The following is a 72,089-nucleotide window of genomic DNA, read 5'->3' as shown; positions in this document are numbered from 1 at the left end:
ATGATTAATTTATGGAACTAAATTCAATTTGTCATATGCATTGCATCGCAGGTGATGTTATTACTTTTCTTAATTGGGCCGGTATTTACTTATACTTAGTAATTGCTAATAAAATTTTGACCAACTTTAAAAGCAATGCTCAGCTCTAACCATCCTCTTTGGTAAGCCTTACACTTCACGTGAGCTCACACCTTTGGCGAGTTCATGCACATTATTCCCCACAACTTGTTGAGCGATGAACGTATGTGAGCTCACTCTTGCTGTCTCACACCCCCCCACAGGTCAAGAGCAGGTACCACAGGATGAGGCGCATGGAGGATGCTGTGATGAGTTCGTGAGTGGTCTAGGCCGTCGTCTCCCAGTCAACTTTGGGTTGCTGGATCGTTTCCTCATATGATGTAATTATTTAATTATTTTGTATAGAACTCCTGTTATATAGCAAAAATGTGACATTCGATCATGTGCCACTATGCATCATATGTGTGAGACTTGGTCCCAGCACACCTGGTGTTTATGTTCGCGCCCGGGTCTTGGTGCCCCAAAACCCGGGTGTGACAGAAGTGGTATCAGAGGAATGTTGACTGTAGGACGAAACCTAGATAGAACTGGACAACCAATACTTACTTACCTTGCTACTCTGATTCTTTTCTAAACTTTTCTTAATCTTTTCTCATCTATTTCCGCTTTACTCTGATTATTCTTACCTTTTCATTCTAAAGACAAATGTGGATTTCACACTTTGAAATCCTGTGCCTAAAGTGACTTTAGGAATAGGAGACCTACTCTTAGGAACAAAAACAAAATTATTTTTTTTAGGTATCTATGTGCTTGAATGTTTGTTCTTATGATACTTGTCTGATTTGGATCTTTGATTGAGTGGGATGAGTTGTGGAGTAATGTCCACAATTACATCTACATATACATATATGCATAAATGTAAATAAATAAAATTCATAAGATAACTAAACAACCTAGATTATCCTGATTAAAATATATCTAGCCTAATAGCTCCATCTTATCCTGAAAAGATTTTATCTCATCCTAAAAGATCTAACTAACCTCAAAAGATTCTACCTGATCCTTATGGATTTATCTTGCCCTAATTATCATATTTGTTGGGGACTTGTTCTCAAACGCTATGAATTAAGAACAAGGCAACATAAAATGTTAAATGATACTGTCCTTCGTCCGTGAAGCATTACTCCTTTTGAGGATAATGGGTCTAGGACGAAGGTTGATAAAAAGCCTTATTACGAAGTTGAACCTTCGTAATAAACTCTCAATAAACATTGTAAGATAATACAAAATAAAAGGTATAAAATGGATAAATGTTTCACAGATACATTATATCATATTCACTTAATACATTGAACCATTAAATACAATAATACCTATGCCTTGACAAAGGTTGTATTCCGAGAGATGCGACTCCAAAAATCAGAATGCGTGAACAGTAACGGAATACTGTTCACTATTTATAGGCACAGGACGCAGCCTGTGAGGAATTACAAGTATGCCCCTTATAAAAACTTACAACATTGACTTAGACATTTATGGACTAAAAGGTCATTCTATCTTTAAGTCGGTTTGCAATGCCGAAGCTTTACGAAAAGGAACCTTCGGCTATCTTACACAGACAGCTTCATCCGAGGATCGCTTCTCTCTATAAGACCTTCGGCGACGAAGCATGGACCCAACAATATTGATCCCACTCTAGAATAACAACCATGATCTAATCCAAATTTGAGTTACTTAAATAAGTTAGATAATGTTGGCGACAAAAATTAGGCCCTATCTAATCTATTATGATTTAACCTTGTGGGTGATTCTTAATGCTGGTACAAAGGATAAAACCGTACTCCTAATTCACTTAAGCCTAAGTTAGTGCCATAGATCAACTCAGCCATACACTCCCAATAAGTTACATAATCCATCTATGTAAACCTAAAAAAAAGTCCTATCCACAGACCCTAGCCATCTTAACTACAACTCCCTAGCTCAGATGGAGATACCAAGATTGGAGACCGAAGATGATCAACCTCATCAAGAAAGGATAAGCATCAACTCAAGACTTCAAAGATCAAGCTAGATCACCAGATGAATCAAGATCCATTGTCCACGATGGAGTCTTTCATTACCATAATCCTGGTTATGCCAACCTATCCATTCATTACCCTACATAATATGTGGCTAGATATCTATACTCTCCTTATCACCCATTAAAGATTATAATAAAAAAATGGATTCTTAATTTCGAACTAATGGAAAATTAAAAGCTAAATTACATACCAATCTCTCTATATCCTCTTTCTTACTAATCTCGAGGACGAGATTGTTTTTAAGGGGGGTAGGATTTGTAACACCCTAAATCTCATTTTGAGAATATAGTAATTAAAAAAAGATCTTGAATTAGAATATTTTTTCTCTCCTTAGAATTACCATAACATTTGGAGTCATATCTCCTTAAATAAAAGTTTTGTAACAAAAATTCAATAAAAAGATTCTTATATAAAATTAGCCTTTATTGAAGTTTATAAGTATCAATGTGAGAACATTTTTTTAGAGATCATACGATATAAACTATTATTCTTAAAATAATTACATGGGTGCTACATATTCAAAAGCAATTTCTTATGTAGAATAATAAATGAATGAATAAATAAATATATAAATAAAATTAATATTGCACCATGCTGAATTCTTATTGTGTATTTTGTTTGAGATAGAAAATTCAAAACTCGGATTCAAAAGTGAATTCAATTGGAAATAGAAAAGGAAAAAGAAAAAAAAGAGAAACAAAAAGAAAGAAAACTCGCGCGTGGGCCCATTTCCGCTTCCGGCCCACTTCGCCTCCTACCGCGCGGCCCACTTGCTCCCCGCGCTGGCCGGCCCGGATGCTTTCACCCCGCGCCAGCCCGTTTAAACCCCCACGTCCACTCCTCCTCGCTCTCACGCTGGCAGGTGGGGCTCATTCGTCAGATTCACCTTCTCCAGACCGTGAAGCCAGTTGCTGCCTTGCTGGAGCGTTTCAAGCGGGGCCTCTCAGGGCGCAGCAGGCAGCACGCACTCCTGTCCACCACCGCTTGGGCCCACAGGGCAGGACAACCGCCCATCGCCAGGCCCCCTTACCCTCCTTCTCCCCCTGCTTTCTCGGCAACAAATTAGGTGCCCAGTATCCGTCATCTTAACCAAATGAGCACAAGATCTCCGTAGAAATCCCCAGCTGGCGTAACCACCCCAACGGCTCGGCCGGGATGGAGCGATTCGCTCGCCTGCCCTTGGGGAATCCGCGGCACCATGAATCCTGAGCACCGTGAGCCGCAACAAACTCGACCGCAACAATCGTGAGCTTCGAAACAAACTCCGACCCCCACTCCGTGATCCCCTCTGGCCGGATTCCGCCGCGACGCTATAAAGCACGAGGATTATGACTCCCCAACCAGCAAAGCCGGGGGACCAGGCATGGGTCGAGTTATTGCTCATCGTCGTTCATCGCGGCTGCAATGTCGCCCATCGTCGTGGGCAACCTTCTGGGTGCCATAGCTAACGCTGGTAAGTCCTCGTTTGTTTTCTCCGCATACTCAGGGTCGCGTAGCATCACCAGTTTAGCTAGGTTTGGGCCGGAATCGCCAGTTGGCCGTACACCGGCGTAGACCGCAGGTGACCCTGCGCCGCCGCTCTAATCCACCGTGGGCCGATCCTGGAAGAAGAAGACGAAGCTGTGGCCGTGGGATCTCAAACGAACGACTCCGATTAGATCTCTGGATACCGATTCGGGGCATTAAATCGTGACCGTAGCGATCAGATCGGTGGGCTCGGGTGCGAGTTTGACGTGGAAGAATCTAAGCTGTGGATCTTGGATCCACCGGCTGTTAGCGCGTACCGATTCGGTTTATTAAAGGATTTGATCCTGGTCGTCCATCTGCAATCGTGCGGTTCAGAATCAATCTTACCGCTTCGGTCAGGCAATTTTCTAAAAGAGACCCTGGGGTTTTACAAAACTAACCCGTAGTCCACACTGTGGGAAGCCTGAGTCTGGGAAATATTTCGAGTTAGCCCCTGCGTTTCTCTGTTTTTGACGCCCAGCCCAGGGATCAATGAAATTAGAAAAATTAATTATAGAAAATGATTTTAAATACAAAAATAATTCCAGAAAGTTGTATAATTCATAGAAAATTTATTTTATCTCCAAATTGAGTAATTCCAGTTGCAATAATTTTGTATTAATATTGTCTACCAACTAGTAACACTGTTTAGCCATGAAACTTGAATTAAAATTGTTCACTTGAATTAGTCTATGTCAGGCATTAAATAACTTCAGAAATTCATATCTAAACAATCGTAGCTCCGAATTTAGTAATTCTTGTTCCCACGATCTCGTAGCAACGCGTAGATTACTATATTGTAGTTTGTTCTTATGTTTGGTGTGATGTTAATTTTGCCTATATCATAATTGTTTGTATTGCTACGACTAGCAGTGAGGTTACGAGTCATCTGAAGAGCAAGTTGGTACCTGGATTCTCAAGTCGCAGGCAAGTTGTGCCCTTGATCACTTCTTTTTACCCAGCCATGTTCTGATTAATCATAATGATCTGCATAGGTTAATTTTGATGGAACCCAATAGGTTACCCTAGTTTGATTATCTTTATACCTTGTTTACCACTGAACTTTTTGGGTAGTACTTGCTAGTGCTTTATGTGGTTTTGGGTATGAAGATACATTATTCATGATCACACTTTTATTATCTGTTTATTGTTACTGTTCATGATAAGATCATTATGTTAATTGGAACATGGAGCGACCACCCGGGAAAACAGTGCTACCACAAGGGTTTAATGGGACGCCCTTGGCTGATTAATTAGGAAAGCTAGTGGAGGACTACCTTACCCGAAAGGGGCAAGGGCAGTAGGGGAGTGGTCAGTGTAGGGAGGCCCTCGGGAGGATTTTGCTGCGATGGCGGTCCTGCAAGGGATTCCTGCATTGGAGCTTCCTATAAACTGTAGCGGGTTTTCTGAAGCTAGTGGAACTTTGTAAAGGCCTCGTAGTGTTACCCTGCCTCGCCTCCTCGGTAGAGGTGTATGGGAAGTCGCGATCCCTTGGCAGATGGGTAACATGACTTGTGGGTAAAGATGCGCAACCTCTGCAGAGTGTAAAACTGGTATACTAGCCGTGCTCACGGTCATGAGCAGCTCGGACCCTCACATGATTAATTTATGGAACTAAATTCAATTTGTCATATGCATTGCATCGCAGGTGATGTTATTACTTTTCTTAATTGGGCTGGTATTTACTTATACTTAGTAATTGCTAATAAAATTTTGACCAACTTTAAAAGCAATGCTCAGCTCTAACCATCCTCTTTGGTAAGCCTTACACTTCACGTGAGCTCACACCTTTGGCGAGTTCATGCACATTATTCCCCACAACTTGTTGAGCGATGAACGTATGTGAGCTCACTCTTGCTGTCTCACACCCCCCCACAGGTCAAGAGCAGGTACCACAGGATGAGGCGCATGGAGGATGTTGTGATGAGTTCGTGAGTGGTCTAGGCCGTCGTCTCCCAGTCAACTTTGGGTTGCTGGATCGTTTCCTCATATGATGTAATTATTTAATTATTTTGTATAGAACTCCTGTTATATAGCAAAAATGTGACATTCGATCATGTGCCACTATGCATCATATGTGTGAGACTTGGTCCCAGCACACCTGGTGTTTATGTTCGCGCCCGGGTCTTGGTGCCCCAAAACCCGGGTGTGACAGAAGTGGTATCAGAGGAATGTTGACTGTAGGACGAAACCTAGATAGAACTGGACAACCAATACTTACTTACCTTGCTACTCTGATTCTTTTCTAAACTTTTCTTAATCTTTTCTCATCTATTTCCGCTTTACTCTGATTATTCTTACCTTTTCATTCTAAAGACAAATGTGGATTTCACACTTTGAAATCCTGTGCCTAAAGTGACTTTAGGAATAGGAGACCTACTCTTAGGAACAAAAACAAAATTATTTTTTTTAGGTATCTATGTGCTTGAATGTTTGTTCTTATGATACTTGTCTGATTTGGATCTTTGATTGAGTGGGATGAGTTGTGGAGTAATGTCCACAATTACATCTACATATACATATATGCATAAATGTAAATAAATAAAATTCATAAGATAACTAAACAACCTAGATTATCCTGATTAAAATATATCTAGCCTAATAGCTCCATCTTATCTTGAAAAAATTTTATCTCATCCTAAAAGATCTAACTAACCTCAAAAGATTCTACCTGATCCTTATGGATTTATCTTGCCCTAATTATCATATTGATCCCACTCTAGAATAACAACCATGATCTAATCCAAATTTGAGTTACTTAAATAAGTTAGATAATGTTGGCGACAAAAATTAGGCCCTATCTAATCTATTATGATTTAACCTTGTGGGTGATTCTTAATGCTGGTACAAAGGATAAAACCGTACTCCTAATTCACTTAAGCCTAAGTTAGTGCCATAGATCAACTCAGCCATACACTCCCAATAAGTTACATAATCCATCTATGTAAACCTAAAAAAAGTCCTATCCACAGACCCTAGCCATCTTAACTACAACTCCCTAGCTCAGATGGAGATACCAAGATTGGAGACCGAAGATGATCAACCTCTTCAAGAAAGGATAAGCATCAACTCAAGACTTCAAAGATCAAGCTAGATCACCAGATGAATCAAGATCCATTGTCCACGATGGAGTCTTTCATTACCATAATCCTGGTTATGCCAACCTATCCATTCATTACCCTACATAATATGTGGCTAGATATCTATACTCTCCTTATCACCCATTAAAGATTATAATAAAAAAATGGATTCTTAATTTCGAACTAATGGAAAATTAAAAGCTAAATTACATACCAATCTCTCTATATCCTCTTTCTTGCTAAATTATTAAAAGCTAAAATTTTGACCAACTTTAAAAGCAATGCTCAGCTCTAACCATCCTCTTTGGTAAGCCTTACACTTCACGTGAGCTCACACCTTTGGCGAGTTCATGCACATTATTCCCCACAACTTGTTGAGCGATGAACGTATGTGAGCTCACTCTTGCTGTCTCACACCCCCCCACAGGTCAAGAGCAGGTACCACAGGATGAGGCGCATGGAGGATGCTGTGATGAGTTCGTGAGTGGTCTAGGACGTCGTCTCCCAGTCAACTTTGGGTTGCTGGATCGTTTCCTCATATGATGTAATTATTTAATTATTTTGTATAGAACTCCTGTTATATAGCAAAAATGTGACATTCGATCCTGTGCCACTATGCATCATATGTGTGAGACTTGGTCCCAGCACACCTGGTGTTTATGTTCGCGCCCGGGTCTTGGTGCCCCAAAACCCGGGTGTGACACTCAGGCGAACTGACTGCTCTCGGGAAGAATTTAACGGCGTACGGCTATAATTCACCGGACTGTCCGGTGTGCAACGGACTGTCCGGTGAGCCAACGGTCGGCTGCACGATCTGCGCGAGACACGTGGCCGAGCCAACGGTCGGGAGGGGGCACCGGACTGTCCGGTGTGCACCGAACAGTGTCCGGTGCGCCAACGGCTCCCAGGCTCCAACGGTCGGCTATGCCATAGAAGGAAAGAAATCCGCACCGGACAGTGTCCGGTGATGCACCGGACTGTCTGGTGCGCCAGGCGACAGAAGGCAAGAATTGCCTTCCCGGATTGCTCTCAACGGCTCCTAGCTGCCTTGGGGCTATAAAAGGGACCCCTAGGCGCATGAAGGAGAGCACCAAGCATTCCTTGAGCACTCTTGATCACTCACACTCCATTCTTGTGCACTTGTTCGACATTCTAGTGATTTGAGCTCCGTTCTAGTGTGCTAGTCTTTTGAGCTTAAGTCTGGGTCTTGTGTGTGCGTATTTGCTGTGATCTCTGTGTCTTGTGTGAGTTGCTAATCCCTCCCTTACTCCATGCTTCTTTGTGAACTTCAAGTGTAAGGGCGAGAGGCTCCAAGTTGTGGAGATTCCTCGCGAACGGGATTAAGAAAAGCAAAGCAAAACACCGTGGTATTCAAGTGGGTCTTTGGACCGCTTGAGAGGGGTTGATTGCAACCCTCGTCCGTTGGGACGCCACAACGTGGAGTAGGCAAGCGTTGGTCTTGACCGAACCACGGGATAACCACTGTGCCATCTCTGTGATTGATATCTTTGTGGTTATTGTGTTTTGTTGAGACTCCTCTTTAGCCACTTGGCATTATTGTACTAACGCTTAACCAAGTTTTTGTGGCTTAAGTTTCAAGTTTTACAGGATCACCTATTCACCCCCCTCTAGGTGCTCTCACTATCACATTCGGGATGGAAATCAAGGTTTGGTCAAAGGATTGGGTAAAATTGCTATATCTCCTGACCACTCTATTTCCAATGTTTTTCTTGTAGATCCATTAGATTACAATTTGCTTTCCGTTTCTCAATTATGCAAAATGGGCTACAATTGTCTTTTCACTGATGTAGGTGTCACTGTCTTTAGAAGAAGTGATGATTCAATAGCATTTAAGGGAGTGTTAGAGGGTCAGCTATACTTAGTAAATTTTGATAGAGCTGAACTCAACACTTGCTTAATTGCTAAGACTAACATGGGTTGGCTCTGGCATCGCCGGCTAGCACATGTTGGGATGAAGAATCTTCATAAGCTTCTAAAGGGAGAGCACATTTTAGGATTAACAAATGTTCATTTTGAGAAAGACAGGATTTGTAGAGCATGCCAAGCAGGGAAGCAAGTTGGTGCACATCATCCACACAAGAACATCATGACGACTGACAGGCCACTGGAGCTCCTACACATGGATCTATTCGACCCGATAGCTTACATAAGCATCGGCGGGAGTAAGTACTGTCTAGTTATTGTGGATGATTATTCTCGCTTCACTTGGGTATTCTTTTTGCAGGAAAAATCTCATACCCAAGAGACCTTAAAGGGATTCTTGAGACGGGCTCAAAATGAGTTCGGCTTAAGGATCAAGAAAATTAGAAGCGACAACGGGACGGAGTTCAAGAACTCTCAAATTGAAGGCTTCCTTGAGGAGGAGGGCATCAAGCATGAGTTCTCTTCTCCCTACACGCCACAACAAAATGGTGTAGTAGAGAGGAAGAATCGAACTCTATTGGACATGGCAAGGACCATGCTTGATGAGTACAAGACTTCGGATCGGTTTTGGGCCGAGGCGGTCAACACCGCCTACTACGCCATCAACCGGTTATATCTACACTGAATCCTCAAGAAGACATCATATGAACTCCTAACCGGCAAAAAGCCCAATATTTCATATTTTAGAGTCTTTGGTAGCAAATGCTTTATTCTTGTTAAAAGAGGTAGAAAATCTAAATTTGCTCCTAAGACTGTAGAAGACTTTTTACTAGGATATGATTCAAACACAAGGGCATATAGAGTCTTTAACAAGTCCTCAGGACTAGTTGAAGTTTCTTGTGACGTTGTGTTTGATGAGACTAACGGCTCTCAAGTAGAGCAAGTTGATCTTGATGAGATAGGTGATGAAGAGGCTCCGTGCATTGCGCTAAGGAACATGTCCATTGGGGATGTGTGTCCTAAGGAATCCGAAGAGCCTCCAAATGCACAAGATCAACCATCCTCCTCCACGCAAGCATCTCCACCAACTCAAAATGAGGATGAGGCTCAAGTTGATAAAGGAGAAGATCAAGAACATGAGCCACCTCAAGATGACGACAATGATCAAGGGGGAGAAGCAAATGATCAAGACAAGGAGGATGAAGAACCAAGGCCGCCACACCCAAGAGTCCACCAAGCAATCCAACGAGATCACCCCGTCGACACCATCCTCGGCGACATTCATAAGGGGGTAACCACTAGATCTCGTGTTGCTCATTTTTGTCAACATTACTCTTTTGTTTCCTCTATTAAGCCACACAGGATAGAGGAAGCACTTCAAGATTCGGATTGGGTGGTGGCGATGCAAGAGGAGCTCAACAACTTCACTAGGAACGAGGTATGGCATTTGGTTCCACGTCCTAACCAAAATGTTGTAGGAACCAAATGGGTGTTCCGCAACAAGCAAAACGAGCATGGTGTGGTGACAAGGAACAAAGCTCAACTTGTGGCCAAGGGATACTCCCAAGTCGAAGGTTTGGATTTCGGTGAAACTTATGCACCCGTAGCTAGGCTTGAGTCAATTCGTATATTATTGGCCTATGCTACTTACCATGGCTTCAAGCTCTATCAAATGGATGTGAAGAGTGCCTTCCTCAATGGACTAATCAAAGAAGAGGTCTATGTTGAGCAACCTCCCGGCTTTGAAGATAGTGAGTACCCTAACCATGTCTATAAACTCTCTAAGGCGCTTTATGGGCTCAAGCAAGCCCCAAGAGCATGGTATGAATGCCTTAGAGATTTCCTTATCACTAATGGATTCAAAGTCGGAAAGGCCGATCATACACTCTTTACCAAAACACTTGAAAATGATTTGTTTGTATGCCAAATTTACGTTGATGATATTATATTTGGGTCTACTAACGAATCTACATGTGAAGAGTTTAGTAGGATCATGACACAAAAATTCGAGATGTCAATGATGGGGGAGTTGAAGTACTTCTTAGGATTTCAAGTGAAGCAACTCCAAGAGGGCACCTTCATTAGCCAAACGAAGTATACTCAAGATATTCTAAGCAAGTTTGGGATGAAGGATGCCAAGCCCATCAAGACATCCATGGGAACCAATGGGCATCTCGACCTCGACACGGAAGGTAAATTGAAAGGGAAATGTGCCCTTGGGCCATTTCTAAGTATTTTGGTGATTGAGTGTCAACACAAGTGCTTAAATGTGAATCAATACCCATGGATGAACAAAGTGCAAATCTAGAGCAAAGGTATGTTTCTAAGTCTTAGTACATTGGTTTTGTGTACTAATATACTTGTCTAAGTATTAGAAACAGGAAGAAGAAGAAGAGAAGAAAGGCTGTTTCGGTCTGGGGCACCGGACTGTCCGGTGGTGCACCGGACAGTGTCCGGTGCGCCAGGCTATCTCGGCCGAAGAGGCCGCTCTCGGGAATTTGCTGACCGCGTACGGCTAAAATTCACCGGACTGTCCGGTGTGCACCGGACTGTCCGGTGAGCCAACGGTCGGCCGCGCGATCAGCGCAGGACACGTGGCCGAGCCAACGGTCGGAAGGGGGCACCGGACTGTCCGGTGTGCACCGGACATGTCCGGTGCGCCAACGGCTCCCGCATCTGCAACGGTCGGCTTCGCCATTTAAGGAAAGGAATCGGGCACCGGACACTGTCCGGTGTGCACCGGACTGTCCGGTGCGCCCGACGACAGAAGGCAAAGATGGCCTTCCAGATTTGTTCTCAACTGCTCCTAGCTGCCTTGGGGCTATAAAAGGGACCCCTAGGCGCATGGAGGAGAACACCAAGCAACTCTTGAGCATACTTGATCATCCACACTCAGTCTTTGCGCATCCGTTTGTGATTCTAAGTGATTCGAGCTCTGTTCTTGTGAGAAACTGTGAGATAGTCTTTGAGCTCGATTCTTGGCCGTGAGTGTGCGCGTTTCACTGTGGATTTGTGTGTGTTGCTTCCCTCCCTTACTCCGTATTTCTTGTTGAATCTCAAGTGTAAGGGCGAGAGACTCCAAGCTGTGGAGATTCCTCGCAAACGGGAAATTGAAAGGAAAAGCATAACACTGTGGTATTCAAGTTGATCATTGGATCACTTGAGAGGAGTTGAGTGCAACTCTCGTCCGTTGGGACGCCACAACGTGGAGTAGGCAAGTTTTGTACTTGGCCGAACCACGGGATAAATCACCGTGTCTCCTCTGTGTTGAATTCTCTGTGATTGTCATATTGTGCAAGATCTCCTCTTTAGCCACTTGGCAATTATTGTGCTAACTCCTAACAAGTTTTGTGGCTATAAGTTAAGTTTTTACAGGATCACCTATTCACCCCCCCCCCCCCCCTCTAGGTGCTCTCAATTGGTATCAGAACCGTTCTCTTCAAAGAAAGGGACTAACCGCCCGAAGAGATGGATCCTAAGGGGAAGGGAATCGTGATCAACGACAAGGAAAAGGAGTCCTTCGTCAACGAGCCAAAGGATGACAAGTCCAACGACTCGGGCTCAGGCCATAGACGAAAAGATGGGAAGAAGAAGAAGACAAGGCGCATCAAGGAGATTGTCTACTACGACAGCGACGAATCTTCCTCTTCCCAAAAGGACGACGACAACGACTACAGGAAGACGGTTAATTCAAACTTTTCATTTGATTATTCTCGTATTCCAAATAGTTCGAATTCGCATTTGCTTTCCATTCCTCTTGGCAAACCTCCACACTTCGATGGGGAGGACTACGGATTTTGGAGTCACAAAATGCGTAGTCACTTATTCTCTCTCCATCCAAGCATATGGGAGATTGTAGAGAATGGAATGAAATTTGATAGCTCGGATAGTCCTATGCTTATAAATGAACAAATCCATAGAAATGCACAAGCTACTACTGTTCTCTTAGCATCTTTGTGCAGGGAAGAATACAATAAGGTGAGCGGCTTGGACAATGCCAAGCAGATATGGGACACCCTCAAAATCTCTCACGAGGGCAACGACGTCACCATGCTCACCAAGATGGAGTTGGTGGAAGGGGAACTTGGGAGATTCGCTATGATAAGGGGAGAGGAGCCAACCCAAACATACAACCGGCTCAAGACCCTTGTCAACAAGATAAGGAGCTATGGAAGCACGCGATGGACGGACCATGACGTCGTCCGCCTAATGCTAAGGTCCTTTACCGTTCTTGATCCTCATTTGGTGAATAATATTCGTGAGAATCCCAGGTACACCAAAATGTCGCCCGAAGAAATTCTTGGAAAATTTGTAAGCGGGCGGATGATGATCAAGGAGGCGAGGTACGTCGATGACGCGTTGAACGGTCCAATCCACGAGCCTCAACCCATTGCTCTCAAGGCATCGAGAAGCAAGGAGGCACTACCAAGCAAGGTGGCGCAAATTGAGGCGGCCAGGCTTAATGATGAAGAAATGGCTCTCATCATTAAGCACTTCAAGACGGCGTTAAGGGGTCGCAAGGAGCATCCCAACAAGACCAAGACGAAGGGGAAACGCTCATGCTTCAAGTGTGGTAAGATTGGTCACTTTATCGCTAATTGTCCCGATAATGATAGTGACCAGGAAAAGAAGAGTGGAAAATGGGAAAAGAAGAAGAATTACAAGAAGGCAAAGGGCGAGGCTCATATTGGAAAGGAGTGGGATTCGGATTGCTCCTCGTCCGACTCCGACAACGAAGGACTCGCCGCCACCGCCTTCAACAAGTCATCCCTCTTCCCCAACGAGCATCACACGTGCCTCATGGCTAAGGAGAAGAAAGTAAGTACTCGAAACTCTACTTATGCTTCTTCTAGTGAGGATGAGTCTAGTGATGATGAAATAGACTATTCATGCTTATTTAAAGGCTTAGATAGATCTAAGATTGACAAAATTAATGAATTGATTGATACTTTAAATGATAAGAATAGGCTACTAGAAAAGCAAGAGGATCTCTTGTACGAAGAACATGATAAGTTTGTAGAGGCTCAAAAATCCCTTGCATTAGAAATTAAGAGAAATGAAATGCTTGCTTGTGAATTGTCTACATGCCATGATTCAATTTCTAAATTAAAGAGCATTAATGATGACTTAAATGCTAAACTAGTAGAAGCACAAAAATCCAACTCTTGTGTTGAACATGTTGAAATTTGCACTAGGTGTAAGGATGTTGATATTAATGCTTGTAGTGAACACTTAGTTTCCATTTCAAAACTGAATGATGAATTAGCTAGTCTTAATGCCCAACTTAAGACTAGCAAGAGTGAATTTGAAAAACTAAAATTTGCAAGGGATGCCTACACTATTGGTAGACACCCCTCAATTAAGGATGGGCTTGGCTTCAAGAGGGAAGCCAAGAACTTAACAAGCCATAAGACTCCTATCTCCACCAAGGAGAAAGGGAAGGCTCCTATGGCTAATAGTGTTAAGAAGAATCATGCTTTCATGTACTATGATAGGAGATACTCTAGAAATGCTTTTAGAAGTAATGATGTTTTTGATTCACATGCTTATGACTCTTATGCTATGACTGCTTCTAGTTCTCATGTTATGCATGGTAGAAATGTGTTTAGAAGAAATGTTGTTCACCAAATGCCTAGGAGAAATGTAGTTCATAATGCTCCTAGGAAAGTAGTGAATGAACCTTCCGAAATTTATTGTGCTCTAAATGCTTCCTTTGCTATTTGTAGAAAGGATAAGAAAATTGTTGCTAGGAAGTTAGGGGCAAGATGCAAGGGAGATAAAACTTGCATTTGGGTCCCTAAGAATATTTGTGCTAACCTTGTAGGACCCAACATGAGTTGGGTACCTAAGTCCCAAGCCTAAATTTGCCTTGCAGGTTTATGCATCCGGGGGTTCAAGCTGGATTATTGATAGCGGATGCACAAACCATATGACGGGGGAAAAGAAGATGTTCACCTCCTACGTCAAGAATAAGGATTCCCAAGATTCAATCATATTCGGTGATGGGAATCAAGGCAAGGTAAAAGGGTTAGGTAAAATTGCAATTTCTAATGAGCACTCTATCTCTAATGTGTTTTTAGTAGAGTCTCTAGGTTATAATTTGCTATCTGTTAGTCAGTTATGCAACATGGGGTACAACTGTCTATTTACAAATATAGATGTGTCTGTCTTTAGAAGAAGTGATGGTTCACTAGCTTTTAAGGGTGTATTAGACGGCAAACTTTATTTAGTTGATTTTGCAAAAGAAGAGGCTGGTCTAGATGCATGCTTAATAGCTAAGACTAGCATGGGCTGGCTGTGGCATCGCCGCTTAGCACATGTGGGGATGAAGAACCTTCACAAGCTTCTAAAGGGAGAACACGTGATAGGTTTAACTAACGTGCATTTCGAAAAAGATAGACCTTGTGCAGCTTGTCAAGCAGGTAAACAAGTGGGAGGAGCACATCACAGCAAGAATGTGATGACCACTTCAAGACCCCTGGAGCTGCTGCATATGGACCTCTTCGGACCCGTCGCATATCTGAGCATAGGAGGGAGTAAGTATGGTCTAGTTATTGTTGATGACTTTTCCCGCTTCACTTGGGTGTTCTTTTTGCAGGATAAGTCTGAAACCCAAGGGACCCTCAAGCGCTTCCTCAGGAGAGCTCAAAATGAGTTTGAGCTCAAGGTGAAGAAGATAAGGAGCGACAACGGGTCCGAGTTCAAGAACCTTCAAGTGGAGGAGTTCCTTGAGGAGGAAGGGATCAAGCATGAGTTCTCTGCTCCCTACACACCACAGCAAAATGGTGTGGTAGAGAGGAAGAACAGGACGCTAATCGACATGGCGAGGACTATGCTTGGAGAGTTCAAGACCCCCGAGCGTTTTTGGTCGGAAGCCGTGAACACGGCGTGCCACGCCATCAACAGGGTCTACCTTCACCGCCTCCTCAAGAAGACGTCGTATGAGCTTCTAACCGGTAACAAACCCAATGTATCTTACTTTCGTGTATTTGGGAGCAAGTGCTACATTCTAGTGAAGAAGGGTAGAAATTCTAAGTTTGCTCCCAAAGCTGTAGAAGGGTTTTTATTAGGTTATGACTCAAATACAAAGGCGTATAGAGTCTTCAACAAATCATCGGGTTTGGTTGAAGTCTCTAGCGACGTTGTATTTGATGAGACTAATGGCTCTCCAAGAGAGCAAGTTGTTGATTATGATGATATAGATGAAGAAGATGTTCCGACGGCCGCTATACGAACCATGGCGATTGGAGAAGTGCGACCACAGGAACAAGATGAACGAGATCAACCATCTTCCTCAACTATGGTGCTACCCCCAACTCAAGACGATGAACAGGTTCATCAACAGGAGGCGTGTGATCAAGGGGGAGCACAAGATGATCGTGTGATGGAGGAAGATGCGCAACCAGCACCTCCAACCCAAGTTCGAGCGATGATTCAAAGGGATCATCCCGTCGACCAAATTCTGGGTGACATTAGCAAGGGAGTAACTACTCGATCTCGATTAGTTAATTTTTGTGAGCATTACTCCTTTGTCTCTTCTATTGAGCCTTTCAGGGTAGAGGAGGCCTTGCTAGATCCGGACTGGGTGTTGGCCATGCAGGAGGAGCTCAACAACTTTAAGAGAAATGAAGTTTGGACGCTGGTGCCTCGTCCGAAGCAAAATGTTGTGGGAACCAAGTGGGTGTTCCGCAACAAACAGGACGAACACGGGGTGGTGACAAGAAACAAGGCTCGACTTGTGGCAAAAGGTTATGCCCAAGTCGCAGGTTTGGATTTCGAGGAGACTTTTGCTCCTGTGGCTAGGCTAGAGTCTATTCGTATAGTGCTAGCATATGCCGCTCACCATTCTTTCAGGCTGTTCCAAATGGATGTGAAGAGCGCTTTCCTCAACGGGCCGATCAAGGAGGAGGTGTACGTGGAGCAACCCCCTGGCTTCGAGGATGAACGGTACCCCAACCACGTGTGTAAGCTCTCTAAGGCGCTCTATGGACTTAAGCAAGCCCCAAGAGCATGGTATGAATGCCTTAGAGACTTTCTAATTGCTAATGCTTTCAAGGTTGGGAAAGCCGATCCAACTCTTTTTACTAAGACATGTGATGGTGATCTGTTTGTGTGCCAAAGTTATGTCGATGACATAATATTTGGTTCTACTAACCAAAAGTCTTGTGAAGAGTTTAGCAGGGTGATGACGCAGAAATTCGAGATGTCGATGATGGGCGAGTTGAACTACTTCCTTGGGTTCCAAGTGAAGCAACTCAAGGACGGCACCTTCATCTCCCAAACGAAGTACACGCAAGATCTGCTAAAGCGGTTTGGGATGAAGGACGCCAAGCCCGCAAAGACTCCGATGGGGACCGACGGACACACCGACCTCAACAAAGGAGGTAAGTCCGGTGATCAAAAAGCATACCGGTCAATGATAGGTTCTTTGCTTTACTTATGTGCTAGTAGACCGGATATTATGCTTAGCGTATGCATGTGTGCTAGATTTCAATCCGATCCTAAGGAGTGTCACTTAGTGGCAGTGAAGCGAATTCTTAGATATTTGGTTGCTACGCCTTGCTTCGGACTCTGGTATCCAAAGGGGTCTACCTTTGACTTAGTTGGATACTCAGATTCTGACTATGCTGGATGTAAGGTCGATAGGAAGAGTACATCAGGGACGTGCCAATTCTTAGGAAGGTCCCTGGTGTCATGGATCTCTAAGAAACAAACCTCCGTTGCCCTATCCACCGCTGAGGCCGAGTACGTTGCCGCAGGTCAGTGTTGCGCGCAACTACTTTGGATGAGGCAAACCCTCCGGGACTTTGGCTACAATCTGAGCAAAGTCCCACTCCTATGTGACAATGAGAGTGCTATCCGCATGGCGGAAAATCCTGTTGAGCACAGCCGCACAAAGCACATAGACATCCGGCATCACTTTTTGAGAGACCACCAGCAAAAGGGGGATATCGAAGTGTTTCATGTTAGCACCGAGAACCAGCTAGCCGATATCTTTACCAAGCCTCTAGATGAGAAGACCTTTTGCAGGCTGCGTAGTGAGCTAAATGTCTTAGATTCGCGGAACTTGGATTGAATTATAGCATACATGTGTTTATGCCTTTAATCAGGTTCATTCTGCATTTTGTTGCTTATTATGGTGCTCAAGTTGTACAAACACTCCCTGGACCTCACAAGTCCGTTGCAAAGTGATGCACATGTTTAGGGGGAGATGTGTTACAACTTGACCCCTTGAGACTAACCATGTGTTTGAGTTTGATAATTTAGTCTCGAAGGAGGATTGAAAGGGAAAAGGTGGACTTGGACCATGAAAGACTTCCACTGCACTCCGATGAGAGGGTAACTTATTCCAAGTTCATCTTTAGACTCTTATTGCCTCTTTGTACTCTTATTGAAGATTTTGGTGAGGCAATGGGGTTAAAGGGCCAAGATTGATCCCGTTTTGGTGCTTGATGCCAAAGGGGGAGAAAATAAAGGCCAAAGAAATAAATGGATCAGCTGCCACTTGAGAGATTTTGACACTTGAGAGATTTTGAAAATAGTAGAATAGAGCTTTTTGTTTTAACAAAATTCTTTTATTGTGTCTCTTGTCAAAAGTTGGCTTCTTGTGGGGAGAAGTGGTGATTATGGGAAATAGGGGGAGTTTCTGAAATACTTTGATCAATCTCTTTTGGAATAACTCTCTATATGCTTTAACATGTGTGTTTGACTTAGAGATAGAGATTTGAGTTTGATTTCAAAAACAAACCAAGTGGTGGCAAAGGATGATCCATATATGCCAAACATGAATCAAAATAAATTTAAGTGTTTATTTGAAGTGGTTTTGCACTTGTTCTAGTTGCTTTATGTTGTGTTGGCATAAATCACCAAAAAGGGGGAGATTGAAAGGGAAATGTGCCCTTGGGCCATTTCTAAGTATTTTGGTGATTGAGTGTCAACACAAGTGCTTAAATGTGAATCAATACCCATGGATGAACAAAGTGCAAATCTAGAGCAAAGGTATGTTTCTAAGTCTTAGTACATTGGTTTTGTGTACTAATATACTTGTCTAAGTATTAGAAACAGGAAGAAGAAGAAGAGAAGAAAGGCTGTTTCGGTCTGGGGCACCGGACTGTCCGGTGGTGCACCGGACAGTGTCCGGTGGTGCACCGGACAGTGTCCGGTGCGCCAGGCTATCTCGGCCGAAGAGGCCGCTCTCGGGAATTTGCTGACCGCGTACGGCTAAAATTCACCGGACTGTCTGGTGTGCACCGGACTGTCCGGTGAGCCAACGGTCGGCCAGGACCAACGGTCGGCCGCGCGATCAGCGCAGGACACGTGGCCGAGCCAACGGTCGGAAGGGGGCACCGGACTGTCCGGTGTGCACCGGACATGTCCGGTGCGCCAACGGCTCCCGCATCTGCAACGGTCGGCTTCGCCATTTAAGGAAAGGAATCGGGCACCGGACACTGTCCGGTGTGCACCGGACTGTCCGGTGCGCCCGACGACAGAAGGCAAAGATGGCCTTCCAGATTTGTTCTCAACGGCTCCTAGCTGCCTTGGGGCTATAAAAGGGACCCCTAGGCGCATGGAGGAGAACACCAAGCAACTCTTGAGCATACTTGATCATCCACACTCAGTCTTTGCGCATCCGTTTGTGATTCTAAGTGATTCGAGCTCTGTTCTTGTGAGAAACTGTGAGATAGTCTTTGAGCTCGATTCTTGGCCGTGAGTGTGCGCGTTTCACTGTGGATTTGTGTGTGTTGCTTCCCTCCCTTACTCCATATTTCTTGTTGAATCTCAAGTGTAAGGGCGAGAGACTCCAAGCTGTGGAGATTCCTCGCAAACGGGAAATTGAAAGGAAAAGCATAACACTGTGGTATTCAAGTTGATCATTGGATCACTTGAGAGGAGTTGAGTGCAACTCTCGTCCGTTGGGACGCCACAACGTGGAGTAGGCAAGTTTTGTACTTGGCCGAACCACGGGATAAATCACCGTGTCTCCTCTGTGTTGAATTCTCTGTGATTGTCATATTGTGCAAGATCTCCTCTTTAGCCACTTGGCAATTATTGTGCTAACTCCTAACAAGTTTTGTGGCTATAAGTTAAGTTTTTACAGGATCACCTATTCACCCCCCCCTCTAGGTGCTCTCATAAATCCGTAGATCAAAAGGTATACCGGTCGATGATAGGTTCTTTACTCTATTTATGTGCATCTCGACCGGATATTATGCTTTCCGTATGCATGTGTGCAAGATTCCAAGCCGACCCTAAGGAAGCTCACCTTACGGCCGTAAAACGAATCTTGAGATATTTGGTTTATACTCCTAAGTTTGGGCTTTGGTATCCTAGGGGATTCACATTTGATTTAATTGGTTATTCGGATGCCGATTGGGCGGGGTGTAAAATTAATAGAAAGAGCACATCGGGGACTTGCCAGTTCTTGGGAAGATCCTTGGTGTCTTGGGCTTCAAAGAAGCAAAATTCCGTAGCTCTTTCTACCGCCGAAGCCGAGTACATTGCCGCAGGTCACTGTTGCGCGCAACTACTTTGGATGAGGCAAACCCTTAGGGACTATGGTTACAAATTAACCAAAGTTCCTCTTCTATGTGATAATGAGAGTGCAATCCGCATGGCGGATAATCCCGTTGAACATAGCCGCACTAAACACATAGTCATTCGGTATCATTTTCTAAGGGATCACCAACAAAATGGAGATATCGAGATTGCATACATTAATACTAAAGATCAATTAGTCGATATCTTTACCAAGCTACTTGATGAACAAACCATTAACAAACTTAGGCATGAGCTAAATATTCTTGATTCTAGGAACTTCTTTTGTTGATTTGCACACATAGCTCATTCATATACCTTTGATCATGTCTCTTTTATATATGCTATGACTAATGTGTTTTCAAGTGAATTTCAAACCAAGTCATAGGTGTATTAAAAGGGAATTGGAGTCTTCGGCGAAGACAAAGGCTTCCACTCCGTAACTCATCCTTCGCCGTCGCTCCGAGCAACTCTCCGTCTTTGGTATAATCTTCACTCATGGTTTATTTGCCAAAGGGGAGAAAGTAGTTTTAAAAGGGCTTATATCTCACTCAAAGTATCCGTTTTTGGCGATTCATGCCAAAGGGGGAGAAAGTGTAAGCCCAAAGCAAAAGGACCGCACCGCCACCTAATTTTAAAAACTAATGATTTTTCAATTGGTAAATTTCAAATTGGTATCTTATTGTGTTCAAAAGGGGGAGAAAGTAGTATTTCAAAATTGATATATCAAAACCCTCTTGAACACTAAGAGGAGGATTTCATTGAGAGGGAGTTTTGTTTAGTCAAAGGAAAAGCATTTGAAACAGGGGGAGAAAATTTCAAATCTTGAAAATGCTTCGCAAAATCTTATTCATTTACCTTTGACTATTTGCAAAAGGACTTTGAAAAGGATTTCAAAAGAATTTGCAAAAACAAAACAAGTGGTGCAAGCGTGGTCCAAAATGTCAAAAATTAAAGAAACAATCCATGCATATCTTATAAGTATTTATATTGGCTCAATTCCAAGCAACATTTGCACTTACATTATGCAAACTAGTTCAATTATGTATTTCTATACTTGCTTTGGTTTGTGTTGGCATCAATCACCAAAAAGGGGGAGATTGAAAGGGAATTAGGCTTACACCTATTTCCTAATTGATTTTGGTGGTTGAATTGCCCAACACAAATTATTGGACTAACTAGTTTGTTCTAGTCTATAAGTTATATAGGTGCCAAAGGTTCACATTTAGCCAATAAAAAGACCAAGAAATGGGTTCAACAAAGAGAGCAAGGGATAACCGAAGGCTGCCCTGGTCTGGCGCACCGGACTGTCCGGTGTGCCACCGGACAGTGTCCGGTGCACTACCGGACAGTGTCCGGTGCACCAGGGAACTCCAAGCCAAACTCTTCACCTTCGGGAATTCTCAAAGGCGCTTCGCTATAATTCACCGGACTGTCCGGTGTACCACCGAACAGTGTCCGGTGCCCCAGAGGAGAGCGACTCTGAACTCGCCAGCTTCGGGATTCCGCTCCGCTATAATTCACCGGACATGTCCGGTGCACACCGGACTGTCCGGTGAGCCAGCGGAGCAACGGCTACTTCGCGCCAACGGTCGACTGCAACGCATTAAATGCGCGCCAGCGCGCGCAGAGGAGCAGAGCACGCGCGGGTGGCACACCGGACAGTCTACAGGACTTGTCCGGTGCACCACCGGACAGCCAGGCGGGCCCACAAGTCAGAGCTCCAACGGTCGGAACTCAACGGCCTGGTGACATGGCTGGCGCACCGGACACTGTCCGGTGGCGCACCGGACACTGTCCGGTGGCGCACCGGACTGTCCGGTGCGCCATGCGACAGCAGCCTCCACCAAACGGCTAGTTTGGTGGTTGGGGCTATAAATACCCCCAACCACCCCACATTCAAGTCATCCAAGTTTTCCACCTTCCAACTACTTACAAGAGCTCTAGCATTCAATTCTAGACACACCCAAGTGATCAAATCCTCTCCTAATTCCACAAAAGCTTTAGTGTTAAGTGAGAGAGATTTATTGTGTTCTTTTGAGCTCTTGCGCTTGGATTGCTTCTTTTTCTCATTCGTTCTTACGATCATCTCAATTGTAAACAAGGCAAGAGACACCAATTGTGTGGTGGTCCTTGCGGGAAGTTTGGTTCCCAATTGATTTGAGAAGAGAAGCTCACTCGGTCCGAGGGACCGTTTGAGAGAGGGAAAGGGTTGAAAGAGACTCGGTCTTTGTGACCACCTCAACGGGGAGTAGGTTTGCGAGAACCGAACCTCGGTAAAACAAATCCGCGTGTCACACCTTTTATTCGCTTGCGATTTGTTTTGCACCCTCTCTCGTGGACTCGTTTTATATTTCTAACGCTAACCCGGCTTGTAGTTGTGATTTAAGTTTGTAAATTTCAGATTCGCCCTATTCACCCCCCCCCCCTCTAGGTGACTTTCAGTTGTCGACCTGCTTGGATATGCACATACAGTTCGATGCCCCTTTTTGCTCTATGAAACCTCACTACGTGATCGTTAAACTCTACTCAATAGTTTGACTCCCTATGAACAATTGAGGTGAACAATATGACCGCATAGCCCGACTCTCTCGTGGCTGAGGATTCAATGATAACATATGATGCTCATTCTTCGATTGTTCACGATTTGCTGCTACGGTACAGTCTGATGCCTTGGCCCGACGCTCCTCAAACCATTTTCTTGCTTCATTCCTTTGTAGTCTTTGCATTTGGCTTGGTTCCATCTTAGGTTTTGGACTCTTACATGTTATTGTAGATCTTCAATAAGTTTTCTAATACCTTTGTTGAGGTGTTGATCTTCTATATCATCATCTTGCCTTCGTTAAAGTCCATGTTGCATCATTTGAACTATGACCAAAGTTGCTAGCAGATAATATTAGTCTAAATGGTTATGTTGATCATTAAACATCAAAACTTAACTATAAAATGAGTTTTGATCCATTTTCCTTATAGATTCAATACAACCAATTCTAGTACTTATTGGCTTTGAAGACGTTAGAATTCAATCATTGATGTCATTGCATTCTAAGACATCAAACATTGTTGACATATTTGTAGGCGTGTGTAGCACCAACCTAACCAAGTAATAATGAGCAATGACCCAACATAGATGCTTATATTTGTTTTTCTTGAGTTATTAAAAAGTTACATAACACGTTATGGTGCATCCAATGATCAGCATGTGCTTTGTGTGGTGTATGTACACCCGACATTTTACTTTAAGAAAAGGGACCGTTTAGATGTCTTATGATGGATTTTTGTTGGGAAAAATATGTTGATTGTTTAACCGTTGGATATTAAATTTACGATCCTGATCTCCTTCTCCAACATTGATTCTTTTTCCCTTTTTCTTCCTTAGCCACAAAGTCATCCCATCCACTATTGCTAGTTCTTTCTCTATTTGTTGTGTGCCTCAGCCTCCTTCGTCTTCGTCCCTGGCGGCGCCAAGCCGCCGAAGCCCCTACCCCACAACCACTCTCAAACAAATCCATAGAGAGGTAGTTGTTTCATGCTACACTCCACCACCTCCTCTACCACCTTGTTCGCCCTAGAAACACTGTTGTTTTCTTCACCACCACAAACCCTAACCACTCAAGAACAACGACAACCTAGGCGTCGGCTTCGCCCAACTATCTTCCACCACATCCTTGGTGGTAGGCGGGCGCATCACCATCCCTTTCGTGAACCGCCACACCAACGTTGGGCTGATAGCCTCCCCTTGGTTACACTCTAGTCAGGAATCCACTAAATTCCCCAACCTCTAGTTATATCTCAAAACCCTAACGCCCCTAACCGGAACCAAGTCCGCCGGAGTTGGCCCTCGGTCGAGGAGAAGGATAGCTCATATCGCACGAAGGAATGATGCAACAATCTACTATTGTTGAATTCTTTGGTAAGGAATTTGTGAGATTTCTCCCCATAAATTTATTTCAGCGGATATTTAGCATTTTTCCAATTCTAGATAAGTAACAGTTTTCAATTCGATTTCCTAGAATGCGAACCATCAGGACCGATATAGTAGTCATAATCTAATAACTAAAATGTGCTAAAATGGAACCACCGAACCATGATACTGTCAAATCCCGTAATTAAATGTTGCAGCATGGAAATTTTTTATACGCTTTGGGCACTCTCCTAAACTAAATTAGGTGTTTTATACCATTTCTGCTCCCTTGATCACGATGACACCTATTGTTGTTGTAGCGGCTCTTGTATAGTATTGTTCACTGTATAGCGAATGCGTAATAGGAGTTCGAGATATAAACTATGTTCTTGATTTATTGATGAAGCTCGCAGTTGCAACAAGATCATCATTGGACTTGGACCTCAATCTGTGTGACAATCTCAATCTTCTGTGCGGTCGTTTCCTCTGCCTCTGTCTGATCAATTGATGGCCAGAATGCCCTTTTTGGCTGCTGTTGCGGTTGCGGCAGGAGGACGCCGGCATCTCGTCGACCTGTCGGCGATCGCGCCCTCAGCGGGCAACTGGCCTCAGGAACAGGACTCCAACATCCCACCATGGTCGTCATGGTCGCGTGAGACCAAAAACCAGGTGATGTTCGTCGCCTCTGTCCTGGTATTCCTCTTCATTTGCTGGTGTGTCTACCGCCTCTTCTGCCGCGACGACGAGGACGAGGCGCAGGATACCAGCAGGTTTGTTCGTGGACCGTGGATCAACGACGACACCGCCGAAGGTATCAGTACTCCGCCGTCGCCGCCACCGCCACCGCAGACGGACGTGGACTTGGCGGCGATGCCAGCAGCCGACGTGGAGCTGGCGCTGGCCGCCATGGAGCTGGCGCTGGCAGGCGTGGAGCTGGCACCAGCTCCAGACGTGGAGATGACGCCACCAGTGCCAGAGCCGGCGCCGACGCTGAAGTGCACGTTCAGCACGACGGATGGGTGGGCAGAGGGGACGTGCTCGGTGTGCCTGTCGGAGCTGGTCGACGGCGAGAAGGTGAGGGTGCTGACGGCGTGCATGCACTGCTTCCACGCCAGGTGCGTCGAGAAGTGGCTGCGCGAGAACGCCACCTGTCCGCTCTGTCGCGCCCCCGCCATTGCCACCGCGGCCAGAGGTCGACGTCGCCGGCGGCGGAGGGTGGACCCAAACCTCAGCTCAGCCTAGCTAGGAATAATTAGGTGGCTCTTGGAGTGAATTTTGTCTCTCGCGAAGATGGAACCGATCATGTATGTACTTTGGTTAAGATTATACCGGCCCGTGCGACTGAGGTTTTAGTAATTCGACAGTCTATCTAATTAATAACAAAAAAAGAAATGCATGAACCTTGATAACTATAATTGTGCCATTGTGAGATCTGCATCGATCGAGGAGGAGGAGGAGGAGACCTTCGAACATATGTTTGTATTTGTGTGATTTTGCAAAATGTTGTTGGAATGCTGCAAAGTTTCATCTCTTATCTCCTTTATTATTGAAATGGCACTACACCGGCTGATGCTTCTCATCCGTGTTTTATCCTTGTTCTTCAAGAATCATCGTCTTATAATTACGTACGTAGATAAGTATTTATTCGTACTCGATGGATGCAAGTTCGTCTCAATATGAGTGGCCGTTTCCTGTTCTACCGATGCCCGTAATGTCCGCGGCAGGAGGACGCCGGCCACCCGGCGACCCCGCCCTCAGCGGGCACGCCGCAGGCCTCACAGGGGCAGGACTCCGGCGGCCTCTCACCGTTGGACGTCTCGACAACGAACGTGGCGTTTCTCGTCGTCTCCTTGATCGCCATCTTTCGCTACATACATCCGCCTCAAATTCTGCCGCGACGGGGAGACGTGGAAGGGGACCGGTCACCGGCGGCAGGAATAATGGCGACCGTGCAAGGCGGAGCAACCGCGGCGGGCCGACGTGGCGGCGGCACCGCCTGCGCGCAGTGGACAACGTGGATTTTCGACAAATAATTGTAGAGAGATAGAGAACAGTGAACATTCTATAGAATCCTTCAATGAGAAGAAGTCTTGTTAAGATCCTACAACAACGTTGTGGTAGTCATGTTTTAAACATCTATGATTATATCGTAAACATATACTAGAATAAACATAGATATATCATTCTTATCGCAATAAAATAAAAAGATATCCAATGAAATCAAGAGCATAAAGTTTCTTACTCAACCCGGCATACCATGCACGAGAAGATTGTTTGCTTGTTTCAGTGCCTGTCTAGCTTATAGACATAATCAAGACATGATTGATATTCAACTTCTAGACCTTTTCATGGATAAAAGTATTCTGCACATCTGTAAGCTTTGGCGATGAATTTGCAAAATCCAGTCCAAATTCATCGCTCCCTCCCCGTGTACGTCGAGCACAGCATTGTCATCTGTCAGTACTATCTGTAGATCACACCCTCACAACAGCGACTGAAACACGACCAGAATGCACTCCATGGCATCGGAACTTGGGAACAGAACGCACGGCCTAGTGCATGGTGTTAAATATATTATTATATGTACAATGGACAGAATGCCAAACACTCTGCAACTCAGATACGAAAAAGAAGATTGCCATAATAAATGGCTATATTTTTATGGTACAAAACTACAAACAAAGCGTGTGGATATGTTTTGTTAGGCTCCAGCCAGTGATCACATCTTCCTGAGGTTATCGAGCCGCGCCTGCAGGTCATCATCTATGCCGCCATCTGGCCCACCTGCGGCTTCAGCCTGAGCAGGAACTTTCCCCGCTGCGACGGGCTTCGCAACTGCAGTTGCAGGAGCCTTGACAAGCTGTGTAATTGAGAAGATCAATCAACATTGCACATCAGTATCATCCATCTATAAGGCAGCGCATTCTACATCAGGATCAAAATGCGACGATATTTTTACCTCTGAGTTGATATCGATGCCAATTTCGTCAAGGACTTGACTAACCAGCTCCTCTGTCTCTTCCTCCTCCTCATCGCCCTCCAAGGCATCATCGATGGCGTCGTTCATCACTTCACTAACCATCTCCATCTTCTCGTTTTGCATCTCAAACTCCCGCATGATCTTCTGCAGGGCAGGCAGATTCATCTGTCGGTTCATCTGCCCCATGGCTTTTGTCACACCCTTCATGGCTTCACCCATGGCTTGTGTTGATTTCAGAGTCTACAAAATTGGACACCAGCCAATACAAGATTTTAAAGAGGGCTATCATGAATAGCAGTAACATCAGGGTCTTTTTTCAGTCTATGGAAGATTGAGTCAACTAAGTCTGTAGTCATCAATGTCATCACAAATTGCACAAAGTTACCCCAACTGAGTGTCTCAAAATAAATACAATTCTTCAAGTTGTGTAGTTACCTGAATACGTAGAGATACACCTTGTAGCTGGGACTTGAGTGCATAGAATTTTGTGATTTGGTGTCTTGTGCGGATAAGATCCTTTGCCATAATTTTTACAGCTCCCTGTGAACAATTTACGTCATATCAAAATATATTCCATGAGCATGGAAGGAAAGCAATTGCTGCCAAAAAAACAGTGTTCTTTTCACCATGTAAAGCAAAATATATTATACGTGTTCGAATCTGAACTAAGGGCAATTGCAGCCAAAAAGACAGAGCATACCATAGGTCCATTGGACAAAAAGAACACAAAAAATTGAACAAACTAAATCAGCCAGCCTATCCTGTCAGGAGGTATAACCAGCTCCATTTACACTGAATTGAATTCATGGCACCAATCGTGTGTTAAGACAAATAACCACCGAAACCGAACACACCGACCATCAGAGACAAATGCAATGCCATACCCCCCCCCCCCAAATACACACACACACACAAATATTTCCAAAACTTTGTCAGATCAAACAGTGAAGCAGATACACAAGGTAAAAAACTGACACTGGCAATAGGCTACCCTGGGAAGAATGGTATTCGTTATTCTCTGCATTTTTAAGACATTTGTACGAACCTTAACAAATGCACGGTGCTAAATTAGCGACAGCTCCCAAAGAAATTGCCATCAAATCGGATCAAACAAGAGAGAAGGTGCCGTGACATTATTTCGCACGTACCATCTGACCCTGCTTGGCCACCTTCTTGATCTCGTTGATGAGCTTCTTCTCCTGGGCCTGCAGGCCCTGCCTCTCCCTCTCAATCTCCCGGATGGACTTGTCCAGCATCCGCTTATTCTCCCGCAGCAGCTCTGTTGTCAACCAGAAATGGTTATGGAAATCCGGTGGAACAAATTAAACCAAGAGCAGGACATGCCCGAACGGGCAACAGCAGCATCGCAGTAGCGTTACTGATTAGTATGTGGTTTCTTAAGCAAGACAAATGGGCAGGCTTAGATTCCATGGTCGATTTCAACTTTTCAGAACAACAGGGCTAGAGGGGGAAGCAAAGCAATAACTTCCAATCCAAATTAGAGCAGAGTGATGCCTAAAAAGCCGAAAAATCCTGGGGTTCTCCTAGTGCATGAATAAAACTGGGAAACAACAGTATTATGATTTCCACGTTTCCTGTAATAACAGGGGCCGAAGAAACCCGGGACAACGAGATCAGCACAGTAATTCAAGTAGTACTAGTAATTAAAGTAAACAGAGAATGGCCCGTGGACTTTGGCTCTCTCGTCGGCGGGGGGACCGAGAAAGGCGAGGAATTTGTCGATCGGGTAACAAGAGCTACCAGGAATATGCCCAGTTTCTCCCGGGGCTGCCCATCAGCGGGAGGGGACGGTCGGGGAGCGGGTGGGACCGAACGAATCGCCACAAGGAGGGAGAGGTACCAGCAGGAGTCTTCTTCTTGCCGAAGATGAAGCTCATGGCGGCGGGCGGACGGTGGAGCAAGACGACGACTTGTTTCCTCGGATCCGGGCGGCGACTGCGATTCGGGGCCGGCAAGCGAGACGCTGAAGAATCCTCCTTCCTTTGAGGGATTGGGAATTTAGGATTGGGCTCTCTTTTGGAGACGGAGGGTTTGTTTCGATGCGAAGGAAGGGGGCAGAACGAGCTTTTTCTGAAGTTGGGTTCGTTGGCGTGAACCGTGAACGCGGTTTCGCCAGCGACAGCCGCGACGCGTTCCGGAGCACCGAACCGAATACTGTTCCTCTTTTCCCCTGTGGGTGGGTCCCGGTCAACGCTCTTTTTTTTTTTTGCCTGATATCTTCCTTGGTCAAGGTTGGGGAAAAAATGTCATCTTTCCCCCTCTAGCTAGTGCAACCCCAACGATGGCCCAACTCCTACTTTTGAAGGCCTTGTTTTCAAATCATTGTAGGTTCCAAAACAAACTTTTACTTTATGTTTTCTAGATTCTCTACATATTCTACCTATTTGACCTATCATATAAATTTTGATAATAATGTAACGGAGTCCATGTAAACGATAGGCATTCAAATACACTGATCAAAATTGCTTATAAAAATCTAAAGTGACTTTTAGAAGAACTATATCTTGATACAACCAAATCAATCCTAATATTGTTTGCGACAAGAATCATGGGCCAGCTTTATTAGAACATAAATTAACCATCACATTTATGTTCATAGGCCGATTGCCAGCAATAAAGACACCAAAGCAGGTACATCATGGCTCGGGGAGAAGGAAGGCTACAACAACTGTTAAACTGGCATCAACGATGTTGTAGCATTCAACTGGAATAACTCAAACCATACGAGTTTTTGCTCACACATAGATGAATGTGTTGTAGTGGTAGTTGGGTCATGGAGATACCATAAACTTATTGGTAAAATCCACTTGAAAGTCGCCTAGAGGGGGGGTGGATAGGCGAAACCTGAAAATTAAAACTTTATCCCCCAACTAGATCCCTTGATTAGTGGTTAGAACAAGATATATAATTATCGGAGTATAAAAACTAAGTCCTTGCTTGCAAAGAGTATTACTTTCAAATAATGCGGAATTGATAAATCAATACTACTAATAAGTCTATGAGATTAAAGCAAGAAGGCTTAGGCAAGAAGAGTAATAACACAAGTTTTCTCTTGCAATGTGTTGCTTCACAAAATGAGAGTTTAACTTAAAGCAACACCAAATAGAGTTAGCAAAGAGTAGTGCAAGAGAAACTTAGAAAGGGAAAGCACAAACAAATCACAAGCAATAAGCACACGAGACACGGGTGATTTGTTTTACCGAGGTTCAGCCCTCGAAGGCCTAGTCCCCGTTGAGGAGTCCACTTAAGGACGGGTCTTTTTCAACCCTTTCCCTCTCTCCACCGATCACCCAAGGATCGGCGAGCTCTTCTTCTTCTCAAGGATCACTCTCGATCCCACAAGGATCACCACACTCTTTGGTGTCTCTTGCTAGCTTTTACAAGCCTCCAAAACTTTGGAGGAAGTTCGATGGGAGTCAAAACTCCACGCACAAATGAACACAAAGATGAGGCACACACTATCTCTCAATGAATCTCACAAGGCACTAGTGCTAAACTCAAATGAGTAGCTCTCTATTGCTAGTTCTCTCTTTTGTGGCACTTGTGTTTGTTGTAGTGGTCTAAATCTTGTGTATAGGATGGATCAATGAATATATGTGGTTGGGAGGGCTTGAGTATGTCAACTAGATGACTTGGAATGTTGCTTGGGCTCCCACCACTTTGAAGTGGCCGGTTGGGGTGGTATTTATAGCCATCAACCACCCATATAGCCGTTGGGGCGCATCTGCCAGAAATTGCACTGGCGGACGGTCCGCGGCTAGGGCCCGGACGGTCCGCGACCCTCCAACGGTCGATTCTGACATCTTCAACGGATACTTCTGACAGATCAACGGTTAGATCAACGGCTATCTGCCTCGGTGACACCACACGGACGGTCCGCCCTTGGTCCCGGACGGTCCGTGCCAGCTATATAATTCCTTTTGCTCAACTTGTCACCTTCGGGCTGAACCAGGTCTTCACCTGCGGACTGTCCGTGAATTATAGCCGGACGGTCCGCGCGTTGTAGCTGGACGGTCCGTGGTTTATTCGGACTGTCCCTGATTTATAGTTCCTGGTCGAAGTCAAAGCGGTGTCGCGGACGGTCCGCCGCAAGGGCCCGGACGGTCCGCGCGTGGTCTCAGACGGTGCTTGCTCTTCCATCGGACGGTCCGCAGTAGAGACACATGTTTTTGCATTGGTTCTGTCCGAGGTTTATTTAGGTGTCGCGGACGGTCTGCCGCAAAGACCCGGACGGTCCGCGCTTGGCCTGATTTTCCAAAAAGCTTCTCCTGTCCGGAATAATCTACGGTATTCCGGACAGTCGATTTAGTATAGTTGTTGATGAACCTTTGGCACCTGTAGAGCATATAATCTAGAGCAAACTAGTTAGTCCAATTATTTGTGTTGGGCAATTCAACCACCAAAATCATTTAGGAAAAGGTTTGAGCCTGTTTCCCTTTCAATCTCCCCCTTTTTGGTGATTGATGCCAACACAAACCAAAGCAAATATATAAGTGCAGAATTGAACTAGTTTGCATAAGGTAAGTGCAAAGGTTACTTGGAATTAGACCAATTTACATTTAATATTTTAGACCATGCTTGAACCAATTGTTTTGTTTTTGCAAACTCTTTTGGAAATTCTTTTCAAAGTGTTTTGCAAAATAGTCAAAGGATAAATAAATAAGATTTTGAGAAGCATTTTCAAGATTTGAAATTTTTCCCCCTGTTTCAAATGCTTTTCCTTTGACTAAACAAAACTCCCCCTCAATGAAATCCTCCTCTTAGTGTTCAAGAGGGTTTTAAGATATCAATTTTGAAAATACTACTTTCTCCCCCTTTTGAACACAATAAGATACCAATTTGAAATTTACCAATTGAAAATCATTAGTTTTGAAATTAGGAGGTGGTGGTGCGGTCCTTTTGCTTTGGGCCTAATACTTTCTCCCCCTTTGGCATGAATCGCCAAAAACGGATACTTAGAGTGAAATGTAGGCCCTTCTTAAACTACTTTCTCCCCTTTGGCAAATAAAACATGAGTGAAGATTATACCAAAGACGGAGAGATAGCGGGATACCGGCAAAGAGTGGATAAAATCAATGGAGTTGAGTGGAAGCGATGTCTTTGCCGAATACTCCATTTCCCTTTCAATCTAAGACTTAACACATGAGATGCTCATGAAAACATATTAGTCTTAGCCTTGGCACACAATAGAGATAAGAAATATGCAAATGTACCAAAGGAAAGAGATATGATTAAAAGGATATGTCAATTAAGAATAAACAATTCTATAATATAGATTGCTCCCCCTAAATATGTGTTTTGAGAGGAATACAAGTTTTTGGTCTTAAACGCCAAGTGCACATAATTCGGTTAATGAGATCATGTCTATATCATAGAGAATGTGAAGTGCATTGTGTCATAGTATAGGTGTGATGCTCAAATGCTCATGACAATTGATGCACTTATGAAAGCATGTTATAAATATCTCAAGCATTTACCCTTAAGGATTTCAAAGAGACTTAAGGACCATCCACCTTTGGAACAGAGGCAGCTTATCCTCGTTACAAGGTTAAGCTTTAAGCTCTTTGACAATAAAATTACTTCACCTAGTTTTAACAAAGATGCAAGAATGAATGTTTGAGAAGTTAAACTAGGTATGAAGCAGGGATTAATGCATGATCATGCTTTCTCTTCCTTTTATACAAGATATGCATGGAATGCAGGAAGATTTTGGTACATGTATGAATAAGATTGAATAGTTTTACCCTTTTGTACCTTCACATAGAGATGCTCTCTTCATTGTGCTTTGTCCTTAGTCTTAGTCGCTTAAGACCTATACTCAAGACGATGTATGAGAATATTTTGCACAAGAGAGTTCTACAACTTGTGATCCTTTTCTAAGTCATGTTATTATATATCAAGAAGATCACAAATTGCATAAATATATCATGAATTCTCCTTTTAACTTAGTGCATATCAAGATAGATGTCGATTGAAATTATCAATTGAAATCAAATTGAAATTGCATGAAGCACTAAGAAGCATAAGTGCTAATTGAAGTTATTCAATGATCATACAACAGATGTGATCAAAAGAACAACATAGGCATTAGATTTTCAAACATGCTCATAAATAGGAGAATCCGATAAATATGCTACTTTAACATTGAAAGCTACAATCCTTGATAAAGGTGACATTATTTTACCAAGATGGATTGAAATGTAGTAGCATGCCTTATGAGAAACTTGTTCTCATACAAGAGACTATATGAGATTACTAAGGTAGCGTGCTAGTCTCAATATAACAAAGATATAGAAATAGGCTCCCCCTAAAGATATGCATCAAGAATGAAAGAATTTGGTGGATGCACTCATTTTTAAAGGCAAATAGGGTGAAGCACTATTTATCTTGATCAAGGCTTAAAAGATTTGCAATAAACAATTTTTGCCTAGTATTCTCATAATGAAAAGTTTTTGAATGCTTACAACCACACCATTGAATGTTTTGAAGATCTCATATCCAAGTAGGTGTTGTTGCTCTTGATGTCTTCTTTTTCATTTGAGTGTCCTCACTTTATAGTTGACTCTTTTTCCTTCCAAACTTATTGAAAATACTCAAGAGAGATGTTAATAGCACAAGGGAGTAAAAGATGAATGATGATTTCTTTAGATAGAAAATAAAGGTAATTCATCATCCATAGATTACACAAACATGAAGTAAAATCCTTGACATTAGTGCACATTACTTGAAAAGAGGAACATGCACTATTTAAACATTTGATCAAGCTTAGGAATTTACTTCTTCATATTGAATTTATTAATCATTACTTAAAAGCAAGTCAATATGAGAACATATATAGCAAAGGTATGAAATAGATTCTAATGGATAAGTGTATTAATGAAAATGAGATTGGATGCATATCTTAGCCAATCTAAATTCAATAAAGAATCTATTTCTTCACAAAGATAGAATATGATAATTTAGAGTGAATAACTATTGATGGGAACTAAATCTGATAAATAAGGTGAGTTCCCATACCTTTGCTTTTACCTTTCTTCCTTAGGGTGAAGATCAACCCTTTGAGGCTTGTGGCATTAAACTTGCACTTACTTTCTTGTAGATTTTCATAAGTAAGCTCAATAGAAATGTTAGTAGCAACACAAGCACTAGTTTCCCTTTTTGTAATCATTTTGATAAGGAATGAAAAACTAGATTACTAAAAGCATGGAAACTTCATAGCATGAACTAGATTATCCATAGAAGATGTTATGCTTAATTTTAACTCATAAGACAAGCATAACTAATCCTTTAAGATTATGGGAATAAATCTAATTCATGATATGGAAAGCGATAAATGTAGAAGAATCATATCCAATTTAAGCAATAAGACATACAACATAAATCATTGGTTTGATTTTTCTTGGCATGATGGATTACGCTTTTCCATAGAGAAACTTATTCTCTACATGTGAGACTACTTTGGTTATGTAGATAAAAACATTAGTCTCACTATTCTAGACATAAAGAAAGATTCCCTTTTAAAAGTGTCCTTAGGATTTGAATTCCTTACATGACACCTTATTCTTTTAAGAACATGGAATCCTTTTCTCTATCTAGATCATGGCAATAATAGGATAATTAAAGTAAGACATGCCATGGGAACTTGCAACAAATTAAAGCATGTAGATTGCCATAATATAGAAATGAGGAATATGCAATCTACCATATGAGAGGAATTTCTTTCAAAGAATGGTGACATAAATTTAAAAACAACTTAAGTGCTTCCTTTTTCTATGTGACTACACAAGACACATAAGAAATGATAATTTAAGATACTTGCACTTAAAAGCATAAGTGTTACCATCCTTTGACAGTCCTCCATGTTGTAGGCCTTGATTTTCCGCACATGATGATTTTTCAATTCCTACAACATCAATATCTTCCCCGAGATGATATGTGTTTTTGATAGTCGCCTAGAGGGGGGGTGAATAGGGCGAAACTGAAATTTACAAATATAAACACAACTACAAGCCGGGTTAGCGTTAGAAATAAAGAATGAGTCCGCGAGAGAGGGCGCAAAACAAATCTCAAGCGAATGAGCAAGTGAGACACGGAGATTTGTTTTACCGAGGTTCGGTTCTTGCAAACCTACTCCCCGTTGAGGAGGCCACAAAGGCCGGGTCTCTTTCAACCCTTCCCTCTCTCAAACGATCCACGGATCGAGTGAGCTTTCTCTTCTCAATCACTTGGAACACAAAGTTCCCGCAAGGACCACCACAAGATTGATGTCTCTTGCCTCAATTACAAGTGAGTTTGATTGCAAAGAAAGGATCAAGAAAGAAGAAAGCAATCCAAGCGCAAGAGCTCGAAAGAACACAAGCAAATCTCTCTCTCTAATCACTAAAGCGTTGTGTGGAATTTGGAGAGGATTTTATCTCTTTGGTGTATCTAGAATTGAATGCTAGAGCTCTTGTAGTAGTTGGGAAGTGGAAAACTTGGATGCAATGAATGGTGGGGTGGTTGGGGTATTTATAGCCCCAACCACCAAAAGTGGCCGTTGGAAGGCTGTCTGTTCGATGGCGCACCGGACAGTCCGGTGCACACCGGACAGTCCGGTGCCCCCTGCCACGTCATCACTGCCGTTGGATTCTGACCGTTGGAGCTTCTGACTTGTGGGCCCGCCTGGATGTCCGGTGCACACCGGACAGGTACTGTTTGCTGTCCGGTGTGCCAGTATGGGCTCGCCTGACTTCTGCGCGCGCTGCGCGCGCATTTATTGCTCTGCAGGTAGCCGTTGGCGCGGAGATAGCCGTTGCTCTGGAGACGCACCGGACAGTCCGGTGCACACCGGACAGTCCGGTGAATTATAGTGGACGAGCCATTGGCTTTTCCCGAAGCTGGCGAGTTCCTGAGGCCGACCTCCCTTGGCGCACCGGACACTGTCCGGTGTACACCGGACAGTCCGGTGAATTATAGCGGAGTCGCCTCTGGAAATTCCCGAAGGCAGCAAGTTCGCGTTGGAGTCCTCTGGTGCACCGGACATGTCCGGTGGTGCACCGGACACTGTCCGGTGGCACACCGGACAGTCCGGTGTGCCAGACCTGAGGTGCCTTCGGTTGGCCCTGTGCTCTTTTGTTGAATCCAAAACTTGGTCTTTTTATTGGCTGAGTGTGAACCTTTAGCACCTGTATAGCTTATGCACTAGAGCAAACTAGTTAGTCCAAGGATTTGTGTTGGACAATTCAACCACCAAAATTATATAGGAACTAGGTGTAAGCCTAATTCCCTTTCAATCTCCCCCTTTTTGGTGATTGATGCCAACACAAACCAAAGCAAATATAGAGGTGCATAATCGAACTGGTTTGCATAATGTAATTGTAAAGGTTGCTTGGAATTGAGCCAATATAACTACTTACAAGATATGCATGGAATGTTTCTTTCTTATATAACATTTTGGACCACGTTTGCACCACATGTTTTGTTTTTGCAAACTTTTTGTAAATCAAGGTTCTTTTGCAAGTAGTCAAAGGTGAATGAATAAGATTTTGCAAAGCATTTTCAAGATTTGAAGTTTTCTCTCCTTGTTTTAAATGCTTCTCCTTTGACTAAACAAAACTCCCCCTAAAAGAGATTCACCTCTTAGTGTTCAAGAGGGTTTTGATAAACTTTTTGAAATACTACTTTCTCCCCCTTTTGAACACGATAAGATACCAATTGAAAATAAGATACTAATTGAAAGATATCCAACTCTAAGTTTTTGAAATAGGTGGTGGTGCGGTCCTTTTGCTTTGGGCTCATTTCTCCCCCTTTTTGGCATGAATCGCCAAAAACGGAATCATTAGAGCCCTTGAAGTGCTATCTTCACCTTTGGTCATAAATAAATGAGTTAAGATTATACCAAAGACGAAGTCCGGTCCTTTTGCCTTGGGCTCATTTCTCCCCCAAGGATGAAGTCCGGTCCTTTTGTTTGATGCTCATTTCTCCCCAAAGAATAGAGAGTTGCTTGGAGTGATGACGAAGTATGAGTTACGGAGTGGAAGCCTTTGTCTTCGCCGAAGACTCCAATTCCCTTTCAATATACCTATGACTTGATTTGAAATAGACTTGAAAACACATTAGTCATAGCATATAAAAGAGATATGATCAAAAGTATATGAATGAGCTATGAGTGCAAGTTAACAAAAGAAATTTCTAGAATCAAGAATATTTAGCTCATGCCTAAGTTTGTTAAAAGATTGTTCATCAAGAGGCTTGGTAAAGATATCGGCTAATTGATCTTTAGTATTAATGTAAGAAATCTCGATATCTCCCTTTTGTTGGTGATCCCTTAAAAAGTGATACCGAATGGCTATGTGCTTAGTGCGGCTATGCTCGACGGGATTGTCGGCCATTTTGATTGCACTCTCATTATCACATAGCAAAGGGACTTTGGTTAATTTGTAACCGTAGTCCCGCAGGGTTTGCTTCATCCAAAGTAATTGCGCGCAACAATGGCCTGCGGCAATGTACTCGGCTTCGGCGGTGGAAAGAGCGACCGAATTTTGCTTCTTTGAAGCCCAAGACACCAAGGATCTTCCCAAGAACTGGCAAGTCCCCGATGTGCTCTTCCTATTGATTTTGCACCCCGCCCAATCGGCATCCGAATAACCAATCAAATCAAATGTGGATCCCCTAGGATACCAAAGCCCAAACTTAGGAGTATAAGCCAAATATCTCAAGATTCGTTTCACGGCCGTAAGGTGAGCTTCCTTAGGGTCGGCTTGGAATCTTGCACACATGCATACGGAAAGCATAATATCCGGTCGAGATGCACAAAGATAAAGTAATGAACCTATCATCGACCGGTATACCTTTTGATCTACGGATTTACCTCCCGTGTCGAGGTCGAGATGCCCATTGGTTCCCATGGGTGTCTTGATGGGTTTGGCATCCTTCATTCCAAACTTGCTTAGAATATCTTGAGTGTACTTTGTTTGGCTAATGAAGGTGCCCTCTTGGAGTTGCTTGACTTGAAATCCTAGAAAATACTTCAACTCCCCCATCATAGACATCTCGAATTTCTGTGTCATAATCCTACTAAATTCTTCACATGTAGACTCGTTAGTAGACCCAAATATAATATCATCAACATAAATTTGGCATACAAACAAGTCATTCTCAAGTGTTTTAGTAAAGAGTGTAGGATCGGCTTTACCGACTTTGAAGCCATTAGCAATAAGAAAATCTCTAAGGCATTCATACCATGCTCTTGGGGCTTGCTTGAGCCCATAAAGCGCCTTAGAGAGCTTATAGACATGGTTAGGATACTCACTGTCTTCAAAGCCTGGAGGTTGCTCAACATAGACCTCTTCCTTGATTGGTCCATTGAGGAAGGCACTTTTCACGTCCATTTGATAAAGCTTAAAGCCATGGTAAGTAGCATAGGCTAATAATATGCGAATTGACTCAAGCCTAGCTACGGGTGCATAGGTTTCACCGAAATCCAAACCTTCGACTTGGGAGTATCCTTTGGCCACAAGTCGAGCTTTGTTCCTTGTCACCACACCATGCTCATCTTGCTTGTTGCGGAAGACCCATTTGGTTCCTACAACATTTTGGTTAGGACGTGGAACTAAATGCCATACCTCATTCCGCGTGAAGTTGTTGAGCTCCTCTTGCATCGCCATCACCCAATCGGAATCTTGTAGTGCTTCCTCTACCCTGTGTGGCTCAATAGAGGAAACAAAAGAGTAATGTTCACAAAAATGAGCAACACGAGATCTAGTGGTTACCCCCTTATGAATATCGCCGAGGATGGTGTCGACGGGGTGATCTCGTTGGATTGCTTGGTGGACTCTTGGGTGTGGCGGTCTTTGCTCTTCATCCTCCTTGTCTTGATCATTTGCATCTCCCCCTTGATCTATGCCGTCATCTTGAGGTGGCTCATTTGCTTGATCTTCTACTTCATCAATTTGAGCTTCATCCTTATTTTGAGTTGGTGGAGATGCTTGCGTGGAGGAGGACGGTTGATCTTGTGCACTTGGAGGCTCTTCGGATTCCTTAGGACACACATCCCCAATGGACATGTTCCTTAGCGCTATGCATGGAGCCTGTTCTTCACCTATCTCATCAAGATCAACTTGCTCTACTTGAGAGCCGTTAGTTTCATCAAACACAACGTCACATGAGACTTCAACTAGTCCAGTGGACTTGTTAAAGACCCTATATGCCCTTGTGTTTGAGTCATAACCAAGTAAAAAGCCTTCTACAGTTTTAGGAGCAAATTTTGATTTTCTACCTCTTTTAACAAGAATAAAGCATTTGCTACCAAAAACTCTAAAGTATGAAATGTTGGGCTTTTTACCGGTTAGGAGTTCATATGATGTCTTCTTGAGGATTCGGTGAAGATATAACCGGTTGATGGCGTAGCAGGCGGTGTTGACCGCTTCGGCCCAAAACCGGTCCGGTGTCTTGTACTCATCAAGCATGGTTCTTGCCATGTCCAATAGAGTTCGATTCTTTCTCTCCACTACACCATTTTGTTGTGGCGTGTAGGGAGAGGAGAACTCATGCTTGATGCCCTCCTCCTCAAGGAAGCCTTCAATTTGTGAGTTCTTGAACTCCGTCCCGATGTCGCTTCTTATCTTCTTGATCCTTAAGCCGAACTCATTTTGAGCCCGTCTCAAGAATCTCTTTAAGGTCTCTTGGGCTTGAGATTTTTCCTGTAAAAAGAATACCCAAGTGAAGCGAGAATAATCATCCACAATTACAAGACAATACTTACTCCCGCCGATGCTTATGTAAGCAATCGGGCCGAATAGATCCATGTGGAGTAGCTCAAGCGGCCTGTCGGTCGTCATGATGTTCTTGTGTGGATGATGGACTCCAACTTGCTTTCCCGCCTGGCATGCGCTACAAACCCTGTCTTTCTCAAAATGAACATTTGTTAATCCTAAAATGTGTTCTCCCTTTAGAAGCTTGTGAAGATTCTTCATCCCAACATGGGCTAGTCGGCGGTGCCAAAGCCAACCCATGTTAGTCTTAGCGATTAAGCATGTGTCGAGTTCAGCTCTATCAAAATCTACTAAGTATAGCTGACCCTCTAACACACCCTTAAATGCTATTGAATCATCACTTCTTCTAAAGACAGTGACACCTATATCAGTAAAAAGACAGTTGTAGCCCATTTGACATAATTGGGAAACAGAAAGCAAGTTGTAGTCTAAGGAATCAACAAGAAAAACATTGGAAATAGAATGGTCAGGAGATATAGCAATTTTACCAAGTCCTTTGACCAAACCTTGATTTCCATCCCCGAATGTGATAGCTCGTTGGGGATCTTGGTTTTTCTCATATGAGGAGAACATCCTTTTCTCCCCGGTCATGTGGTTTGTGCACCCGCTGTCGAGTATCCAACTTGAGCCCCCGGATGCATAAACCTACAAAACAAATTTAGTTCTTGACTTTAGGTACCCAAACTGTTTTGGGTCCTTTGGCATTAGATACAAGAACTTTGGGTACCCAAACACAAGTCTTGGAGCCCTTGTGTTTACCCCCAACAAACTTGGCAACGACCTTGCCGGATTTGTTAGTAAGCACATAAGAAGCATCAAAAGTTTTAAAAGAAATGGCATGATCATTTGATGCATTAGGAGTTTTCTTTCTAGGCAACTTGGCACGGGTTGGTTGCCTAGAGCTAGATGTCTCACCCTTATACATAAAAGCATGATTAGGGCCAGAGTGAGACTTCCTAGAATGAATTTTCCTAATTTTGTCCTCGGGATAACCGGCAGGGTATAAAATGTAACCCTCGTTATCCTGAGGCATGGGAGCTTTGCCCTTAACAAAATTTGACAATCTTTTAGGAGGGGCACTAATTTTGACATTGTCTCCCCTTTGGAAGCCAATGCCATCCTTAATGCCAGGGCGTCTCCCATTATAAAGCATGCTACGAGCAAATTTAAATTTCTCATTTTCTAAGTTGTGCTCGGCAATTTTAGCATCAAGTTTAGCTATATGATCATTTTGTTGCTTAATTAAGATCATGTGATCATGAATAGCATTAACATCAATATCTCTGCATCTAGCACAAATAGTGACATGCTCAATGGTAGATGTAGAGGGTTTGCAAGCATCAAGTTCCACAATCTTAGCATGAAGAATATCATTTTTATCTTTAAGATTGGAAATTGTAACTTTGCAAACATCAAAATCTTTAGCCTTAGCAATTAAATTTTCATTCTCTAATCTAAGACTAGCAAGAGATACATTCAATTCATCAATCTTAGCAAGCAAGTCAACATTATCATCTCTAAGATTGGGATTTGAAACATTACAAACATGTGAATCAACCTTAGCATTTAAAATAGCATTTTCATTCCTAAGGTTGTCAATCATCTCACGGCAAGTGCTTAGCTCACTAGATAATTTTTCACATTTTTCTACTTCTAGAGCATAAGCCTTTTTAACCTTAACATGTTTTTTGTTTTCTTTAATTAGACAATCCTCTTGGGAATCCAAAAGGTCATCCTTTTCATGAATAGCACTAACCAATTCATTTAATTTTTCCTTTTGAGCTATGTTAAGGTTGGCAAAAAGGGAACGCAAATTATCCTCCTCATCACTAGCATTATCATCACTAGAGGACTCATATTTAGTGGAGGAGTTGGATTTAACCTTCTTCCGTTTGCCGTCCTTTGCCATGAGACACTTGTGGCCGACGTTGGGGAAGAGGAGTCCCTTGGTGACGGCGATGTTGGCGGCGTCCTCGTCGTCGGAGGAGTCGCTTGAGCTTTCGTCGGAGTTCCACTCGCGACAAACATGGGCATCGCCGCCCTTCTTCTTGTAATACCTCTTCTTCTCCTTTCTTCTCCCCTTCTTGTCGTCGCCTCGGTCACTGTCACTAGATATAGGACATTTAGCAATAAAATGACCGGGCTTACCACACTTGTAGCAAACTTTCTTGGAGCGGGACTTGTAATCCTTCCCCCTCCTTTGCTTGAGGATTTGGCGGAAGCTCTTGATGACGAGCGCCATTTCCTCATTGTCGAGCTTGGAGGCGTCTATTGGTTGTCGACTTGGTGTAGCCTCCTCCTTCTTTTCCTCCGTTGCCTTGAATGCGACGGGTTGAGCTTCGGATGTGGTGGGTTCGTCAAGCTCGTTGATCTTTCTCGAGCCTTCGATCATGCACTCAAAACTTACAAAATGCCCGATAACTTCCTCGGGGGTCATTTTAGTATATCTAGGATTACCACGAATTAATTGAACTTGAGTAGGGTTAAGGAAAATAAGAGATCTTAGAATAACCTTAACCATTTCATGGTCATCCCATTTTACGCTCCCGAGGTTGCGCACTTGGTTTACCAAGGTCTTGAGCCGGTTGTACATGTGTTGTGGCTCCTCCCCTTTGCGAAGCTGGAACCGACCGAGCTCCCCCTCGATCGTTTCCCGCTTGGTGATCTTTGTGAGCTCGTCTCCCTCGTGCGCAGTTTTGAGCACATCCCAAACCTCTTTGGCGCTCTTCAACCCTTGAACTTTGTTATACTCCTCTCTACTTAAAGAGGCGAGGAGTATTGTTGTCGCTTGAGAGTTGAAGTGCTCGATTTGGGCCACCTCATCCTCATCATAATCCTTGTCCCCTACGGACGGTACCTGTGCACCAAACTCAACAACATCCCATATACTTTTGTGGAGTGAGGTTAGATGAAATCTCATTAAATCACTCCACCTAGCATAATCTTCACCATCAAAAGTTGGTGGTTTGCCTAATGGGACGGAAAGTAAAGGTGCATGTTTAGAAATGCGAGGGTAGTGTAGGGGGATCTTACTAAACTTCTTACGCTCTTGGCGTTTAGAAGTTACGGAGGGCGCGTCGGAGCCGGAGGTAGATGTTGATGAAGTGTCGGTCTCGTAGTAGACCACTTTCCTCATCCTCTTTTGCTTGTCCCCACTCCGATGCGGCTTGTGGGAAGAAGATTTTTCCTTCTTCTCTTTGTGGTGAGAAGAAGATTTCTTCTCCTTCCCTTTGTTGGAGGAGATCTTCTTCTTCTCCCTCCTCTTGGTGCGGGACTCTTCCGATGAAGTGCTCCCTTGGCTTGTAGTGGGCTTTTCGCCGGTCTCCATCTCCTTCTTGGCGTGATCTCCGGACATCACTTCGAGCGGTTAGGCTCTAATGAAGCACCGGGCTCTGATACCAATTGATAGTCGCCTAGAGGGGGGGGTGAATAGGGCGAAACTGAAATTTACAAATATAAACACAACTACAAGCCGGGTTAGCGTTAGAAATAAAGAATGAGTCCGCGAGAGAGGGCGCAAAACAAATCCCAAGCGAATGAGCAAGTGAGACACGGAGATTTGTTTTACCGAGGTTCGGTTCTTGCAAACCTACTCCCCGTTGAGGAGGCCACAAAGGCCGGGTCTCTTTCAACCCTTCCCTCTCTCAAACGATCCACGGATCGAGTGAGCTTTCTCTTCTCAATCACTTGGAACACAAAGTTCCCGCAAGGACCACCACAAGATTGATGTCTCTTGCCTCAATTACAAGTGAGTTTGATTGCAAAGAAAGGATCAAGAAAGAAGAAAGCAATCCAAGCGCAAGAGCTCGAAAGAACACAAGCAAATCTCTCTCTCTAATCACTAAAGCGTTGTGTGGAATTTGGAGAGGATTTTATCTCTTTGGTGTATCTAGAATTGAATGCTAGAGCTCTTGTAGTAGTTGGGAAGTGGAAAACTTGGATGCAATGAATGGTGGGGTGGTTGGGGTATTTATAGCCCCAACCACCAAAAGTGGCCGTTGGAAGGCTGTCTGTTCGATGGCACACCGGACAGTCCGGTGCCCCCTGCCACGTCATCACTGTCGTTGGATTCTGACCGTTGGAGCTTTTGACTTGTGGGCCCGCCTGGATGTCCGGTGCACACCGGACAGGTATTGTTTGCTGTCCGGTGTGCCAGTATGGGCTCGCCTGACTTCTGCGCGCGCTGCGCGCGCATTTATTGCTCTGCAGGTAGCCGTTGGCGCGGAGATAGCCGTTGCTCTGGAGACGCACCGGACAGTCCGGTGCACACCGGACAGTCCGGTGAATTATAGTGGACGAGCCATTGGCTTTTCCCGAAGCTGGCGAGTTCCTGAGGCCGACCTCCCTTGGCGCACCGGACACTGTCCGGTGTACACCGGACAGTCCGGTGAATTATAGCGGAGTCGCCTCTGGAAATTCCCGAAGGCAGCAAGTTCGCGTTGGAGTCCTCTGGTGCACCGGACATGTCCGGTGGTGCACCGGACACTGTCCGGTGGCACACCGGACAGTCCGGTGTGCCAGACCTGAGGTGCCTTCGGTTGGCCCTGTGCTCTTTTGTTGAATCCAAAACTTGGTCTTTTTATTGGCTGAGTGTGAACCTTTAGCACCTGTATAGCTTATGCACTAGAGCAAACTAGTTAGTCCAAGGATTTGTGTTGGACAATTCAACCACCAAAATTATATAGGAACTAGGTGTAAGCCTAATTCCCTTTCAGTTTTGAATAAATTGGAGTAACCTTGGGTCAATCTTGAATATGTAGATCATTTGAAGATTGATAGCTTGAGTTGATAAGAATTGAATTAACTCCCTCAAGCACCCCAAGGCTTCATACCATCTCCTTCTCCCACAAAGCTTGTCAAGCACATTTTGGTACCCATCGCTTGATGGGTCCGTTAAGGTTAGTAAACAAAGATCTAGGAACCCAAGTGTTCTTTGTGCTAGCGCTTGGTAAACTCGTTACCTTTCTAGCACAAGTTACAATCTTGGGTTGCCTAGTTATATATGAATCAAATGACAAGTTAGGAGTGGGATTTTTACCAATGGGACAATCTTTGCATTGATGTCCCTTCTTCCGGCATGTGTAGCATAGGCGTTTTCCAAGTTTTGAAGATTTTTTCTTTCCTTGTTTGTCGCTTGCTACATGGTTAGTAAAAACTTTCTTTTCTAACCCTATGCCTTTTTGTTTCAAATGGGGACAAGATTTGATTAAGTGTCCCTTCTTTGAGCATTTAAAACAAAGTCTATCATCCTTGTTAATAATCAAGCAATTTTTAATGTAGGGACATGACCTAATCAAGTGTCCCTCTTCAAAGCATTCACTACACTTCTTATTTTTCTTAGTGTGAAGTGTGGCTTGATTATTACTTTGGATGTTACCTTTTGTGGAGGCGAGGTTGATGCTTTTGGAGGAGGTATTGAATTTCATCTTTTGTTTCTTCCTCTTGGCAATCCTCAAGTCCTTGACATTTTCTTCAAGGGATGTAGTGCATGCCACCGTTGTTCCCATCTCAAGCTTCTTCACCATGTGATCACGGTTATCTTGAGAAGGTCGAGCAATGCACTTCCCTTTAAGTTGTGTCAAGTTCATCTTTAGCCTCTCATTTTCTTCTTTGAGCTTTTGATAGGTATCATCATTTGTTCCTGCAAATTCTAGCTCAAAGGAAGATTTGCTTGTCGACGGACAACAAGCATTAGCACATGGTAATATAGTTTCTATTTGAATACATGTGCATGAGTGAGGTTGTTGGGATTTTAAGTTTTCTATTACAACCTCATGAGCAATGTTTAATATGATATGATCATCTCTAAGATTTTCATGAGAACATAGAAGCATATCATATTTTTGTTGAAAAGCTAGATTTTCAACTTTTAGCTTTTCTACTTGGTCCTTAAGCAAGGTATTCCTATTTACTAATTGAGCGATACAATGTAAAGCGTTATCTTGCTCAATTGAAATAGTTTCATACCTTTGGACCAAATCAACATGAGAGCACTTTAGCTCCTCATGTTCTTTAGTCAACTCGTCAAAGTGTAGCATTTTTATGGAGAGAATATCTTCTAGCCTTTGACAAGCTTCGCTTTGCTCTCTCGCTCTTTCTAGAAGTTTGAGCATGACCGCCTTATCTTCTTGGCTTAGGCGAGCGTAGAGATGCACAAAGCTTCTTTCTTCCTCCTCATCCTCATTTGTGCTTTCGCTATCATTTTCATTAGCCACACAACACATGTGGGAATCAAAATGGGAAGACAAACCTTTTGGAGAGGTGGATTCATCGTTTGGTCTCCATCGTTCATTTTCTTCTTCTTCCTTGCAAGGGTTAGTATCACAAATACCAAAGGAAGTAGAAGCACAAAATGGACTATCATAATAGGACTCATCAAATTTGCTTCTAATTCTAGTCCAAATATCATGCGCATCATGGATTGATTCGTCATAATTTGATATGAAGGCACGATAATCTTCTTTACTAAGAGAATTAGTTAAGATGTCAAAAGCTAGATAGTTTAAGCGATAACATCTTTGATCTTCCTCGGAATTAATTTTTCCATTGAAATTAGAGAGAAAAATACTCTTGTCTATAATTTGTTCTAATCGTGGATCTATGGTTCTAAAAGCATTTATCACACTAGAGGACCATGAGTCATAATTAGAACAATCATCAAATAATATTTCAAGAGTTACCTCCTTTTGAGTTGCGTTTGATGGAGGAGTCTTCTTGTTCTTTTGGGATCTTCTATGAGCCATCACTTCGAGTTGTTAGACTCAAGATGAAGTGCCTAGCTCTGATACCAATTGAAAGTCGCCTAGAGGGGGGGTGGATAGGCGAAACCTGAAAATTAAAACTTTATCCCCCAACTAGATCCCTTGATTAGTGGTTAGAACAAGATATATAATTATCGGAGTATAAAAACTAAGTCCTTGCTTGCAAAGAGTATTACTTTCAAATAATGCGGAATTGATAAATCAATACTACTAATAAGTCTATGAGATTAAAGCAAGAAGGCTTAGGCAAGAAGAGTAATAACACAAGTTTTCTCTTGCAATGTGTTGCTTCACAAAATGAGAGTTTAACTTAAAGCAACACCAAATAGAGTTAGCAAAGAGTAGTGCAAGAGAAACTTAGAAAGGGAAAGCACAAACAAATCACAAGCAATAAGCACACGAGACACGGGTGATTTGTTTTACCGAGGTTCAGCCCTCGAAGGCCTAGTCCCCGTTGAGGAGTCCACTTAAGGACGGGTCTTTTTCAACCCTTTCCCTCTCTCCACCGATCACCCAAGGATCGGCGAGCTCTTCTTCTTCTCAAGGATCACTCTCGATCCCACAAGGATCACCACACTCTTTGGTGTCTCTTGCTAGCTTTTACAAGCCTCCAAAACTTTGGAGGAAGTTCGATGGGAGTCAAAACTCCACGCACAAATGAACATAAAGATGAGGCACACACTATCTCTCAATGAATCTCACAAGGCACTAGTGCTAAACTCAAATGAGTAGCTCTCTATTGCTAGTTCTCTCTTTTGTGGCACTTGTGTTTGTTGTAGTGGTCTAAATCTTGTGTATAGGATGGATCAATGAATATATGTGGTTGGGAGGGCTTGAGTATGTCAACTAGATGACTTGGAATGTTGCTTGGGCTCCCACCACTTTGAAGTGGCCGGTTGGGGTGGTATTTATAGCCATCAACCACCCATATAGCCGTTGGGCGCATCTGCCAGAAATTGCACTGGCGGACGGTCCGCGGCTAGGGCCCGGACGGTCCGCGACCCTCCAACGGTCGATTCTGACATCTTCAACGGATACTTCTGATAGATCAACGGTTAGATCAACGGCTATCTGCCTCGGTGACACCACACGGACGGTCCGCCCTTGGTCCCGGACGGTCCGTGCCAGCTATATAATTCCTTTTGCTCAACTTGTCACCTTCGGGCTGAACCAGGTCTTCACCTACGGACTGTCCGTGAATTATAGCCGGACGGTCCGCGCGTTGTAGCTGGACGGTCCGTGGTTTATTCGGACTGTCCCTGATTTATAGTTCCTGGTCGAAGTCAAAGCGGTGTCGCGGACGGTCCGCCGCAAGGGCCCGGACGGTCCGCGCGTGGTCTCGGACGGTGCTTGCTCTTCCATCGGACGGTCCGCAGTAGAGACACATGTTTTTGCATTGGTTCTGTCCGAGGTTTATTTAGGTGTCGCGGACGGTCTGCCGCAAAGACCCGGACGGTCCGCGCTTGGCCTGATTTTCCAAAAAGCTTCTCCTGTCCGGAATAATCTACGGTATTCCGGACAGTCGATTTAGTATAGTTGTTGATGAACCTTTGGCACCTGTAGAGCATATAATCTAGAGCAAACTAGTTAGTCCAATTATTTGTGTTGGGCAATTCAACCACCAAAATCATTTAGGAAAAGGTTTGAGCTTGTTTCCCTTTCACCACTCCTACATATTTGCTTTGAAGCAATGAGACTTATTTTTTCGTAGAGGCAACTCAATCAACAGCTGCCTCTACAATGACCCCCAAAAGCAAACCCTCTCAATCCATGTTTTTAGAGGTGGTTCAATAAAAAATTGCTTCTGCAAATGATAATATATGTAAGTAACAGAAGTACTGACTTTCTGTGAAAGTTGGTGGCAGCGACAATGGTATGGCTGCTAAGGACGAAGATGGTATCAATGATGGTCGATGATGTGGGCAGACAAAGTTGGTGGTGATGACGATGGCGAACGTGAGGAGATGAGGTTGATGGAGATTGTTTGGATTAAATGCTTTGGGGCATTGATCAGAGATGATATTAAAGAGCGCTAAAGGTCTCGAAAATTTGGAAACGGTAAAAAACAAAGGATAGACCATATTTTGTTGAGAAAGACCGTCCCACACACTAAATGGTGCTCTGTGCTTGAGATGCTCGTCCTTAAGGCTAATTATGATTGGTCTGACTATAGTTTCAATTCCTTATATTTCTTCTCTTGTAATGGTTGTGTTCAAAATCAAACTCCCAACACATATAAGGCGAAGAAGGTTATAAGCCCATCAACAACGGGGTTGAAAAAGATCCATCCATGACCAAACCATTTATTGTTCAAGTCATTAGATAAGTGTCCCATATACGATGCCATTTGCTATAAGAATAATAACCTTTATGTGAGGACGAACCATATGGTCGTTTCTTCAGTGGGAATAAGAGGGAAAATAAGGGTGCAAAAAAGGTGGTTCATGATTATAAACCATACATTGACATGCTTTAGTCAACAATACGAAGTAGAAATGAATTCCAAACTTGGTAATGTGGTACCTACTAGTCATTGATCATTTGAGGCATATGTTCCTAAAACCTAAGAAAGTTTCACTCATGATATGGTAAAGGATACAAAAAACATCAACCAGCTCCGAAGGATCGAAAATCACTTCGACGTGACTTGGTTATGATATCATCTACATAGACCTTAATTGTTTTGCATATATGATCACTTAAAGCAGCATGGGTTGGACGCATATACTTAAGCAAGACATTTTTAGCCTATTATGTCTATTTACATAACAATGTAACACATAGGTAGTTAAGAAAATAAGTGAAGCTATTTCTTTATCTTCTCTAGCCATGCTAATACGGTAAAAACTAGAATATGCGTCTAGAAAAGATTGAAGCTCACATAAGAGGTGAAGATATAGGGGTTGTTTGGTTTGGTGCCTAAGACGCCACAATGTGCCAAACTTTTCTGCCTAACCTTAGTTCTTCAATTCGAGCGCCTAAGGTTAGGCAGATTGTGGCGCCTTAGGTAGGAAACCAAACATGCCCATAGATCCTTGGCATATGGTTTATTGAGGCTGGTGTAGCCAATGTACATCCACAATTTTTTTGAAGGACATAGGTGGCTTGCTTTTGTGTGGGATATACTATGTATAATTTACGAAGAGGAACTCGGTGAAAATGAAATTAGTTGTAAGTCATATAGTGGTTTCTAGGTAAGTAGAAGTTGGTAAATGTAGTGTTTCAAGTGTAGGGAAAATATATATAAGATTTGTTCTTAGACTTAGGGTCTGTTTTGGAATCACTCAAATTTTAAAACTTGGTTTATGAAATTGATGTGGTTTCAAACATATCAATTTATAACTCAGTTTATCTAGTTTCTTAGAAATCAAGAAGCTAACCACTCTTAGCTAAAAAAATAAAAGTAGATTGAGTTGCTTTCAAATAAGACCTTAGTTATGTAGTATTTCACGTGTAAGAAAAATATATATAAGAGCTGATTTGGTGAGGATCCATGGGAGAAATCCCATTGCTATTTAAATGGGATCCCTGACCATCAAATCAGTCCTAATAGTTGTCCTTTGTTTTACAATATTATCGTTAACACCAATGCTATTAATTTTTGCCGGTAAGTCTGAGTTGATCAGTACGAACAAGTGGATGTAAAAGGCATGATTCTAACACTAAATATATTGTAGAGCAGCGTGATGTTTGAAACAGGATCGACCAGACCACCCGAGAAATTGTTGTCTGTTGCATCGCTGTATGTCAGCCTGTCCGTTCCTCCCCTCTGGTGAGAAGTTTTTGTGGTCTTCATCATTCAGCTAGCCTCTGAAAAGCTTTGAATCTGACACCACCATCTCACTCCATCAATACTGATGATCATACAGTTTTCAACTCAACAACAGCTGGTTTCTGGATGATATTTCCTCTCTCTCCCTCTCTATTTCTTAAAAAAAATGAATGCAAAAAAGCATCAGTCAACAAAAAAAAAATGAAGGTTTTGGTATACTGAACTGTCAAGGACCACTAAATGTGTATGTATGCGCTCGTGTACACATCTGCATTTACACGGTTGGTGAGAAACTGCTGAAGAAGAATGAGCTGAAGGTATTGTTCGGTTGCGCAGCATTTCAGTTCTCAGCGTATGAAGCTAGCTAGGTGCTCTCGAATGGAGGTTTGGGTCGGACAAATCAACCCCATTTCTTTTCCTGGACATTTGAAAATGCCAATGGATGAGTCTGTGGATTCTAGGAGGAGCAAAGCATTTAGCAAGCCTGCTGTAAGTTTTGGAGAAGGAGAGTGGGTTGATTTTAGGACATTTGAGTCACCATACTTAATGTCACCAGTGGTGTAATTGTATACTTTAGCCCTTGCAGACTCATCTTCTTTTTAATATAACAGGCAACTCTCTTGCCGGTTTTTTAAAAAAATGGCAATGGATCTTGTGGAATATTGCTTACTTAAATAGTTAAGGGTTGGCCAGTGCATGCAATCAATCGACAGATTTGAGCCTGCATTACTGCTAGTCTAGTCCCCTAGCATATGTAATGCTGCTAGTGCAATGGATCATGCCTAGCATATGTTGTTTAATTGGAGCATATATAGCCCTTGTCTCGAGGTGATTAGAGCTGTAGATCCTTCTTCAAAAGCTAGGTGACCAGTGCTGGAATTTCATCATAAAATTCATCTGGCTACTGCCTACTGGTGAGGGAGAACCTTGGACCTTCCGGTTTTGTAGTTGCGACGATAAAAAATTCAGTCAAGCAAGGCCACCAACATGCCACACCCCCACCCAAAAAAATATATTCGGAGAATCGATCGAGTTGGATGTTCTAGAACGAACTAATAAGCTCTGATGGATTCCTGAACCCTGATTAGGTCACCTAAGCTAATGCTAATCATTCGTGGTAATCAGCATCCGCAAATCCAATCCAATACTTGTTCCAAATCCAGACACACACACATCCATTTGTTTTTTTATTCAGCTTTTTCCTCCCTCTCTGTGTGTTGTGTGTCAAAGACAATCTTTTTTTTTTTGCTTGGCTTTTGCAGAAGCAAGCAGCACTCACACTCATCTCTGTGTCACTCTCACTCAGCACCACATCCCCCCAGCCCCATGTGATGTGAAGCCGCGTGCCCGCGTCCCCAACCTCTCTCTCTCTCCTCTTCTCCGTTGGACGCAGAGCCATCGCCTTATCACCTCCAACTCACCTACTGCCGCATCTGTTTTAGTGCACTCTGTCCCTCCCTCCCTGCCTGCTTTGGATGAATGCCTTGAGGGTTCAGTCCTCTGTCTCCCTCCTCCTTCCCTGAACTGAGCTGCAAGCTGCAGCCGCAGGCTTGGCTGGTTGGGTCAACTGTGCCGCGCCCTTCCTCTTGTTCCTGCTCAATCTCACCTCTTTGATGGCTTCATCCCACTGCTGCCAGTGCAGCCTCTTCTTCACTGGCAGGCAGGTTCCTCTAGTCTGTAGTCTCTTCTGACCGGTGGTTGTTGCAGTTTTTAACCGTTCTTCCCTCTGACAGCCAGGCATAGGTGGCAAAATCCAGCGCCCTGTAGATTCAGCTCCATTCCCTGCTGCCTGCAGCTCCCTGTCAATCTTTGGAAGCCGGCCGCAGAGCTTTCAGTTCTTGCCGCTCTCCTCTGCTCTCTCGCTCGCTCTTCCGCTCACCTCTGCATTCCCCCCTCCCTCTGTCTCTAGTTTCCTTGCTGGCAAACGGACGAAGGAAACGGGCCAAGATGGGAGCTTTAAGCAGCATCGGCGTCGGGCTGGCCGTGGTGTCCTCGCTACTCCTGCTGGCGCTCACCGCGGAGCTCTACTACATCTTCGTGCACAAGCGCCGGCAGCGGCGGCGCGCCGCGGCCGTCTCCGACGCGGCCTCGTCTCCGTCCTCCTCCTCCCGCGAGCTGCTCCAGCTCTTTTGCTTCAAGAAGCCGCCGCCGGAGCTCGCGTCCACCTACGCCGTCCCGGAGCCGGCGTCCGCCGTGGCCGTGTCAGTCGGCGACGACGACGACGACGACGGCGAGACGGTGGAGGCGCAACTGATGCGGCTCGGCAGCGTCGTCGGGCCCACGCGGCTGCTGTTCACCATCAAGGAGGAGACCCGGGAGGACCTCGAGTCCGAGGACGGAGGGCGAGGCCGGAGCCGGAGCCGGAGCCGCAGCCTCGGTGAGCTGCTGCATTGCGCCGAGACACCGCCGTTCTTCACGCCCAGGGCCTCGCCATCGCCCGTGCCGACGGCCTCGATGGACAACTCCTACAACCCGCTCTTCGAATCCCCGGCGGCCAGCCCGGTCCCTACCCATGCCCCGACGGTGTCGCCGCCGCCAAAGTTCCAGTTCCTCAGGGACGCCGAGGACAAGCTCTACCGCCGCGCGCTGGCCCAGGAGGAGGCGATGAGGGCGCGGAGGTCGCCGGCGGCCGCTGCCGAGGAGGATGGCGGGTACATCACCATCGTGGTGGATAAGAACAACCGCGTCATCCCCATGCCGTCGCCGTCGCCGTCGCCACCCACCGCCGCCGCCGGCCATCAGTGAGCGCGAAACTGATTAGCAGATCTGTTCAGATGGACAGGAGGCATTCTTCAGTGTTGTGCTAGTGTAGTAGCTCTTGTGATGTAGTGAAACTTTCTTCTTTTTTTGTTTGGCCTATGGTCCTGTGACCATGCCAAATTTGAGTCAGTGATTGGATGTATATAACATCAAAGCGATGAGGAATCGACAATTTCAGTTCAGACCAATATGTTTCTCTTCATATTATCTTTTATTTAGTATCCTTAGAAGCCAATATGCGACCCTGTGAGGTGTCAAATTATTGTTGTAGAAATGTTTAAGCCAACTTGATGTAGTGCCCAGTGGAGCTTTTTTGGTGGATCATTTTCCCTTGGTGTTTGATTGTACTTGTATACATGTATGGAAGGGTGAGTATAGTTAGCTGTTCGTGCACATGATATGAGGATGACCCTGTGAAAGTGCATCCTTACACTTTCTGATAATCAATTTGTCAGAGGTACATGTCCTAATACAACCCCCTTGCAATAAACCTTGTAAACATGAGTCTGTTTCAGAATGTAATTTTCTCCGGGTCCGCTTCTCAAGTCCCTTTGGGGCACATCTTGATATATTCAGACTGCCTTTAGAAGAAACATGGAGAACATGAACATGCGTCAAGAAATAAACATTGCCATCATCACTTATCTGATGATAGCAGACATTTTTCCAGGCCTTTGCCTTTTTTCCACTGAAGTCCAAAGCATGGAACTTTTTTTTATTAATTTCTACAGTGAAAGCATTCAGAAAAGTTCTTGCAGAAAAAGGAGGGCAGGATTCAGAAAAAAAAAAGAAGGCTCGATGGTGCCTTCATGTGCAGTGGCAGTTGCGCCTTCAAGCCTGCTCCTTTATCCACTTTAGAATTTACCTTGGTATTCCCTTCCAGCTCTTTAAGTTCCCTTTTTTAAAAAAGAAAAACTGAATAACCTCAATAAACAAATAATCTCTTTGAGTTTTGTGACCAGAGAGTGCACACGCCACACACCTGACATCTTTGTTTGCTCCAATGTATTCTTCTCTGATTATATTGCTGTGCACAGTCAAAGTATATTTGGAGGATTCAGAGAAAAGATTCCTGGACCAATATCAGACACATGCAGTATTCTTTAACCTTACCCAATAGGCTGTTTCCACTGAAATATGATTGCATAGTGGACTAGTAAATACCAACAAGCAGTAGCAGTGCACATTGCAAGGTTACATCAGCCTCCGTCCTCCTGACGACGGTAGTGGTTGGGGCTATCAGGCTGAGCGACATGATCCACAAGTCAGGAACTGTCAAGTCTTGTTTGGAGTTTTCAGAAGCGCCTAAATGGACAGATGCAGGCTGCAGCTGGCGTTTTGGCGGTTATTAACCACCTTTTGTCCGAATGCTTATCTGATAACAATCTTTTTTTTCCACTTTTTATAGCTGAGTAATGGCTTCAGTCTATCAGTCACTGAGCCGGTAGTAATTCAGTCCAGTGACTGAAGGCTGGGAACACACCAAAACTAACACTGCGTCGATGATACGAAGGATGCTAACTTTTCCGAGTAGACGAGTGGCGAGGAAGGCAACAGGAACATGGTACTGCATCCTCAGCTGTTCCTTTCCTCTACAGTAACCGAATATTAGCAGCAACAAGGCAGCAAGTCAATCATGTTTTTTTCGTAATCTTGGCGACACCAACACGCAGTTTGGTGACAAATAATCTGCAGACAGACAGACAGTACCTTGGATTTGCAGTGTGCTATGCATTCTGCAACAGCATATGGAAAGATACCGGTCGAGGGTGCATGAAATGGACTGGTTGCCCTGCCCCTTTCTGTAGGCTTCAAGCGAACGTAAGATTCGTCGTCTGGTAGCCTAGCAAGGGCTGGGAAGGGGATGGCAATGCCATGCTATGCTACTCCCGGAGCTGCCTGCTGGCGCCAATCCAACGCAGATGAAGATGACGACGTGTCGATGTCCAAGCAAAAGCTTCTTCTCTTCTCACCCGAGTACCCGAAACAGATTGCCATCTGGGAATCATGCATGCATGCAAGTGGATGCTCATGTGAAGCCGGCCTCTTGTGTATTCTGAGACTAACAGGCAGCAAAAACTCGCAGCACATTAAGGTTGTGTTGGATCCACCTCAGTTTCTTAAAAACTGGTTTCTACAAACTGGTTTTAAAAAGAAAGAAAAAATTGGAAGGTGTTTGGATCCACCTAGTTTCTTAGAAACTGGTTTTAGCTAGAAGAGGGCAGCTTCTTGATTTTTAAAAAACTGAGAAACCGGTTTTAAAAAACTGAATAAAAAATTGACATGTTTGGGGACTTTTCAGGTTTTAAAAACCAGTTTCTAAGAAACTAGGTTAAACTAAGTAAAGGTCTCTGTACTAGTATGCAGAAAGCTGACCATTATATTGGGTTGCGTCCATGTGTTGCTGCCCCTGTCTTTCTTATCCACCATGGGAACTTGACGTATCTTAACTTTCAGTGAAAGGAGTCGTCAGGGATTCGTATAGGTGATGTACCTACTACAACGTCCAACTAAAGAATCCACGCACTCTGCTTAAACCAGTCTTTTGCAGAAAGCACTAGATCGATCCATCACAGGCCTAACTGTATGTCATCACTGACCTGAGAGAATAATGGCTTATGAGATACTACTCTGAAAGTCTGAATTTTACATTTCTCCAAGCCACATCTCATTATCATACATCGCTAAATTAACGACAGTGACTGATTTGAAATGGGTGTCCTGTCAATTTAAGCATGCACGTCCTACTATGCTATCCTACTAACAGTAGGCCTTCATAAATCTAAGCTGCGTGATGGTATGTAGGTCACTGCTCCCTGCCTCTAGATGAAGGGCGCCTCATCTCATCTCATTATTAGTGATGACTGATGATGAAGGAAGGGTCCTTTCATTTCGGTTCATGGGACCATGCATCTGATTTGGGCAAGAAAAAAAAGAGTCTGTGACAGCTGAACCATTTCTCTGAAGGCAGCTGATTCATGCCTTGCATAAACACTACACGTCACATGTGTTGCAAAAAGTCAAATCTTTTATCTGATCTCCTGCCATGTGTGCAAGGTTTAGGTGGTACTGATGCAGACATGCCTAGCTATGTACTAACTCACCTCACAAGTTATTGACACTATCTTAATTCAGTAGCCCAGGTCTGTTACTGTTAACTGCATAACTATAATGGCGTGTGCAGAGGCGGATTCAGGCAAGAATTGTGTGATATATTCAAACCTGGACACTATTATTGCAAGCAAGAATTGTGTGGTTTTCTTGCCAATCTCACCATTCGTTAAAAAACTATGTACCTTTTTCATTAATAATAATGGAAGGGAGAATCAAAACCTAAGGCCCTGATTTAATAGCATGAGGTGTGTGCTCTTGGACGCCGCTCAAGTAGTCTGAACTCTAAAGCGCTGTTTTCTGAATCCGGCAAGTGAAAAAAAAAAGACATATCTGTTCCTGTCTCCTTAAGGTCATCATGGAGATGGTGAGGCTTGCAAACATACTATTTTGAAAGGCCCAACAAGATGTCGAGATTCAAGGTGCATCTCTTGTTCCCATATAAGAAAAAAAGATACACTATCCTAAGCAAGTTGCATAGAATAGAACTCATCTTTGTGTTGTATTTTTATGGCGTTGGCACAGGCTATACAAATTCCAGTAGGAATGCAGGATGGGGTGCGTTCAACTCATGCAGGTGGCAGGTTCATCTTGCTCCTCGATATCTCAGCAACAACTGTTGTATTCTGCATCTTTCGTATGTTTTGTCACGCGAGGTCGTTCATGGCGTATTAGGTAAGGTAACGAGTATAGGTGTACATTTGGGCCGCCCCAGCCCGGCCCGGTCCAAGCCCAAAAGAGCCCGTATTGTTTGCATTTCGGGTCGGCTCGGTCCGTTTGAATTTCGGACCGTGCCGGACCGGCCTACGGGTCTAGTCCTCGGCCCACGGTCCGGCCCGTAATTTCTTAAACATGGCGGACTCATTTCGGGCGGCCCGAAATTATAAAAGCCCGAAATTCACATTAGTGTTTGGCCCGAAATTCAGTTTTTTTGCCCGAAATTCACATCAGAGCCCGAAATTCAAAACAAATTTAATAAAACAAATTGTCGGTGTTTCGAAACCCGGGGGGTCCCTGGACCGACGAGTGAATCGTCGCCGCGTGCCCCAGCCCAGATGGGTCGACGCGAGGCGGAACGCGAAGGGGGGGAAAGAAAGCAGCCGGAGGGAGGCAGGCGTGAGAGAGCGGATCCCGCGGCCTTCGTGTTAGCCCCGCGCCTGAGTCGGGTGCGCTTGCAGTAGGGGGATACAAGCGTCCACGCGGGAGTGAGAGCGAGCGGCCTTGCGCGAGCGCCGTCCCGTCCTTCTCCGCGCGGGCCAACCCTCTGTAAGAGGGCCCTGGTCCTTCCTTTTATAGGCGTAAGGAGAGGATCCAGGTGTACAATGGGGTGTGTAGCAATGTGCTAACGTGTCTAGCGGTGGTGAGCTAGCGCCCTAAGTACATGCCATCGTGGCAGTCGGAGAGGTCTTGGCACCTGGTTCGTGTGGTGTCGTGGCCGTCGGAGGAGCGCTGGAGCCTGGCGGAAGGACAGCTGTCGGGGCTGTCGAGTCCTCGCTGACGTCCTCTTGCTTCCGTAAGGGGGCCGAGAGCCGCCGTCGTCACAGAGCGTGCGGGGCGCCATCATTGCCTATCTGGCGGAGCGAGCCAGATGGGACGCTGGTCTTGTTCCCCGTAGCTTGAGTCAGCTTGGGGTAGGGTAATGATGGCGCCTCCTGTCGACGTGGTCGGTCCGCGCCCTAGGTTGGGCGATGTGGAGGCTCCTCCGAGGTTGAGGTCGAGTCTGTCTTCCGTGGCCGTGGTCGAGTCCGAGCCCCTGGGTCGGGCGAGGCGGAGACCGTCGGCTGAGGCCAGGGCTGAGTCCGAGCCCTGGGGTCGGGCGAAGCGGAGTCTGTCGTCTCCTGGGGTCGAGCCCATGTCCGAGCCCTGGGGTCGGGCGAGGCGGAGTTCGTTGTCTTCCGGGGCTGAGCCCGAGTCCGAGCCCTAGGTCGGGCGGAGCGGAGTTCGCCGTCTTCCGGGGCGGAGCCCGAGTCCGAGCCCTGGGTCGGGCGGAGCGGAGTTCGCCGTCTTCCGGAGCTGAGCCCGAGTCCGAGCCCTGGGTCGGGCGGAGCGGAGTTCGCCGTCTTCCGGGGCTGAGCCCGAGTCCGAGCCCTAGGTCGGTGTAACACCCGGCTTTAAGGAACAAAGCCAGGTGCATCTCATACATGCGCCAAGAAGACAACATATATAATAACAGAGTGTATAGAGATAAATGTCATAAAACATCAGAGAATTTATTACATAGCGGAAGACTTATTACAAAATAACATAATAAAGATAAAACGAACTAAGGATCGTTGGCGCCAATGTCGACTGGGAAACGCCACCTAGATCAGATCGAACTCCTCAGTGTTAGGCGGCTCCTCCTGAACCACCTGATCATCTCCTGTGGGGGGGGTGTGAGACAGCAAGGGTGAGCTCACACATGATCATCGCTCAACAAGTTGTGGGGAATAATGTGACATGAACTCACCAAAGGTGGGAGCTCATGTGAAGTGTAAGGCTGATCAATGATAGGGGTTAAAGCTGAGCATTGCTTTTAAGTAGTTGGTCAAAATTTTATTAGCAGTTACTAAGTGTAAGTAAATACCAAACCATAAGTAAAGTAATAGAACAAAATTAATAACAAACCCATGCAATGCAAATGACAAAATTGAATTTAAGTTCCATAATTTAAACATCAGAGAGTCCTGAGCTGCTCATGACCGTGAGTTCGGCTAGTATACCAGTTTTACACTCTGCAGAGGTTGTACCCTTTACCCACAAGTCATGTTACCCATCTGCCAAGGGGTCATGAATCCCATACACCTCTACCTAGGAAGCGCGGCAGGGCAACACTACGAGGCCTTTACAAAGTTCCACTAGCTTCCGAAAACCCGCTACAGTTTATGGGAAGATCCAGTACAGGGTTCCTGGCTGACCGCCATCGCAGCAAAATCAACCAGGGACCTCCCCGCACTGACCTCTCCCCTACTGCCCTTGCCCCTTTCGGGTAAGGTAGTCTTCCACTAGATTTCCTAATTAGTCAGCCAAGGGCGTCCCATTAAACCCTTGTGGTGGCACGTGGTTCTCAAGTTAAGCTCTATGTTCCAATTAACATTAATGATCTCAACATGAACATAAATAGAATAACAAAAATAACTGGAACATAGAGGTAATAAATGATTATCCCAAAACCATGTAAAGCAATAGCAAACTACCCAAGTGATTCAGGGGTGAACAAGGTAATGAGATAAACAATCTAGGGTAACCTATTGGGTCCCATCAAAATTAACCTATGCATGGATAAGTGATATTAAAGAACATTATTGGGTAAAAAGTGGTCAAGGGCACAACTTGCCTTCAATGAGCTCCTGCTCAGCTACTTCAATCTGCTGCTCACCAGGATCCTCAGCAACGGGCTCTTCTACTCGCCACAATACAAACAAGCACAGGATACGGGGAAAATTAACATTACACCAAACATATAAACAAAATACACAGAGATAATCTACATATTAAAATAAAATTCTAGGAACAGGAATCATCGTTTTTGGAGTTATAGAATTTAAGTTATGGATTTTCAAAGGTTTTATGTGCTTTAAATAGGATTAAGTGGTAAATAAATTCCTTACTGTTTTCATGACATAACAGAGGCTCTAGGTGATAGATAATAAAATTACAAAATTTTAGGAACTGGAATGGACTAATTTGGAGTTAGTATGAATTTTCTATGAATTTACAAAGTTCTAGTAATTATTTTCATATTAAATATTCAATTTCTAATTCATTTATACACTTTATCCTGCCACTGGACTAGGCCTCAATTAATGTAAATGTCAGGGGCCTCGGGGTAAGAATCCGCAGACACAGGGCACAGTTACAATGGACCGCGGGTTGGTTTCTAAAAACAGAGGGGCTTATTCGCGAAACGGCCAAGCCGAAGGGGTACGCGGCAATCTGAGCCGTCCAGAATAGATTCCGCGGCCCAGATTAAAACATTTCAACAACGAAACGGTACGCATTTCAGACCGTGCGATCAGAGATCCACGACCCGGGTTTCACCCTGCCGCGAGATCGTCCTATCCCCCGGGTCATCGACCGACGGCCAAGATTAAAAACAATAGCAGATCGACTCCTACACGTCCGATCAAAGTTCTGCGGCAGGGATTAAATACGACGAAGAGGTATCCGGCTTCTAATCCCAGCCGTCGAATCCGAATCCAACGGTGTATGCCCACACCTATTCCTAGCCGCCCATCAAAGATCGAACGGCCACCGGCTTTCTCCCTCACCCAGCACAAGTCACGGCGGCGAGCCATCCGAACCGCGGTGGGAGCTCGCCGGCGCGCACGATTCTCCACCCAAGCGCCCCCAATACTAAAATTGATCGCAACTACGCGACGAGGAGGGCGAGGCGAGTTGATTGGATGGGTTTCTTACCGACGGAACGAGGCGCAGGAGCGTGGCCACGGTGATGGGCGGAAGTTCGACGGTGGCGGCAAATTGGGCGCGCACCGGTCCCCTTCCAGTCCCGTAATCGCCACTGACGCGAACCAGAGCCCCGGGCGAAGCCTTCGGGCCGCACACGGGGATCCAATTGGGGCCGAGCACGCGGGACGACGGTAGCTGTGTTATGGCAATGGCGACTTCGACGATGGGTGTCCACGGTGCGAGTGGGATGAAGGGGAGAAGAGGAGATATGCCCGGGCTCCGATGACTCGGTACTTAAGTACCCGTGAGCCGGTCCACGCGCACGAACGAGCTACCCCGAGATCTCCGGCCGAGGAGCCCGCGCCGCGCCGATCGTGCAAGAAACGCGGATGAGTTTGTTGGGGAAGAATCCGACATGTGGGTCCCACGTGGAAGCGAGACAATGCGCGCAGAACGGTGGGGTCCACCAGTCAGTGAAGGGCAAGGCGCGCGACGCGATGGTGTGACTGACAGGTTGAGCCCACCCGTCGGCGCCAGCAGGGTGGAAGCGTGGGCTGGCGCGGTTGTTAAAGGTAAGTTGGGCCGAATCCCAGATTGTCGGCCCATCAGGTATAGTATTCCTTTTCTTTTTTTTTCTTTTATTTTCTCCTTTCTCCATTCTTTCACAAATTCATATTTAAATCCTAATTTGAATTCAAACTTGTGTCAAGTTTATTCTTAATTTATAATGTGACTTTAAAAGTATTAAATTTTGGAAATATATTAATTTTCTTTACACTTATATTCTTTCCTCTTCCCATTTTCATTTCCAAACCCTAATTACCATTTGGGTTTCAATTTCATTTATCTCTTGTTATGCCTTGATTAGTAGTGTTGAGATGGTTGTTAGTATTTAAATGCATAACAAACAAAACTCCAACGAGATGCACTTCTTTTATTTTTTTAGTGTCTTTGGTTTGATATAATCACTCTTCAATTTATATATGCTCTGTTCATGATGCAAATAAGGCACATAAAATGAGGAAATCTCCATATAATGCTTTTATATCATTTTGAATATTACAAATCCTACCCCCCTTAAAAATAATCTCGTCCTCGAGATTTAGGAAGATCTAGGGAAAAGGTGGGGAAAATCTATGCGAAGCTCTTCTTCTCTTTCCCAAGTTGCTTCATCTTCACCGTGGTGACTCCATTGTACTTTACACATCTTTATCACCTTATTTCTTGTAACTCGAGTCAATGTATCTAAAATCTTGATCGGGTACTCCGTGTAAGTCAAATCACCTTGAACACTGAGCTCTTCCATTGGTAACTGTTCCTCGGGAACACGGAGACACTTCTTAAGTTGAGACACGTGGAACACATTATGCACATCTGATAGACTAGCAGGTAACTCAAGTTGGTATGCCATCTCTCCAACTCTCCTAAAGATCAAGAATGGTCCAATATAGCGAGGGGACAATTTGCCCTTAACTTTGAATCTCCTCATTCCACGCAGTGGTGACACCTTGAGGTACACATAATCTCCTTCTTCAAATTCCAGTGGCCTCCTTCTATTATCAGCGTAGCTCTTTTGCCTGGTTTGAGCCACCCTCAAATTCTCTCGAATTATACGAACTTGTTCTTCTGCTTCTTGAATCAATTCAGGTCCAAAGAATTGTCTTTCTCCAGTCTGATCCCAATACAAAGGAGTCCTGCACTTCCTCCCATATAAAGCTTCAAAAGGTGACATCTTCAGACTGGTCTGATAGCTATTGTTATAAGAGAACTCAGCATAAGGTAGACTTTTATCCCAACTTCCTCCATGCTGAAGGGCACAAGCTCTCAACATGTCTTCCAATACTTGATTAGTCCTTTCGGTCTGTCCATCAGTCTGAGGGTGATAAGCTGTACTGAAATTCAACTTCGTGCTCATGTTCTCATGAAAGCTTCTCCAAAATCTTGAGGTAAACTGCGAACCTCGATCAGACACGATCTTCTTTGGTACTCCATGTAAACACACAATCCGGGCCATATATAACTCTGCTAACTGAGAACCTTTATAAGTAGTCTTCACAGGAATAAAGTGAGCCACTTTAGTCAAGCTATCCACAATCACCCATATAGCATCATATCCTTTTTGGGTGCGAGGCAATCCAGTAATGAAATCCATACCAATCTCTTCCCATTTCCACTCGGGTATCTTCAGTGGATGCAATAATCCAGCTGGCCTCTGGTGTTCAGCCTTAACTCTTTGACATACATCGCACATAGCCACATGTGCAGCCACATCTCTCTTTAGTCCATACCACCAATACTTTTGCTTCAAATCTTGATACATCTTGGTACTACCAGGATGAATAGAATAATCCGAGTCATGGGCCTCCTTTAAGATAGTCTCCCGAAGGCTTTTAATATCAGGGACACACATCCTGTCCTTGAACCATACAGTGCCCTGCTCATCTTCCGTGAACTCCGGAGCTCGACCTTCAGTAATCAGATCCTTAATCTCTTTTATTTTAGCATCACCAATTTGTCCTTTGCGGATCACTTGCTCCAAAGTGGGTTCCACATCAATAGTGACTCCTTCAGTATGAGCAACTATCCCCAGGTTAAGTCTCCTGAAGTCCTCAACAATCTCATCGGGTAGCTGGGCAACAATAGCTGAATGAACATGCTCTTTGCGACTCAAGGCATCTGCAACCAAATTTGCCTTGCCCGGGTGATAGTGAATCTCCAAATCATAATCCTTAATAAGCTCCAACCAACGGCGTTGCCTAAGATTGAGATCCTTCTGAGTGAATATATACTTCAAACTCTTATGATCCGTATACACTTGGCACTTGGTCCCCATGATATAATGTCTCCAAATCTTAAGTGCATGCACAACGGCTGCCAATTCCAAGTCATGAGTAGGGTAGTTCAATTCATGCTTGCGTAACTGACGAGAAGCATAAGCAATCACATGTCCTTCTTGCATGAGCACACATCCTAAGCCTTGGCCACATGCATCACAATAGATATCAAATCCTTTCTGTAGATCTGGCATAACCAATACTGGTGGCGACATCAACTTCTTCTTCAATAGATCAAAGCTGTTTTGACACTTCTCGTCCCACTTAAATTCTTTTCCTTTCTCCAAAAGCGAAGTCATAGGCTTAGCAATTTTAGAAAATCCTTCAATAAATCTCCGATAATAACCTGCTAATCCCAAGAAACTCCGAATCTCGGTAACTGTAGTGGGTACTCTCCACTCCATTATCTCCTTAACCTTAGCAGGATCCACTGCTATTCCTCCATTAGAAATGATATGACCAAGAAATGGCACCTCGCCAATCCAAAACTCGCACTTGCTGAACTTGGCATATAGTTGATTATCTCGTAGCTTCTGTAGCACCATCCTCAGATGTTCCTCGTGATCACTATCACTCTGAGAATAAATAAGAATATCGTCGATGAATACCACGACGAATCTGTCCAAATACTCCATAAACACCTTGTTCATCAAGTTCATAAAATAAGCTGGTGCATTGGTTAATCCAAATGACATAACAGTAAACTCATATAATCCATATCTCGTCGAGAAAGCTGGCTTAGGAATATCCGATGGTCTAATCCTCATCTGATGGTAACCGGAGCGGAGATCAATCTTCGAGAATACTCTAGCACCTCGCATCTGATCAAATAAATCCTCAATACGGGGCAACGGATACTTGTTCTTCACTGTAACATCATTAAGAGATCTATAATCCACACACATCCGCTGCGATCCATCCTTCTTCTGTACAAACAAGACCGGTGCTCCCCAAGGTGAGGAACTCGGACGAATGTACCCAGCATCTTGTAACTCAGTTAACTGCTTCTTGAGTTCCTTCAATTCCTCTACGGACATCCTATATGGCCGTTTAGAAATAGGGGCAGTTCCAGGTAAGAGATCAATAACAAACTCAACTTCTCTATCAGGTGGCATTCCTGGTAACTCCTCTGGAAAGACATCCGGAAAATCTCTAACCACCCGTATGTTGTTACCAACAAACTCCTCAGGTATAAAGAACATTGCACGCATGGGTGAGGAGGTTACTGCAATATTAACTTGAAACCTTTCTCCTTTAGTGGTAGTGAGTTCTACGGTACCTCTACCACATGCTATAACGGCCTTTGCCTTTCTTAGCCATGACATACCAAGGATCAAACCTATACTGCTTGACTCTAATATTATAGCAGTGGCTCCAAATTCTCTACCCATAATGGTTAATGTCAATCTACGTGTCATTTGGTTCGCCTCAACAGGCCCTTTAGGTGTAATTACTATCAGGGGTTTTCTCATGTTTAGCAGTGGTATTTCATTTGTGTTGGCATATCTAGCAGACATGAATGAATGTGTAGCACCAGAATCAAATAATATGGTTGCAGGAATTGCATTAACATAAAACATACCAAGTACGAGGTCCCCTCCATCCGGAGTAGCATCAACGCTGACTTGATTAACTTTGGCAATAGAATATCCCTTGCCAGTTCCTGGAGTTTGCTGCCTGTTCTGAACTGGAGTAGTAGCAATCCTCTGTGGGCAGACATTTGCATAATGACCCATCTTCCCACACTTGAAACATTGAGTGCCCGGACTCTGTCCTGCAAACTTCGTCGGGGTGCCAGTAGGGGTAGCCTGCCGAGGAGGTGGAGTCCTCAGTGGTGACTGCTGAACTGGGCGTGGTCCTCCTGGTCGAGTCGGTGTACCCTGTGGTGAACTGTAGCGAGGACGAACACTGCTGCTTCCTTGTCCTTGAGATATTGCCTTTCTCTTCAAATCTCCCAGTTGAACACGCTTGTGTTCAATAGCCAGTGCCTTATCAAGCAGCCTCTGAAATGATGGAAATGTGTGTGCCACTAGAGCATACTGCAATGGTCCATTGAGTCCTTCAATGAAATGCTCCTGCTTTCTCTCGTCTTCAGTAACTTCTTCAGGGGCATATCTGGATAACTGAATAAACTTGTCGCGGTACTCGCTGACTGACATACTTCCTTGCTTCAGCGACAGAAATTCCTTCTTCTTGATCTTTATCATACCAGCGGGAATATGGTAGTTCCTGAATTGTGTACTGAATTCTGCCCAGGTAATAGTATCCGCAGCATCATGGGCAGCAGTATAAGAATCCCACCAGTCAGCAGCAGGACCAGTCAGACGTCCAGAAGCATATAAAACCTTCTCCCGGTCCGTGCACTGTGCAATATTCAGCATCTTTTCAACGGATTTCAGCCAATCATCCGCGTCCAGTGGATCAGGTGAGCTTGCAAATGTAGGTGGCTTATGACTCATGAATTCCCGATGCTTATCACGGGGTGGAACTGGTGGTGGTGGTGGAGGCAATGGCACTTGTTGCTGTTGTTGCTGTTGCATTCGTTGTTGCAGTTGCTGTTGTTGCGCCCTCCTTTCTTGGCGTATCTCATCTCTCTCCTGGCGCAGCTCCTGGCGTATATCTTCTCTTTCCTGACGCATCTCTTGGCGTTCTTGCTGCATCTGGGCACGCATATCAGCCATGGTATCCGCCATTTGCTGCATCACCGCCATCTGAGCAGCAACCAGTGGGTCAACTCCGCCTGGTGGAGGATTGGGGGGATTCATCTCTGCAGGCTGTGGCTGGGGTTGTCTGTATATCCTCCGAGTATGTCGATTAGGAGGCAAATCAATTCCACCACCCCGCCTGGTATTGACCATCTGAGTTAGATACTTATGGTAAGAAAGAGCAGTAGACAAGGCAGTAATTACAATCATGTTACTTTGGGGGATTTATTAGCTAAGCAGATTAATATTTCACCTACTATAACTAATTCAATACCTTATGTTGGTACATGCTAAGATGTCCATCTATAATAATTCAATCAATCAATGAAGCAAATCAGACATTTAGCATCAGCACAATCAACCAACATTTTTTTTTAAGAAAATAGTTTTAGTTTGGTCTTAGGCCTCCTATCTCTTAAAAATGTCATAGGGGTAAGGATTCCAAGGTTTGAAATCCATCTTGTCTCAGAGTAGAGAAGGGAAGAATGATCAGAGTAGAACAGTAGAAGGTGAGACAGGATCAGGATAAGGTAAGTATGGAATGAATCAGAGTAAGATAAGTAGGTAAGGGTTTTGTCCATTTCTATCTAGGTTTCGTCCTACAGTCAACATTTCCTCTGATACCACTTCTGTAACACCCGGCTTTAAGGAACAAAGCCAGGTGCATCTCATACATGCGCCAAGAAGACAACATATATAATAACAGAGTGTATAGAGATAAATGTCATAAAACATCAGAGAATTTATTACATAGCGGAAGACTTATTACAAAATAACATAATAAAGATAAAACGAACTAAGGATCGTTGGCGCCAATGTCGACTGGGAAACGCCACCTAGATCAGATCGAACTCCTCAGTGTTAGGCGGCTCCTCCTGAACCACCTGATCATCTCCTGTGGGGGGGGTGTGAGACAGCAAGGGTGAGCTCACACATGATCATCGCTCAACAAGTTGTGGGGAATAATGTGACATGAACTCACCAAAGGTGGGAGCTCATGTGAAGTGTAAGGCTGATCAATGATAGGGGTTAAAGCTGAGCATTGCTTTTAAGTAGTTGGTCAAAATTTTATTAGCAGTTACTAAGTGTAAGTAAATACCAAACCATAAGTAAAGTAATAGAACAAAATTAATAACAAACCCATGCAATGCAAATGACAAAATTGAATTTAAGTTCCATAATTTAAACATCAGAGAGTCCTGAGCTGCTCATGACCGTGAGCTCGGCTAGTATACCAGTTTTACACTCTGCAGAGGTTGTACCCTTTACCCACAAGTCATGTTACCCATCTGCCAAGGGGTCATGAATCCCATACACCTCTACCTAGGAAGCGCGGCAGGGCAACACTACGAGGCCTTTACAAAGTTCCACTAGCTTCCGAAAACCCGCTACAGTTTATGGGAAGATCCAGTACAGGGTTCCTGGCTGACCGCCATCGCAGCAAAATCAACCAGGGACCTCCCCGCACTGACCTCTCCCCTACTGCCCTTGCCCCTTTCGGGTAAGGTAGTCTTCCACTAGATTTCCTAATTAGTCAGCCAAGGGCGTCCCATTAAACCCTTGTGGTGGCACGTGGTTCTCAAGTTAAGCTCTATGTTCCAATTAACATTAATGATCTCAACATGAACATAAATAGAATAACAAAAATAACTGGAACATAGAGGTAATAAATGATTATCCCAAAACCATGTAAAGCAATAGCAAACTACCCAAGTGATTCAGGGGTGAACAAGGTAATGAGATAAACAATCTAGGGTAACCTATTGGGTCCCATCAAAATTAACCTATGCATGGATAAGTGATATTAAAGAACATTATTGGGTAAAAAGTGGTCAAGGGCACAACTTGCCTTCAATGAGCTCATGCTCAGCTACTTCAATCTGCTGCTCACCAGGATCCTCAGCAACGGGCTCTTCTACTCGCCACAATACAAACAAGCACAGGATACGGGGAAAATTAACATTACACCAAACATATAAACAAAATACACAGAGATAATCTACATATTAAAATAAAATTCTAGGAACAGGAATCATCGTTTTTGGAGTTATAGAATTTAAGTTATGGATTTTCAAAGGTTTTATGTGCTTTAAATAGGATTAAGTGGTAAATAAATTCCTTACTGTTTTCATGACATAACAGAGGCTCTAGGTGATAGATAATAAAATTACAAAATTTTAGGAACTGGAATGGACTAATTTGGAGTTAGTATGAATTTTCTATGAATTTACAAAGTTCTAGTAATTATTTTCATATTAAATATTCAATTTCTAATTCATTTATACACTTTATCCTGCCACTGGACTAGGCCTCAATTAATGTAAATGTCAGGGGCCTCGGGGTAAGAATCCGCAGACACAGGGCACAGTTACAATGGACCGCGGGTTGGTTTCTAAAAACAGAGGGGCTTATTCGCGAAACGGCCAAGCCGAAGGGGTACGCGGCAATCTGAGCCGTCCAGAATAGATTCCGCGGCCCAGATTAAAACATTTCAACAACGAAACGGTACGCATTTCAGACCGTGCGATCAGAGATCCACGACCCGGGTTTCACCCTGCCGCGAGATCGTCCTATCCCCCGGGTCATCGACCGACGGCCAAGATTAAAAACAATAGCAGATCGACTCCTACACGTCCGATCAAAGTTCTGCGGCAGGGATTAAATACGACGAAGAGGTATCCGGCTTCTAATCCCAGCCGTCGAATCCGAATCCAACGGTGTATGCCCACACCTATTCCTAGCCGCCCATCAAAGATCGAACGGCCACCGGCTTTCTCCCTCACCCAGCACAAGTCACGGCGGCGAGCCATCCGAACCGCGGTGGGAGCTCGCCGGCGCGCACGATTCTCCACCCAAGCGCCCCCAATACTAAAATTGATCGCAACTACGCGACGAGGAGGGCGAGGCGAGTTGATTGGATGGGTTTCTTACCGACGGAACGAGGCGCAGGAGCGTGGCCACGGCGATGGGCGGAAGTTCGACGGTGGCGGCAAATTGGGCGCGCACCGGTCCCCTTCCAGTCCCGTAATCGCCACTGACGCGAACCAGAGCCCCGGGCGAAGCCTTCGGGCCGCACACGGGGATCCAATTGGGGCCGAGCACGCGGGACGACGGTAGCTGTGTTATGGCAATGGCGACTTCGACGATGGGTGTCCACGGTGCGAGTGGGATGAAGGGGAGAAGAGGAGATATGCCCGGGCTCCGATGACTCGGTACTTAAGTACCCGTGAGCCGGTCCACGCGCACGAACGAGCTACCCCGAGATCTCCGGCCGAGGAGCCCGCGCCACGCCGATCGTGCAAGAAACGCGGATGAGTTTGTTGGGGAAGAATCCGACATGTGGGTCCCACGTGGAAGCGAGACAATGCGCGCAGAACGGTGGGGTCCACCAGTCAGTGAAGGGCAAGGCGCGCGACGCGATGGTGTGACTGACAGGTTGAGCCCACCCGTCGGCGCCAGCAGGGTGGAAGCGTGGGCTGGCGCGGTTGTTAAAGGTAAGTTGGGCCGAATCCCAGATTGTCGGCCCATCAGGTATAGTATTCCTTTTCTTTTTTTTTCTTTTATTTTCTCCTTTCTCCATTCTTTCACAAATTCATATTTAAATCCTAATTTGAATTCAAACTTGTGTCAAGTTTATTCTTAATTTATAATGTGACTTTAAAAGTATTAAATTTTGGAAATATATTAATTTTCTTTACACTTATATTCTTTCCTCTTCCCATTTTCATTTCCAAACCCTAATTACCATTTGGGTTTCAATTTCATTTATCTCTTGTTATGCCTTGATTAGTAGTGTTGAGATGGTTGTTAGTATTTAAATGCATAACAAACAAAACTCCAACGAGATGCACTTCTTTTATTTTTTTAGTGTCTTTGGTTTGATATAATCACTCTTCAATTTATATATGCTCTGTTCATGATGCAAATAAGGCACATAAAATGAGGAAATCTCCATATAATGCTTTTATATCATTTTGAGTATTACAAATCCTACCCCCCTTAAAAATAATCTCGTCCTCGAGATTTAGGAAGATCTAGGGAAAAGGTGGGGAAAATCTATGCGAAGCTCTTCTTCTCTTTCCCAAGTTGCTTCATCTTCACCGTGGTGACTCCATTGTACTTTACACATCTTTATCACCTTATTTCTTGTAACTCGAGTCAATGTATCTAAAATCTTGATCGGGTACTCCGTGTAAGTCAAATCACCTTGAACACTGAGCTCTTCCATTGGTAACTGTTCCTCGGGAACACGGAGACACTTCTTAAGTTGAGACACGTGGAACACATTATGCACATCTGATAGACTAGCAGGTAACTCAAGTTGGTATGCCATCTCTCCAACTCTCCTAAAGATCAAGAATGGTCCAATATAGCGAGGGGACAATTTGCCCTTAACTTTGAATCTCCTCATTCCACGCAGTGGTGACACCTTGAGGTACACATAATCTCCTTCTTCAAATTCCAGTGGCCTCCTTCTATTATCAGCGTAGCTCTTTTGCCTGGTTTGAGCCACCCTCAAATTCTCTCGAATTATACGAACTTGTTCTTCTGCTTCTTGAATCAATTCAGGTCCAAAGAATTGTCTTTCTCCAGTCTGATCCCAATACAAAGGAGTCCTGCACTTCCTCCCATATAAAGCTTCAAAAGGTGACATCTTCAGACTGGTCTGATAGCTATTGTTATAAGAGAACTCAGCATAAGGTAGACTTTTATCCCAACTTCCTCCATGCTGAAGGGCACAAGCTCTCAACATGTCTTCCAATACTTGATTAGTCCTTTCGGTCTGTCCATCAGTCTGAGGGTGATAAGCTGTACTGAAATTCAACTTCGTGCTCATGTTCTCATGAAAGCTTCTCCAAAATCTTGAGGTAAACTGCGAACCTCGATCAGACACGATCTTCTTTGGTACTCCATGTAAACACACAATCCGGGCCATATATAACTCTGCTAACTGAGAACCTTTATAAGTAGTCTTCACAGGAATAAAGTGAGCCACTTTAGTCAAGCTATCCACAATCACCCATATAGCATCATATCCTTTTTGGGTGCGAGGCAATCCAGTAATGAAATCCATACCAATCTCTTCCCATTTCCACTCGGGTATCTTCAGTGGATGCAATAATCCAGCTGGCCTCTGGTGTTCAGCCTTAACTCTTTGACATACATCGCACATAGCCACATGTGCAGCCACATCTCTCTTTAGTCCATACCACCAATACTTTTGCTTCAAATCTTGATACATCTTGGTACTACCAGGATGAATAGAATAATCCGAGTCATGGGCCTCCTTTAAGATAGTCTCCCGAAGGCTTTTAATATCAGGGACACACATCCTGTCCTTGAACCATACAGTGCCCTGCTCATCTTCCGTGAACTCCGGAGCTCGACCTTCAGTAATCAGATCCTTAATCTCTTTTATTTTAGCATCACCAATTTGTCCTTTGCGGATCACTTGCTCCAAAGTGGGTTCCACATCAATAGTGACTCCTTCAGTATGAGCAACTATCCCCAGGTTAAGTCTCCTGAAGTCCTCAACAATCTCATCGGGTAGCTGGGCAACAATAGCTGAATGAACATGCTCTTTGCGACTCAAGGCATCTGCAACCAAATTTGCCTTGCCCGGGTGATAGTGAATCTCCAAATCATAATCCTTAATAAGCTCCAACCAACGGCGTTGCCTAAGATTGAGATCCTTCTGAGTGAATATATACTTCAAACTCTTATGATCCGTATACACTTGGCACTTGGTCCCCATGATATAATGTCTCCAAATCTTAAGTGCATGCACAACGGCTGCCAATTCCAAGTCATGAGTAGGGTAGTTCAATTCATGCTTGCGTAACTGACGAGAAGCATAAGCAATCACATGTCCTTCTTGCATGAGCACACATCCTAAGCCTTGGCCACATGCATCACAATAGATATCAAATCCTTTCTGTAGATCTGGCATAACCAATACTGGTGGCGACATCAACTTCTTCTTCAATAGATCAAAG

The 72,089-nt window shown here is 44.3% G+C and overlaps 3 protein-coding genes across 6 annotated transcripts; 2 read left to right on the top strand and 1 right to left on the bottom strand.

Moving 5' to 3' along the window:
* The first annotated feature begins 23,410 nt into the window (after positions 1 to 23,410).
* LOC109945466 (RING-H2 finger protein ATL33-like) lies at positions 23,411 to 25,423 on the top strand. Of its 3 annotated transcripts, none has more exons than XM_020551792.2 (2): positions 23,411 to 24,017; positions 24,415 to 25,423. In XM_020551792.2, exon 2 carries the CDS (start codon positions 24,516 to 24,518, stop codon positions 25,248 to 25,250), a length of 735 nt encoding a protein of 244 aa, XP_020407381.1. In that variant the 5' UTR covers positions 23,411 to 24,017; positions 24,415 to 24,515; the 3' UTR covers positions 25,251 to 25,423. The 3 variants fall into 3 exon arrangements, with proteins under 3 accessions (XP_020407381.1, XP_023158090.1, XP_023158089.1); XM_023302322.1 differs by having other exon boundaries at positions 23,530 to 24,017; positions 24,559 to 25,423; XM_023302321.1 differs by having other exon boundaries at positions 23,530 to 24,017; positions 24,422 to 25,423.
* A 1,081-nt stretch (positions 25,424 to 26,504) lies between these two features.
* LOC100284688 (charged multivesicular body protein 2a) lies at positions 26,505 to 29,070 on the bottom strand. The gene is given in 5 exon segments (NM_001157583.1): positions 26,505 to 26,868; positions 26,968 to 27,228; positions 27,424 to 27,528; positions 28,137 to 28,267; positions 28,850 to 29,070. Coding segments are annotated over 5 exon segments (675 nt in total). The 5' UTR covers positions 28,887 to 29,070; the 3' UTR covers positions 26,505 to 26,727.
* A 22,532-nt stretch (positions 29,071 to 51,602) lies between these two features.
* LOC100276824 (Putative membrane lipoprotein) lies at positions 51,603 to 53,242 on the top strand. Of its 2 annotated transcripts, none has more exons than NM_001401769.1 (1): positions 51,603 to 53,242. In NM_001401769.1, exon 1 carries the CDS (start codon positions 52,242 to 52,244, stop codon positions 53,037 to 53,039), a length of 798 nt encoding a protein of 265 aa, NP_001388698.1. In that variant the 5' UTR covers positions 51,603 to 52,241; the 3' UTR covers positions 53,040 to 53,242.
* The last annotated feature ends 18,847 nt before the right edge of the window (positions 53,243 to 72,089 follow it).

This window comes from Zea mays, chromosome 4, assembly GCF_902167145.1.
Source record: "Zea mays cultivar B73 chromosome 4, Zm-B73-REFERENCE-NAM-5.0, whole genome shotgun sequence".
NCBI lineage: Eukaryota > Viridiplantae > Streptophyta > Magnoliopsida > Poales > Poaceae > Zea > Zea mays.
Note: the sequence above shows the minus strand (reverse complement) of the source record. Positions and strands in the feature narration are given on the sequence as shown.

What these genes read in the sequence shown, in the direction of transcription:
- LOC109945466 (XM_020551792.2), top strand. Translation starts at nt 24,516, where the DNA reads ATGGCCAGAATGCCCTTTTTGGCTGCTGTTGCGGTTGCGGCAGGAGGA.
- LOC100276824 (NM_001401769.1), top strand. Translation starts at nt 52,242, where the DNA reads ATGGGAGCTTTAAGCAGCATCGGCGTCGGGCTGGCCGTGGTGTCCTCG.